The sequence below is a fragment of the Trachypithecus francoisi genome, unplaced genomic scaffold (assembly GCF_009764315.1).
Source record: "Trachypithecus francoisi isolate TF-2019V2 unplaced genomic scaffold, Tfra_2.0 Lachesis_group5, whole genome shotgun sequence".
NCBI lineage: Eukaryota > Metazoa > Chordata > Mammalia > Primates > Cercopithecidae > Trachypithecus > Trachypithecus francoisi.
Window position 1 is genome coordinate 104257496 of NW_022681470.1, and position 71801 is coordinate 104329296.

Genomic DNA, 71801 nt, shown 5'->3' on the forward strand with positions numbered 1-71801 from the left:
TTTCAATGAAAACCCACTGCTTCCATTTCTGCAAAAGTCAACAACTGGTTGACTGGGGTGGGCTACACTCCACCCCGGAGGCTTGGTGTGACCCTGTCTGCTCTGGTAGATGGGAAGAGCATGGATGCTGGAGGCCACACACTTGGCCTTGCCCTGGAGCTGCAGGCTTAATCCAGATGAAAGAAACCTCTGGGAATGGATATCAGAAGATTCGGCCTTGATGTATTCCATTGTGACTAGCAGGCTTTTTCCCCCTGAGAAGGTGATTAAAATGAAGGATGATCTAAACAAGAGCTGTATTTTAAATCTTTAGACAGTTACTTGTTAGCTGCTTTCTAGTTCAATAGGCTCTCTCTCTCTAGCTACCAATGCTGCAGTCCTGCAGTTATCTGTACATTGTTTAGATGTATTTAACTGTTAAATGTGCTACCCACTAATCATGAAATAGACCTTTATGAAAACTGCACAGTTGTGCTCGCGTTTGTTTTTATGTTCCTTTACACACTGAATATTGTCATTGCATGAGATGAATCAGTGGACATTTTAAGATGAGGTTTAAATTATTTTTGTCAAATTCAACCACCATTAGAATTACTTTTGGTATCCCAGAACATTACAAATCATGAACAAAACAAGCATGTAATTAATGGCTCCAAGTACCTACCAGCGAGGGTCAAATCTCCCTGGTATCTTGCTACTACTTTGTTTTTCAGGTGAGCATTCTGCTCTTCACCTCAATCTGTCCCTGGATTAGTTCCGTGAACCTTTTAAGACTACAGTAAGAGTGTACATGCTTTTAAAAAATTTTTATAATGAGGAAATGTCTCCACATTCCGAAGAAAAATGACTACTAGCCTAGAATTTTATGCTCAGCCAAATTCAAGAATGTTATACTCAGCCAAATTCAATCCAAGATGAGGGTAGAATAAAGCTATTTCAGACATCCGTGCAGGCTGACTGGCTGGGCCCTCTATCTTCTCAGTCTACCCTGATGTGAGATGGTGAGGTGGTAGATGATGTGTCTCTGGGGGCTGGTGTTTCAGGGGATGGCAGGCAAGAGAAACACCTGCATACAGCAGCTGCTTGGGAGATAGGACCCCTGTGTCGGGGCATGAACAATACCCCAAGTACTGCTGCTCCACTAAGGGAAGTTTGGGCACCTAGGGGATATTGTTTGGTTCTCAGAATCACTAGGGGATGCTAGAGCCATCAGCTCCCTAAGGACCAGGATGCTAAATGTTCTACAATGCATGGGACAGTCCCTCAACAGAGAATTGCTCTGCCCATAATCCCAAAAGCACATCCTTGAGAAATGCTGAATTAGATACTTTCTTTAGCTTTCATTGTGAGGCTGCTTCTACTTGAAGTGGGGCTGAGTGGGAGTAGAATGCTATGGGGGTAGGCTGGGTGTGGTGGCTCACGCCTGTAATTCCAGTATTTTGGGAGGCCGAGGCAAGCTGATCACCTAAGGTCAGGAGTTCAAGAGCAGCCTGGCCAACCTGACGAAACCCCGTCTCTACTAAAAGTACAAAAATTAGCCGGGTGTGGTGATGGGTGCCTGTAATCCCAGCTACTCAGGAGGCTGAGGCAGGAGAATTGCTTGAACCCAGGAGGCAGAGGTTGCGGTGAGCCAAGATCACACCACTGCACTCCAGCCTGAGCGACAAGAGCAAGACTCCGTCTCAAAAAAAAAAAAATAATAATGCTATAGGGTGAGTCAGGTGAGGTGGAGAAGATAGCTGAATAGGGGAGAAGGAAGGAGAGGGAAACTATTGAAACTATTCCAGGACGTAAAATACAGTGACTGACTAGAATAAACAGGTATGCCTGGCATCCATGAGTCTACAGAACAAATTCTACTATCGAATTCTTTGTGGCAATTCCCGTGTTTGTAAAGGGTTCTGTGACTGTTCTGTGCCGAAGTTCAGGCCTACACACTGTCAGCATGCCTTGCCTGGACCAGTGCTGTGGCTGCCTTTCAGGTCTCCCTGTTTCCAGTCTCACCTCTGCCCCTTCATCCACGACACAGTTGCCACAGTGATCTTTTGAAATACAAACCCAAATCTTTCGAAACAGTACTTGGGGTATTGTTCATGTCCCCACACAGGGATCCTATCTCCCAAGCAGCCACTGTATGCAGGTGTTTCTCTTGTCACTCCCCTGCTAAAAGCTTTCAATGGCTCCCCACTGCCTCCCCATTCCCCAGGGAGTATGCAGCCAAACTGGACTCATCCTGCAAGGTGCAGCTCCAAGGCCCCTGCTTTCTGAGGCTTCTTGCAGTCATCCCCTGCCAACGAGCCCCTAACATTGTCCTCCTCTGTCACAGTACTCATCTACAGCATGACACCAGCATGTTTTTGTCTTGTATTTCCCAGGAGCTCTTTATGGGCAGGGGCTATTTCTCATCCTTCCCTGACCCCCAGGGCCTGGCAAAGTGACGTGCACAGGATGTGCTGAGCACTGCTCCTGTGCTCACTGAATACAATTGAGCCATTTCTCCCTCACAAGAAGCCTGAGCGCAGAGAAAGCCCAGGATCACTCCTGTCACCAGCATAAGCAAGGGTCCCACATCACTTCAGGCCTTCTCTGGGCAACTGAGTCCTTCACAGCTTTTTTGAGTCACAAAGGCCACTGTGGAGCTGTGGGCAAGGATCCTACAGATAGGCTAACCCAATATCTGCATTTTGCAGATGAGTCCCAGCAAAGGCTGGTGCCTCACCTGAGGCTAGAAGGCTGCACACACCAGAACAGGACATGGTCTGCTGGTGTCCAGGCCAGTGCCCCACCAGCTCTCACCCTATGTGAAATGGAACTAATTGGAAACTGGTGACCATTTTTCCAGATAAAATGTGGGCTTCCTCACCCTATCCTCCCTTCTTACTGCAACCGGAAGCTATAGTGGAGGATGTGGGGCTGGAGGGATGGGAAATAGACTTGGAAGGTGATTTGAGGCTTCCTTTATTTGATTTTATTTTTTGAGGTGGAGTCTCGCTCTGTCGCCCAGGCTGGAGTGCAGTGATGTGATCTCAGCTCACTGCAACCTCTGCCTCCCGGGTTCAAGCAATTCTCCTGCTTCAGCCTCCCTAGTATCTGGGACTACAGGTGCACTCCACCATGCCCAGCTAATTTTGTATTTTTAGTACAGACTCTGCCATGCCCAGCTAATTTCTGTATTTCTAGTTTCGCTATGTTGGCCAGGTTGGTCGTGAACTCCTGATCTCAAGCAATCCACCCACCTTGCCCTCCCAAAGTGCTGGGATTACAGGTGCGAGCCACTGTGTCTAGCCCAAGACTTCCTTTAAGCATTCACTTTTGCGAGATCCTGAGCCTCGTCCTACAGGCAATGAAGAGCTATTGAAGGTTTTTGAGAACAGGGTGACTTAATTGCAGCAGGGCTTCGGGCTGAAGGGGAGAAGTGGGAAATGCAGGCCTCTAGGGACCTAAGCAGGACCACTGCCCCCATAAGTGCTCTGTCTTTGGCTTATGAATGCCACAGCTTTGGCTTATGAATGCACAGGGAAGGGGCAGAGTGAGTCTCACTTGAATGGCGAGGTCTTTGCTGGGAAGTTTCTTGGCAGATGTAAAAATTGAAAGGGAAGATTCTGGATAAAGAACAACAGGGAATCTGTCTCTAGATTCTGGAATCTGAATTTAAGGAGGGTCAAGAGGTCAAGAACATGGTCTTGGAGTCATGGTGATAGTAATTGGGACCCACCAGCCCAGCAGCCAGCCCCTGGGAGCTTGAGCACAGAGCTGGGCAGCTGGGGGCGTGGACTGGGGCCCAGAAGATCCAGTTCTATAAGGGGGTATCATGAGGATACTCTCTATCATCCTATAATTTGTGTTTTCTCTATGTTTATTTTCCTTTACAAATTTAGTAATGTATCTTGTTAAACATCCAGCTTGTCTCCGCTGGCTCCAGGAACCAAGGGTACCTGTGGGGACTCTCACTGGGGACAGTCTGCAAAGGAAGAGTAGCTTCCCAGAGAGTGGGAGGACAGGGCCACTGAAGTCAGGGCTCCAGAGGGAAGAGTAACTTGGTTACCTTCCCCTCCTGACAGAAGACTCCCTTCAACACTGGGGATTTTATTAGGGGAAGTGAGAAATCCCTCATCGCTACCGGCTGTGCGGACGTCAACTCTTAGACTCAGTTTTGTTCTACTCACCACAAACCCCCTTGATTTTATCACCATTCGAGCAGAATAATTTTGTATCCAAATCTGAAGTAAACATGTGCTGTTCTAACAACAGGCAACTGAAAACACAAAACAAAATTGTCTTTCCACCCCCAATCTAATAGTCTACAAATAACAGGCAAATTGGTCCCTTTAATCAAATCCATCTTTTAAAAATTGAATCCTAAGTGTGGACATCCAGCTTACTGGTCTGATGTTTTCCTCGTGAAGACCTGTGACATGTGTTCAAGCGTCCTCTGTCCCCTGGGATGTCATCTCCTAGGCTGGTCGCCCTCATTCCAGCTCTAAGGACTCTCCCACTGTACCTGTTCCCATCCTGCACCTCCTCCTTAACCCTTATGACTGCGGTTTCCAAACTCCAGGGCACCCGAAAACGTTCTGGACATGATTCCCCGGCCCTTCCTCAGCTTTTCCACCGTCCCTCTAAATCAGAATCTGAGGGCGGGATCCTGGGAGTCTGCATTTTGAACTAGCACTCTAGGTGATTTTAATCAGGCATCAGAAGACCAAAATGAAGCTTGCTACTTTACTGATGAATTGCCTTGTTTACGCACCCGTACACACATATCTAGGCTACTGTTTAGTAACCGTCGACATTGTGCTAGGGTCTTTACTAAGTTTATCTCCTCTAATCCTTATACTAACTGCAGCAGGTAAGCATCCCCATTTCTATAGCCGCAGAAACAGAACTTGCCAAATGCCACAGGGTTAGGAAATGGCAGGGTAAAGTCCATCCGGCTCCCCAGCCCACTCAGTTCTCACTCTCAGTGCCTGTTCCTTCTGCAATGGAAAAGAGAGAAACCCTGGAGGAAGCAAGCACTGGGCTCTCCTCGCAGCCTCATCCACTTCAGTCTCCCCTCCCTAGGCAGTAGAGCTATCCTCTACCTGTTCTTATTGAAACTTACTATTTTTCAGATAGCTTCCTTCATGGCTAAAGCATTCTTTTAAAAATAAATTTTTTTTAATGACTTGAAATGGGGTCTCACTATGTTGCCCAAGCTCGTCTTGAAATCCTGGGCCCAAGCAATCCTCCTGCTTCAGCCTCTCAAAGCACTGGGATTACAGGCGTGAGCCACTGCACCCAGCCAACTTGAGTATTCTTGACTTATTCTTGGCAGGGTGAAGCCTTTTTCATGATGACCTCTCCTTCATCTTTTCCCTTGCAAACCTGAACGGCCCACAGAGTCACACTGATATCGTCAGGGCCCTCCCTATCCCCCTTTGGATTCATCAAGGCTGAGTCTAAATGGATAGTTTTCCATTTGGAACATTCCCCCATCAGGAGCATTTGGTATGTCCGGATCTCATTTCTCCAGCCTCTGACAACCTGCATGCCTGCTGCAGGCAAAGAGGCTGAGCTCCCAGGCCAGAAGTCTGCTTCCAGTGGGGCCGACTCTGCTGGCCGCGCCTGGGGGTCCAGTGGGTTGCTGCATTTTCAAACAGTCCCTATCCCCCTGCCCCCTCAGGAAAGTGGTAAAGGGCTCAGCAGTCCGCCCTCAGGACACCAGAACAAAGGGCTTGCTAAGTTAGCCTCGGAGGTGCACCTGGGGACTGTGGGCAAGAAGGACATATTGACCCAACAATATGGGGTGCAACTTTAAATTCCAAACAAATTGTCCCAAGCTCTTTCAGAGGAGTTCTAAGGAGTAGAACCAGCCTGCTTAGCAGGCGTACTAATGTTTGGGAGCTCTATGAAGAACCGAGGAAGGAAGTCCACCCTTCCTTGGGACATAAGAAATTGTGACCCTGACGGGAAGAGGAGATTCTCCAGTGGTGAGGGGCATGGTGGAAGGTGGGCCAACAGGACCATCTGGAACCAGAGGGCAGTGACGCCCACGTGATTGGAACTTTGAGGCCCAACTTCAGAGTTGCAGTGACAACAACTGATGCTGTCAACCGGCAACCACAACCAGCCCTGAGGAGGGGCAATGGGGGAACCACTAAGGAGGCAGGTAATCCCAGCTAACAGGACTGCAGACTGCAGTTCTACCTTGCTGAGGAACATGGTGGGGGCACAGGGGAGGCAGAAAACAACAGCGGGAGGGTATTGCTGTGAGGCAGCCTGTCCTCTAGTTCACGGGCGGGAAACTCCAGCCCGTGGGCCAAATCTGTCCTGCTGCTGGTTTGTGAACAGCCAAAATAGGACTGGATTTTAAACGACTGGGGAAAATCAAAGGAATATTTCATGCTACACGAAAACAACATGAAATTCGAATGTCAGTGTCCATAAATACAGTTCTATTGGAACAGTCTTGCCCATGCATTTGTGTGTCATTGATGGCTGCTTCCGTGGTACGACATTGGTGGAATATTTGTGACAGAGACGCACAAAGCCTACAATATTGACTCTTTAGACCTTTGCAGAAAAAGATTGTTGCCTCTGGATCCAGAACAACCCTCATCACGTCCCCAGTAAGTTATTTCTCGCATTGGTTTCCACCGTGGTAGGGTCAGGTCACCCAAGCTGATCCCCTATGGCTGGGCGGGGTCTCTCTCCCTGCCCTATTTCACCAGGCCTGGACTGCTGACCCTATTGGAAGTCACTAAATGCTCTTAGGGTGGAAGAGGCACTTGTCTCACAGGAAAACACAACCATGTTAGGGAGCGTGAGTGTGTCCCTGGTCCGGGGCTTGCATGGTGGAGGAACCTCTGAAACAGCAGCTTTGGAGGGAGGGCACGCCCCTGCCATGCAAAGTCCTCTTTGTTGATCAACACCATTATTAGAAATGTGCACATCCCAGCAAAACCAGCAGGTCACACATTTACGAAAGCGCCTGCCACACTAGAGCAGGAGGCTTCTGGGCCTTTTCAATGTGCAGATTCTAATTCCTGCTACAGGGAAGTTGCTCAGTGAAAAGACAAAATAACTTCATTGTATAGAGTTTGCCACAGTCCTCTGGAGCAGTACCTTTCATTCTCTGCTTACCCTCAGCAGACGAGTGGGGGAAGTGGGTCTGAAGTTCTGGGGAACTTCGGTGAGTTGGCAGTACCTTGAGAGTGAGGCTAATGGGTTGCTTAGTAGGAATTATGATGATATTGCAACCCACAGGCCAACGGGCATCGGGGCAGTCAGCCAGGACAGAGCACTGGCTGGTGCCCTAGGCTCCCAGCCCAGCAGCTGGACACGGTCCACGCTATCTTGGCGCCAGGTGTGAAACTGCCAGCCCAGGCAGCTGTGCAGGCTGTGGCATGTTGCTCAACCTCTCTGAGCCTTAGTTTCTCTTCCGTTAAGTAGCGGGTGGAGTAGGGGGAGAGACTACCGTCCTTAGCTGGCAGGGCTGTCACGAGCATCGTGAAAGTGTGTAGCATGCCCTTAACTGGCCTCTGTAGGTATTAATAAATTGTAGTCAGTGTTTTTACTTCCTGATGTCCAGCAGAACCAAAGAATCTGCGGCACACATATGTTAATGATTTAAATACCCCTTAGACATTTTTCTTAACTCCCCAAGCAGACTGTAAACTCCTCTAGAACAGAGGATATCAAGTAATAGATACTGTCTATGGGCACCTGGTACTGGGCTTGGAGCTTTATTAAAAAATACCTGGCTTTCCTAATTCTTAGGAACCCCAAAACCGGCATCATCATCACCTGCATTGTTCCCACAAGGACACTGGGCTTGGAGCGGTTTATGCAATCACTAGGGGAGCAGAGGAGCAGCTGAGCTGGAGTCTCCAGCTCCAAAGGTCCAGCTCTTCTGCCCCACTGCCTCTCTGTAAAGGGCTCCTCACTTTGAATCCCTTGAACCCTACTGGGCACCAAACTGCCACTCAAACAACAAGCCAGAAACCTGGCCACAAGCCTCTGGTTTAACGTTTCCTAAAGTAGGGACTGTGCCCGATTCAGCAGCATCCAAAATTCAAAAGCCAAAGTCAAAGAAGAGTTCATTTCCTTTCAGTAATATCTAAAGTAGGATGGAAAATAAGCCTGCTGAAAATCTGCCTCTTTTGCCAGAGCTAGAGAGAGAGGGGATGCCTCTCCTGCTGTCCCTGGTCAGATCAGGTGAAGGCCAAGGAAACTGATCTCTCACGGTAGGGGGAGGGGATGAAGGGCACAGGGACAACGAGGTACATGCAGTTGACTTAAAAGCAGGGAGAAAAACAGAAAGGAATGTTTTGTGTGGGATCCTGAGATAGCAGGGGATGTGAGGACCAGAGGCTACCGCAGACCATTCACAGCCACCCAAGCGCTGCTTCTCCCAGGCTCCCGCTTACCTGAGCCAATGTAAAGATTCTTTTCAAAAAAGTCTCTGCTACCTGTAGTGTTTATTTAAGGATAAGATGACCCAACTTCCACTATATTTAGTGCATGAAAACCCACAGGTGTTTGACTCCAGGAACTGCTTGGGGTTGTGCTATTAGTTTTCTGAGTCGCCTCCCTTCTTGGTTTCATTGTTTCAGCATTGCAGGTGAGCTGGTTTCCCAAGTTCTGCAAAAGCCCTCCTGCACTCCCCCACCCTCCTCTCCAGCCTGCAGGTAGTTTAAATACCCCCAGAGTACACGGCTGCCTGGATAAGGCGTGGGGGAAACTGTGATGCTGTTTCCATTTCAATTCTAATTTAAAACGTCATGCCAATCACAATAGCCACCCTATTTTAACTTCATCAGTTGGCTTAATTTTCAATTTTAACGAATCAATTTAATCAGTGGCTTTGTCCTCATTTCTCTTCAAAGGCTTCTATCGGAAGGCAGGATATTTGCTCTCCTGTGCCTCTTCCATGTGCCACCCTGTAAAATACAGGACAAAGACAAAATAGCATACTGTGAAAGAACTGAGAGCTGGAGCCCCAGAGTCAGACACCCCAGAGCCAGGTGCTGGCGGTGGCAGCTGTATGACATTTAGAATTCCTCACCTGTAAACCTAATCATCCTATCTGAGAGTTGTTGGAAGATTAAATGCTAATGCCTAGCACGGGACCTGGTGCTCCATGAGCATTCCCCAAACATGTTAATGAGCCTGCAATGGGATCCCCCCACACCTGATTCACAAAGGGAGGGTTGTCTGAGGAAAGCTGGTTTGTCCAAGGAATTCCTTTCCTGGATAAGTGGAAACGGATCTATTACCAAGCAACTCAACACCTCTTAGGCCCTTGAGAGGGGGTGACATAAAAATTAATATTTGCAGGGCGATTTATGGTTTACAGAGTGTTTCAGGGTTGTAATAGTGGGGGAACTAGGCTTTGCCAAATCTTTGTGCACGGCCTCTGTCTCTTACAAGATACGTAACCTTGGGCAACTCAGAAGCACACTGAGCCTCTGGCTCCTGTGTACAGTGGAAAGACTGCTACCAAGCCCATGTTTCTGAGGCCTGCAAGCTACGTATATGCATTGTGTACTTGGTCAACCGAAAGCCTTCGTCTAAAGCAAGGAGTTGGCATTCTGTTTTCTCATGGGTTTAGTTCCCAACAGGCCTCTTGAGCAAAACCTCATGCACTATCCATATGGAAGGGATGGATTGAAATGGTTGAAAACAGTCTGGCCGAAGTTGCTGTGGTGCTGCCTGTCTCCATCTCTCTCTCTCCTGAACACTACAGCCTTGGATACCTTTTTCCCAGGGAAGAATCCGAAAGAAAGGCGGCAACTCCAGCTTCTCATGCCTTTCCCTGAGGGACACTTCTCATTTTCAGAAACTTTCTAAGTAAAAGGTGGCCCTGGGATGGCCTGCTGTGGTGAAAATGCCCCGAGTTGGGATCCAGTCATGGCCAGAACAGGTAGCCTGGGTAGCTCTGAGCTGGGTGAGGAACAGTATGAAACCAAGCCTCCTAATGTGTTCCAGCTCCCTGGATTCTGGGCAGCACTGACAGAAACCTGCTTGAGAGAGTGATGACAGTCAGGGTCTGAGGAGTGGTTCATCGCCAGGGCAGCACATGCTTTTAGGTAGCACTTATCCCCAGGGAAGGACACAGTCCTGTGTTGCAGAAGGCATAGGGCCAGGAAGCAGGAAACCAGCACTGTGGCCCCAGCTCCAATGCCATCACTTCAGACAGGAAGTCACTTGACTCAGCTTTTAGGCAGGGGGCAGGGGTAGACCACTCAACCCAGTCTGGGCACCACCCCTGACTTGCCTCTGACTCTACCTGCCATAAGTGCATACGGAGCTGAAGGCCTCTGGAGAGGATGAAGCTCCATGCCAAGGTAAGGTGGCAGAGTGGCACCATCACACTGAGGTTCTGGCGGCTCAGAGTTCATGTGGGAAACCCCCACAAGTCCTGTTAATGCTCTCAGCATCTTCCAGCTGACACTAACCCCAGATTACAACCATGTACATTACTATCTCGCCCAGGCGACTACTCGGACAGTGAAGGAGAAAAAGAATCCCCTCTCATTTAGAAGTGTACTTCTGGAACCCTAGAGGTCCCGGGTGGCAACGACGGGAGCTTCATTCCAAGGCTAAGGAATGAACACTTGGAAATGGCATGAGAGGAATTCTACTAAAACACCAGAAGGGTAGGTCTGCCAGGAGGACTGGGTGGGTGGGGAGTTTGAAATAATACCGCTGAGTGTCAAGACTGCAACCCTTAGTACTGACCTTGCTCAGGGGCCAAGAGCTTGTGTTCAATTGTGTTAGTGTCCAGGACATGACGACTCATTCCAGGAAGCTGAGCACCAGCACATCCCACACAAGTTGTCCTGCGTATAAATATTGGTCTGGACAATGTCTGGGATTGAAATGGTTTCTGGCACCAAAATGAGGCATTACAACACATTCAGGTAAACATCCAGGATTCAGCCTCTAAGTGGTTAGTGGCCCAAGGACAAGTCCTTCAGGGAAAAACCCATCCAGTTCAACATTTGAAGCACCAAATCTATGCCAGTTACATGAAAAGTGGGCAGAGAATAAAGCATGCAGGTGTTCACAATGTGGGTGAAGAGCTGATGCAACCCAGTAAGAATACGAATAGAAAGAGTAAGAAGGGGGAGGTGGCAGACGTAGAGCCTGGCAAGCCAGAGGAGGTGAGGATGGGGGTGACGGTTAGCTGAGATTTTAGAAGCCTGCTGGGGTCAGGTGCACAGAAGCAGCTATGTGCTCCAGAACTCCAAGGAGGCCAGCTTAGTAGAGTAGGTCAAAGGATAGGAAGGTAGACTGGGACTAGCTAGCTGTAAAGGGCTCCAGACATCTGCTCCTGTACAGTAGGGTCTTACACAGGTTTTAATGTATGGGAGGGGCCCAGGCACATCTGTTTTAGAAAGAGCCCTTGAAAGAGTCAAGAAAAATAGAGACAAGACTCATGAAATAGCCCAAGCAAGAACTGAAGACAACCAAGAGGGCAGAGTCAAGGAACATTTCAGAAGGCATGCACAGTAAAAATGAGGAGGAAGAAGATCCTGGGGATGGCTGATGGGCAAACGTAAGATCAGAAAACTGCTCTTCAATGATCCCAATTCTTGTAGTGAAAAGAGAAGAATGTCACTCCAGCCTTCATGAACAGTTCTGGATCCAGACAGTGTCTAAATGATGTGAGTAGATGACTAGAACAGATGTAGTCCATCATAAAGCTAAAGAGGTCACTGACATCACGGATGTGGATGGGCAGAATGAAGGGAGGAGTGAAGAGGCAACATGGATAGTGTGAGCTGGCAGTCAGGGCTTAAGAGGAGCAAGGGTTACTTACTGAGTAAACATGCCAAAGGACTCATACCAGACTCCAGAGCATGTGCATCCTAGGCTGAAAGGTTTGAGGAGGAGCAGGGACAGGTGGAGGCAAGGGGATGAAGGATTTTACACAACCAAATACATAAGTTTAATGAGGACAATTAGGAGAATGCCATAGAAGTTCAAAGAAATTCCACACAAGGGAGGCCACGGAAGGGGCAGGACTTGGGGTGGGCAGGGGTGGTTGTGAATTACATCAAAGGAATGAGGAGGAAGGTTGCTAACCAAAGTCTACAGCATCTCTTTATACCCTTCAAATATCGATCAATCACTCCAAGTATCACTTGTTCACTTCTATACTTCTTTAAAAATGTGAAGAAACTACAGTCGTACATATACGGCTGAAGTTGTTTTCTTTGCTGTTGTTGAAGTGGGCTAGAAGCTAAGGGGACTGAATTAAACAAGGTGCCAGCAAAGGCAGACTGCAAGACTCCACCTGCCGTGGGTATTAGCTGGAAGGCTGTGGTCAACAACCAAGACTAGTTTATGTTAGCTGGGCTCCTTGAAAAAGAGCCCAAATATTAAGGGATTTGTGGTCTCCAAGGTAACCACACAACCCTCCCCCCAAATAAAGCATCTGTCCTTCAGAGAAGTATCCAAGGCTGATGTTGACAGCTTCCTATCTCTATTCAATATGTTTCCTGAAATGTAAAATAAATTCATCATTGAGGAGAAACAAATCAATGAGCATAAATGACAAGTTTTATTTAAATGTTAAATATACTTTTATTTCTCAAACTCAAAGCTTTATCAAGTTCTAACACATTTGGCATTGACAAGTGATTTTATCTGCATCAAGTAAGGTTAGTGACTACTACCAAAGAGGAAACCCCAGACCTCCTAGGCACTGCTAAGAAATTAATATTTCAAAGGCTATGCAAATATAGAACAAAAAGCTTTCAATTTAGTCTAATGGGTATCTATTTTTCATCTATATTAATTTGGAAATAAGTTGCTACCTTAGGAAAATTACATTTTTATCCATTAAAATAAAATACCAGATAGGTTGAGTTTTTTTTAAAAACACCCACAGATCTGTATTTAGCTACTTCCTCTTTAGTAGATGGTCATCTCACCTTCCTATGCACACACACGAGAATTTGCGCCAACTCTCACTAAGCCCAGGCAAAACTCCAAGCATTTTATTTAGCTTACACTTCAATTATTTTTTAAAAAGTGATAGGTAAGCAAGATTTAGGCACTTGAACTACACACACACACACACACACAGTCTTTTCTTTCCTGATCTTCACCTTAGAGTTCTCAACAAACAATCCTGAAAAGTTGCCAGATCTTTAAAAATACCTCTCCTCAACACCGCCCCCTGGCCCCACGACTTGGTCCTCTGATTTTAACTGGTTGAATTCGAGTATGTTCCAAAGTGAGTTGTGAAATTCTAGTCTCTGCAGGATTAGGGATGTGAATCTAACCTTGGAAACCAGATTGTTACAGAATCCACCCAGAAGGTTTTCCCTGACACAGAGCCCTGGTCCGACATGCAGGAAGGAATGGCCTCCATGAGTATCAGGGTCTCTTCTCACCATTGGATAACTACTTTGCTCTCTAAAAGAGGACATCTGAGCTAAGAATATAGCTGTATCCCAATACAAGGCACCAACCAGTACCAGAAAGTAAACTACAAAGGAGTTATTCCTAAAGTTAGGAAGCTGCTTTTGAGGCTTTTGAGTGGCACCATTTCCCAAAGTCAACAAAGCAGTACTAGTTAAAATCCTAACGTACCATAAGGGTGAGGGGTTAGTGGAGAGGTGAAGCTGAAGAATAAGCAGATTCAGGACTTTAGCAATTTGATTATTAACGTGTCACCACAAAACACAAGTTCATACACAGCTCGCTGTGACTCAAACTGGAATGAAGTGAAATCCCAGTGAAAAATCAAACTGGAAAAAACTGAAATGCCAAACTACATCTGTAGCATCTATCAGGAACTAAGCATCATCTTTCTTACCCAACTCACCCCATCTGCCAGTTCCCACAGGTGTGGGCCATACCACATCCCATAGGCATCCCATCAGGAACTCTGACTGGAAGGCATTAGTAATCGAGCTCAGTTTCAGCATTGAAATTATTGAATGAGGAATAGTGTGTTACTGCCAAGGTAAGATTTAACTGGGAGACTAGAGCTCAAGGTCAGGCATCCAGTGCGTGCCATTCTGCCAATGTGAGAGGAAAAGGTACTGTCTTCATCTCACTGATGCTCAACCTGACTCTAAGCAGCAGGCTAGAACAGGCTGCAGACATGCCGAAACCATCAGAAAACAGTCAAACCAGAGTCCCGAAACAAACAAGAGACTGCTTAAATTTAGATCAGAACTTGCATGTGAACTTCAGTGCCCTCTGCTACTGCCAAGTTTCATGTTACTCAACACACACACACATACACACACACACAAAATAGGAACCGCTGGACTCAGTATAAGTTCAGGGTACCTGGTGCTTCTGTGAGCATTAGGAAAGGCAGGTTTCAGCTAGAATTTCCAGGGATCTGAAATTCAAGGTAACCTCGCCTATTCTGAGGCTGGCAAAAGGCTCATAGAGCAAGTGGAGACATCACTAGCCCAGCGGTTGTGTTTTAAAAGTACAGCTTTGGTCAGTGAAGCTTTTAACCCTGATAGCTCTTGAACACATGTCTATTCTCAAACTACAAAAAGATCTGAGCTGACTAAAAAGGTCAGGTGAAGGGACTCTGAGGCTACCATGGTGCAATGGTGGCAAAGACTGGGGACTGGGTCTTTCTTGCAACTTCTGTGCCTCCTCTCATCCTCAGAAGAGGACTATCACCAGACAGGGAAAAAAAAAAAAAGCAGAAAGAACCCCAAGGACAAACTGGAAATGTAATTACTTGATGCAGATCTTATCTCCATCTGGTGCCTCATTACTCTGGTCCCCAAACCTTCTAGGTAGAAGAAATACTGATTTCTGTTAGGCAAGTGCTTCTGTTGGCGGCTTCATCCCATTTCAAAGCTTTGGTGAAACACATCTGTCATTTTTGTGCAAACACATGCCATTTGACCACAACGGCAGCTTTTTAAGGTCATGAATGACCAGATAGTTTTCAAGTTGGGATCATTCTTCATTGGGGTTCACTCTTCATCACCCCACTCTTAACACTGAAGCACCCTGGGTCCCCTCAATTAGAACCGGCCTTGACTCAAAGCCGCCGAATTCAAATATAACTAAGGCTCGCAGCAAAACAGGAGCTGATTACACTAAGCAGCAGCTTCTAGTCACCTAATGCAGCACAACATAGATACCAGCTAAGCCTTGAGTTTCAGTCATGTCTGATCTGCTTTTAAGAGGACCAAGATATCACATTCCAGAATACACTTGAAAATATACTTTTAGAAAAAGGTAAACCACTCATTTTCTACTAAGCTCTTTTGCATTAGGATAACTTCATTGCTTAAAGCAAGGAGAAAACAATCACTCCGGGCTTTGGGTTTTTATAGCCAAAGGAAGGGGAAAAAAACAAAAATTCAGGAGCATGAATTGGATTAAATCACTTTAGAACCCAAGCTGGCTGGCAATATTGAGTGTCTCTGCCCTAAAGTAATGCTAAGGGACCCCACACAACATTTCAAAACACATAATCTCATCTAAATCTACTGGAAAAAGCCACAGTAGCCTAGAACTCTCTCATTTACTAAGCTTTCTTTCGACTAGAGATTAACACTGTTTTCCTTCTAAAGTGCAGAATATAAACAATTCAAATCTACCAGAATAAGAAAGAGCATTCTCATTCACTCAATTCTTCCCAAATATACTGGAATGATTTCAAAGTGCCTTGGTAGCTCCAATGCACACAAGGCCAAACTTAATGCTAACCCCCTACCTTCCCCTTCACACACAGCACGAAGACAGCAGGTTAGATTCTAAAGCAGTTCCACAGGTCACTCAGTTCTACTGAAATTCCTGAATTGAGTTGCTGTCAAACACACCTGGAGAAGGAAGTTACTATTTTTGAAAAAAAAACAAAAAGAACAAAAACAAAAAATAGCCAAAGTACTCCAGAAGAACAGCTGTGTCATACTTGGAATGTGACCAAAATGGGTTTCCAATTAAAACATGGGAAGACCCTCACGTCAGTTACCACAATGACTCTGGACTCAGCACAATCCTTAGTCTTAGGAAGAATAAAACAAAAGCCAGCCATGAAAGAGCTGATGAGGAAAAAAGAAAAAAAAAAAAAAAAGGCTGGGAGTCATTTAATAAGAATTCTTTAAAGAAAAAAATGAACATTCACGTTTCCTATTTACAATTATCCCCTTCCACTACCACCACCACAATTCTAATTAAACATTATGTTCTACATTTTATTTTGTTTTCAAGTTACATTTCAAGAAAAGGTCATTTTTTTTTCCCTCAGCAATATCTCGCAATTCCTCAGGATAGTACAGCATGTAAACCATAAACCACTTTCAACCAGATCTCAATTCTCCAGCTATTGGCTTTGGTTTATTGATGAATGACATTCTCTGCTCTGCTGACAGGGAACAAACATAAGCAATTCAGTCCCTTGAACAAAAATTAAGTCACAAGAGCACCCTCGTGTTTACCATTTTCTGCCTGACTAAAAATTGATACAAGAGAAGAGATTATCAGCACAACTTTCACGTAACTGCTGAGAATCCCAAGTGAGGGCCAACGCAGCCTACTCAGGCTCAAGTGAGAAAACAAGTAGCTTAGCACTTCTCACACGCTGCCCAAATTCTCCCAATGTCGATTACTGCACAGAGCTCAATCCCCACATGCTAACGTTGGGACGTGACATGTTAGTGTCTATCTTGGAAAGATGTGGCTAGGTCATGCTTCCTGTAGCATTTTCCAACATGGCACTGTAATATGGGTCCTTTTAGGGTTGGCTCATGATACACTGTAGACCCATTCCAATGGGTACACACACACACAAAAAAAAGCAGAATCAGAGCTGAGTTCCCCTTTAAAAGCCAAACACCTACATCTAGAAGGAGGCTCCCCTACCTGAGAGCCCTAGCCCTATTGGGGTTGCCATTGTGGAAACCCTCAGGTCTCAAGGTTAGTTACAGGGCAGCCAGGTAGGGTAAGGCTGGCTGTAGGTAACTGGAGGATGGGCAACGTAGTAGTTGCTGAAGTTGCCATCACTGACATAAGGAGCCGGCTGGTAGTAACAGGTGACATTGGTTGCATTGGGGATGATGTTTTGTTCCGCCAGCACACGCAAGGCCAGGAGGGAGATGAGGTTCAGGGTCTGCCTGCGTTCATGCCCCATGAGACACACGGTGCTCTCGTTCACCACCCTGCGAAGGATCATGAGGTAGTCGTACTTGCTTCTCTCTTCTTCAGCAAAGTGGTTTTGAAGGTAGGTCTCCAACTTCCTCTGCTGTTCAAGGATGTCCGGGAAGTCGATGAAGAATCTGGAGCACATGTAGCGCTCTAGAGTTTTGATTTCTTCCTGGTTCGTGGGCCTGAAGTCCCGTACGAGAAGGTTGCTGTACTTGAGAAGTCCCCCGCCTCTGATTTCTTCTGGGTTCTTGGTGGCAATCAGTCTGTTCTGCAGATGGTCAAAAGCTTCCTCAAAGTCCCCGTACATGCTCTCCCCAATCACGGTGGGGTGGAAGTGCTCAGAGATGGGGTTATTAGAACAGTCATAGAAGAAAAGCAAAGAATCCAGGATGATTTGGAAAGAGTCCACACTGAACTCAAACTGACGCCGAATGGAGTCGACAAACTTCAGCTCCACGTTCTTCCCATTCTTGTTGGAGAGGGAGATCAGGCTCCAGCGGTCAGTGTCCGTGCAAACCTTCACTAGCTTCTGCACATATGCCTCCTTCAGAGTGACTGGACTGATTTTGAGCTTGTTCACACCCTCTGGCAGGAAGTTCAGAAGGGAACACAGAACCACATCTCTAACCAGCTGAAATTCTGCCTCTGTTGGAAGAGCCACATGGAAGATTAGGTCCAGGTCTTTGCAGCCCAAGCCATTGTCTTTGACCAAAACGTGGCCAGCTGCAGAGCCATTCAGCCGGACGTCCTGCACTTTGATGCCTGCCTCTTCCAGCCGACTGCGGACGGTCTGGACAATGTCCTTCAGAGTTATCTCCAAGGTTGGAAAGTTGCCTCGTCCGTGGATAGGTACAACCTCAGTTAGGACCTCGTGCAGCCGGCTAACCTGATCCCAGTTGAGCACGCTGAAGGACATGCAGTCCCTGGTACAGCTGCTCTCCTCTGCCATCTTTGGGGGATGTTCTGGCTGGGGAAACTGAAAGTGAGGGGTGAGAAACAGAGTTAGGATTCGCTTCTACATGGCAAAGCCGCTCAATGAAGTCATTATTTATTCTCTGAACATCTTCCTATAAAATGGTGATAAACAGCACTTACTGCTCAGTGTTGCTGTGAGGACTCAATGAGTTAAATACGTAAAAAACAGTGACTCCGCAGTGAAGGACAAAAACACACAAACTCATTCCATATTACTTTAGATTACTTCATAGTTTTGTTTTGTTTGGGGTTTTGTTGTTTTGCTTGTTTTTTCTGGGTGAGGGTGGAGTGTGCTGAGACAGGGTGTGTTTCGAATGTGCTGAAAACAGAATGTTAGCAAACCATATAGGACCACAGAAGAATTAGTTACTTCTCCAGCTTTCTGGCTCCCTAACCACATCTCAACCTGTTTGACACCTAGGCTACAACACTCACACACAGAATATACAATACACACACACACACACACACACACACACACACGACTTCCTTCACTCCACAAGTAGATGGATTCTCAACTCTGGGCTACCATCTCACCAATAAGTGGGAGTCCAACCCCTTCTACTGGAATAAAGCACGTTCCTTTAGCAAAATTCTCATGTCCCTTTCATTTACAGGAGAAGTCTGTCCTAACAAGTACTCATTATCTAGGGTAGAAGCAAGGAGTTGTTTTTATGACGAAATTTCTAGTCAACAAAAGGTTAGGTCACCTATGTCGTGGAACCACTCTTCCTAGGAAGGATGCCTGACACAGGACATAGCCAACTTCCTCAGGGCAGTGTGTACCTTTAAGTGGACTTGGAAAAATAAATAGTACCTTAAAGCTAACCGAGGAGAATAAAGTTGGCACTGAGTACTAGGAGAAAAACACCACTTCATCTGCTAGGACCACAAAATTTCCCAAGTAATTTTCAGCTACGTTATACTTATCAAAAAATAAAACACAACAGATCCCTGGAAATCCTAATATATACAAGCAAATACTCATATATTAAAATGTCAAGGTGCCTGTAGAGCCACAAGTTGAATATTTGCTAGATGGATGTAAAACCCACAACAAAGAGTCAAGGTGCTGTCCTCAGATTTCACTGGGAACAGTTTTCCCACCCCCTCCGCCTTTCTGACTTGCTAGACACACACAAAACCCATCCCAATGACTTCTGCAGTTTCATTGTTTGGAAGCTGCTGTGTCTGAATACACATCGGCATGCATTCTCCTAGGGTTCCAACATGGATTTCTGGCCTTGCAACAGTGCCAGGGATCCCCTATGATTGTTACTTGGTTGTCAGGGCATTGCTAGGTACATGAAGATGAGCTCTTCAGGCTCTTCCATCAAGAAGGTAGTGAAAATATGAGGTATTAATATGAGGCAGTGTGTGGTATAGACAACTCTAGTAGTAGAAATAAAATGTAATATAAAAGTAGAAGAAAGGGTGTCCCTGGTTGGGGTGAACAGGAAGGCCACAGAGTTCACTTATAGAGAGGGGACACAAGCCAACAGAAAGAGAACATGAGCTCTTGGTTGGGGCCAAGAGGCAGAAAGCAGTGGGCTGAGTATGTGATCACAGCAGGATCTGCAGGACCTGTCTGGGGATGAGTGCTCTATTGCTTGCTACAGAGTACTCGTGGAGGGGAAGACAAAGTATCTCTGAACAGCATTAAAAAGTCCTAGGCTATCTAGATCATCTTACAAAGCACTCCTAGGTTATGGATCCCGAGCAAAATCTGTGATGAATAATGTTTACTGTGACTGGTATTTGGTTTCAAGGCAGATTTGAGATAGCAGATTTCTCTTTTTGCCATATCCTTTAAACACTTAGCAGTTCTTTGTGGTCTCCCATGATTAGCACACAGTACATTTGTGTCCACTGTATGTGCCACACCAGTTGTCCCCAACCTTTTTGGTATCAGGGACCAGTTTTGTGGAAGACAACTTTTTCATGGATGTGGAAGGGGGGGTTGAGACTTGCAGCATGAACCTGTTCCTGTTTCACCCTCAGATCATCAGGCATTAGAGTCTCATTAGGTGGGCACAACCTAGATCCCTCACATGCTCAGTTCATATTAGGGTTCACACTCCCATGAGCATCTAAGGTGCTGCTGATCTGACAGGAGGCAGAACTGCGGTGGTAATGCTCGCTCACCTGCCACTCATCTCCTGCTGCGCTGCCCAGTTCCTAACAGGCCATGGACTGGTACTGCCCCGTGGTCTGGGGGGTGGGGAACCCTGAGCTACACAATTAAGTTCAAATAATTACAGAAAGTTATGGTACTGGCTTTACTGTGACCACAGCTAGACTATGATTTGGTGGCATGGGTTTTATAGATTTCAGATATGTTGGTCTACCTAAAGAAATACAACTCACTTGCTACTGTCAATCACCTGTTATGCTTTCAAGGCTCATCTTTATGACACAGGCAGGAGAAGTCACACGGCAACCAGAGGCTGTAATGCAATCAGTACTTGAGACACAAGCAACAATTTTTTTTAAATCTCCAGCCAGAACCTCAATAATGTTACAGAGGAGAATAACTGTAGGAATACATTCTGACTCAAGTCTTTTTTTTAAGGAGTTGTTCAAAAAGATGACTTGTAGGATTAAAGTCAGGACTACGCCTACGCTAGAACTGTGGTTCTGAACATTAGAGGAGGGACATCTGAGACTGGTGATAGTCTGGAAACTATGAACCTTTTTTTTTGGTGGGGGGAAGTACACCGGGTTGAGAATTTTCATATATTTTAAAGTATGTGAACTTCTAGTAGACTCAAAGTTAGAATTTGTTTTAGACAGAATTTGTAAGGTTCATATGGTAGGAGAGGCAGAAATAGCCAGAAAATATTGTGAAAAATAGGAATGATACATACTAGCCTGTAACAGATATCACAAAACCACAATAATTGAAATGGCATGTTAATTGGCCCAAAAAGACAAATCAATGGAACAAAATTTTTTAAATCTAGAAATAAAATCAGATATGTAAAGGGATTTAGTATATAATTAAAGGAGGTATTTTAGAATAGTAAAGTGAAGAAAAACATCTGGATGGTTATCTAAATTATCAAAAAGAAAAAAAATAAAAGGTGTTCCCTATTTCATGCCAAACTAAGATCTAGATTGGACAGATCAAAGACTGAATGTAAAAGCATGAAACTCTAAGAGTACTGAGGTGGAAATGCGTTTATATATACTTACACACAGTGGGTAGTTTGTTTTTTTTTTTTATAAGTCACGTAAAACCTAAAAGCCTCAAAAATGGCTATATTTGACTATATAATTCAAAAACACCATAAAGTCAGAAGGCAAAAGTCGGAAAAATATTTGTAACATTAGGCAAAGTACTCATTTCCTTAATGAATAAGGAGCTTCAACAAATCAAAAATACCAGAAGAACCCCAATAGATAAGACACAAAAGACACAAACTACATCTCAAACACATAATAGAGTCACAACCTTATTTAAGAGACAGGCAGATTAAAACCTCAACGTATCATTTTTATCTATCAAATGGGCGAAGATCAGTAAGTCTGATGTGTGGGAATCAGACTAGTATACTGCTTGTGGGCTGTCTCTGGACATAAGACACTTAATTTTAAGGAGATATACTCTTTGACATAGGGATTCTACTTCTACTTTGAATTTTATCCTCGGTATATTTGCAAGTATACACAAAATATTCATTGGAGAATTATTTATAAAGCTATAAGTATTCACCAATAGAAGATGGCTAAATGATCTGATGTGTTTATAAAACAACATAGAAATGCATGCAGTTGTTCCTACAGATTTAAGTATTCAGGGTTTGTTTTTGACAATTCAAGATGACAATTCAAGATGGCTGTTCTTTCTGTATGACTGTGAAATGCTCATCAAGACTCATTAATAGAAAAACAAGTTAATAGCAAAACTGTTAAAGTCTATGCTTACGCATGCATATAAAGTCTCTGGAAACATACACAGGTAGTAGTTATCGCCGGTACCAAATACTTCTTCTAGTTTGGGAGAAGTAGATTCAAAGTTAGAAGAGGAAAACTTATTTTGTACCCTTTGAATTTGGAATCTATGTATGTATTAGTTGAAGAAAAATTAAAACCTTATGATCCATGTCCTAAAGCTTCTCCCTTAGGAGCTTTCTATTCATCTGTTGCCTTATTTAACTTCTTCAGTTCCCATTTTCCTCCCCTCCTCCCCTCTACATTCCGCATTCCCACATCCATGTGCCAAAATTAAATACACTTGGAGGCTTCATCTCCAAGACATAAATGTTGATCTCTACAGATAAGCGGATGAACAGGGGAAGAGAGACTTTTTTCTTTAGAATGCCTTTCTGTCAAGTTTCTACTCATCCTTTTTAAAAGATGCTCATTTAAAAAACCCTCAAACTCTCTAAATCATGCAAAGCCATCTCCTCTCATCTCATTCAATGTTTGTTAACCAAAAGAAATTTTTTTTTTCAGTTTCACAGAATTGCTATTTCTCATTTCAAACATGGAGCTACCCTTGTGATACTGTTAAGTTGGTTACTGGCTACAGTTGCAAAAACTTTAACAAACACTTTTTTCAGAAATACGTTATGCCTGTGGTTAGCATCTTCCATGCCAACTTCTTCTCATCCATATATGAATACTGGAGTTAAATTCTGGGGGAGAAAGTCTGTATAAAAGCATAGTGTGGGACATGATGAATGCCAAGTCCATGGTGGAGTTTTTCACTTTCTCAATTTACCATGATTTACACAGAGAGGAGTTTAAGCCACTGGAGACACAAATTTAGGCTGAGTGCTTAGCTCATTAGAAGAGCATAAAATAAATCATTTGTGCCTATTAGAAAGGGATTCTTCATTGTCCCTCACTCATCCAAACAATTTCAAATACCAAAAGTACATTTTTAAGTTACTTAGACAAACACTGGTATTACTAGAATAAATCCAAGTCATAGGCCCTCAATGTTTAGATAACACATCAGTGCTTAGTCCAACAGTTTTTAGTTTTAATTAACCACGTTAAATCAACACTGATATAATCCCCACATAAAAGAATCACGTGGAACACACATTCCCAATTCATGAAAGGCCCTGGTTAAAGGCAAATTCTAGTTAGCAGAATTAACAAAATAGAGAACAAATTAATTTGCAGCCTAGTAAATTCAAACTACAGTGTTTGATTTCCCTTTTACTTTTTGAGAAACAGATTAATTGTATTTGCACAGTAGAAATGGGGAAAGGTGGAAACCATAATTTGTTCCTACAGATTTGAGAATTCGGGTTTTGTTTTTGACAATTCAAGATGACCAACTATCTCAGGTACTTTGAACTCCCTTTTCTTCTGTTATCTGACTGCAGTAAAGGTAGAATACACACACTGAAGGTGGCGGGGGGCGGGGGGGGGAAGAGGTTTGCAGAGACAGCAGCAAAAAATGAAAAGACAAACTAGGCCAGAAGGTTAAACCAAGGTCCCTGAGAAAAAGTTTGATGTCTAATCATTTCCCATTGCTCAGGACAGAGCTGCTCAACGCAGATTGGTCTGAAAACCTACGTTTGAGCATTAAATAGAGGGGGGAGAAAAAGCTATTTCTAGTCCTGCTTCATAGCTTATCTAGATCTCTGGACTAGACAGTGAACTGCAGAAACACGATGAAAGGGTGAGGAACCCAAGGTGGGCGAGCAGGAGAGGCAGGTGCACAAGCTGGAGGGGAGGTAACTGTGAGCATTTATAACATTTGCACGCAGGTCTTTGGTCAAAGCAACACTAATTCTTATTTTGTGCCTGGCATTAGACATAGAAACTGTCCACAAGGTTCTTGGTATGTGTGGAGACATACATCTATCAAGTTAAGGACTGGATATATCTTAAGTCTAGGTCTGTGATCTTTAACATGAAAGCTATAGAAATGATTGTCTAGAAAATTTCAGGAAAATGCTCAGGCTTGAACTAAGGCTCTCAGCTATTGAGGGCTTTCAGCAGTCCAGAGGCAACTAAGCATTACCTTCTTCTGACCCTCCTGAGGGTTTATGAATACAAAAGAAAATCAAACACATTTCAGCATTCCTTTGGTAACAAATTCTCTTTCACAGTTTCTGGATGTTACCTCAAATGTGTGGTTTTTCCCAGTAAAACTTTCTAAACCAGGGTAACAGCTGGAATCTTGGGCAATGGACCAAGCCTGGTGGCAGACTCCAAGAGAAGTGTGTACACAGAACAAAGACACCTGTGGGCCCTGGCTCCTGGCCAACAGGGGACCCGTGCACCTGTGGCTCTTCCCACACATCTTCCACACAAACCGCTCCGCCGTGTACAAGAGGACACTTTAGACAAAAAGAGACCATTCCATTATATATGAAAACCTGGAGAATTTAAGCAGAAGTAAAAGTGGTGGCAATATACTTCATACTATCCTATCCCATTTCTTCCCTTAGCAAGAGTGAATGAGAACCACAACTCTGAGACTATTTCTTAGTCACTTGTGAAATGAAGGGTGTAGAGGTGTGTGTCAAAGCAAATGGAATAGTACTCAGTATGAGCCACTTCACACCAATTCCCATCTAATCCTCATAGGCACTCTAAGGAAGCTACAACTGTCCCTTTTTCACAAATTAAGTAATAAGGTTCAGAAAAGATTAAGTGAATTGACCCCAGGTCCTCAACTGCAAGACTAGTTAGTCTGGGAATTGGTGACTCCTTCCCACCAAGCTCAAGGTCTGCCATGGTGGATGGGAGGTGGACACAGAGTGACAAGCACATGTCACAACCCACATGTGCACTGGGATCACCAGTTCTCAAAGCCACTAAAGTAATCCTTTCTAAAACAGACGTTATTGGTCCTAACAAAAAAGGACAGAGCAACCTTCTGTTTACTGTGTAACTGTGACACCTAATCTTTCCACTGCCCCATCCCCACCATACGCACTGAAGATAACAAAAAGCTGGAGTCAGTCTTTACTCTCTCCTTTTGTGCAGATTCCAGTTAAGCGAAAGATGCCAGGTGGCTTAGAGGTGCTCCCCCCAACCTGGCCAGAGACACCAAGGAAGATAATATATTGCCACAGTGTGTGGGAAATCCCACTTCTCAGTAGGGGAGCACATCAATTGTTTCATAATATAAACGTTTAGTTCTGCCCACATCCTTTTCTCTGGCAGGTGTTAATACATGCAGAGCCCTCCAAGGGCTCTTCATATAGCGGCAGCCACAGCCACGGCCATGGGACGCCAAAAGTGACTAGATGTTTAGCTGGGTACCCTAATGAGCCACCAAACTATTTTACAACATCACAAATAGGCAGTAAAACAGTGCTTTCACGGCTCTATCTGGATCAATCATTTGATTCCTATAACAACCCTATAAAAGATACCATTCCCCCTACTCCCCCACTTACAGATGGGAAAACTGGAGAACACAGAGGATGTGCAAATTGTAAACTGTCCAAGGATGCACTGCTGGTGAGTAGCAGAAAAGGAATTTAAGAGTCTTCCGAAAAGGTGGATAGGTTTGGTGGGGCAGGGAGCTTGAAGAAGAGCTGGTTGCGCTTAGGTGGTCAGAGGAAGGAAATGACAATAAGTAGAAAGAAAAGGAAGGAAGGTATAAAGATTTTTTTAAAATAAGATTCTAGAAAAGAAGTTTGACTAGACCACTAAGGCCACCTGAGTGAGGTAAGGCCACATGGCAAATTCTGAAAGCAACGGAGAAGCATTTAGAACTGAAGTATCTAACAACTGTTAGCACAGAAACTCCAGGTTGGAGCTACCAGAACTGAAAGTGATTAAGTGTAGAAATGCTAATTGTTATGCTACTATTTGTTTTAAAGGAACAATGGCTGGGAGAGGAAGGTTTAGGATCCTAACTTCCCAGGGCGCTCCAAGATGCGGGCTACGTTGCAGAGCAGTGGTTTTAGAGAAACCAAGTCCAGAAGAGAGAGAGAACCCAAGAGTGGAAGGTGCTGGGACAATCACCTTGCTGAACTAGTAACAAGAGGAAAAACTGATGGCACAGGAGGGAGATTATCAGGAATGGGCTGATCCTGATCCAGAAAACAAAGGCATGCGGCTTTGCTCGTGGAATAAAGGAACAACTACTGAGACTCGCTCTGATGGCTGGGAGATCAGAGTGTTGATAGGCTGATGAAGCAACAGAACAGGACACTAGCTACAGTCAAGATGGTAACCTTCTCAGATAAAAGACGCCAATAACCCAACTGGAGCTACAGAGAAATGGTTGATAAATTTGCAGAAAGTGACCAGGACTTAAAGGGCCAGCCCAGGAAGGAGAGCTGGAACAAAACTGAAAGCAGAAAGTCTGGAACCTACACAGGACCTCATGAATGCTGAACCTGAGAGCGGACACTGTCACTTCCCCCACCCGCATGTAGTTTGACCCTTGAGATTCTTTCACTCATAAGAAAAGAGCCAGGATTTTTGAATGACCAAGGACCTTGGTCATTTTGCTTGGCATGTGCAGCAGCAGATAATTGGGCAGAAAGGAGAAAAACCAGGGTCAACATGGATATGGCCTTCTGAAGAAAATAATCCTCCCTTACTCCTTGAATTCCTTGGGGGACGAAGGCCAGAAGTTATCTAGGAAGGGTTTGGAGGCAGTCTGAGGAAGCCTTTTGTCTGCCAGCTCCTCCCTTAGGGCCTGACCCCCCAGTAAGGGAGGGGCCCACATTCTGGAGACTCCTCCACAGCCCCAAACACATGAAAGTTACAGATAACAGACACTAGAGTGTTTCATGTACATGGAAAAGGACCTTAGATTATGAATGGCCTGAAGCAATAAAACCAGATAAAATAATGCTTTACTTTTTAAAAGGCCAATAAAATATATCCTATGCTCACTATTTTTCCAAGACTTTATTTTTACAGTTGCCCACTTAAATGCCCGCAACACATTCTACCTGAGTTCAAAGAAATAACTGCCCCAGGCCACAAAGCTGTGCCCAGAGAAAACATTTCTAAGTCAGTGACACAACAAACCCCACAATTGGTCTTTTCTCACTCTCAGCTCCATCACATCCAGCCAGAGTCTCATTCTGTTTTCTCAAGGTTATCATCGTCCTCCAGCCATTTACCAATGATGTTTACTAGAGTCAAAAAATTTGGTTAGATTCCCACATGAGCTGTGGAAAGCAGCCCTGGACTGAAACCCAGGCAGGCCATAGAACCAGGCTGTGATCTCGGCTGTCTAAGGGGCCTCCATAAATTCTCACTTCTCACTGAGAAGTGAGAAGCCAATACACAGTCTGAATGGTTATCACTGGGCTCCGTCCACAGACACCCACCAATGACAACTCCAAACGGAAAGCTCTTTCCCACCTTTGCAAATAGGATGCTTAAGCAAGTGTGGATGGAGAGATAACGCTGGAAGAACCAACGCTGTGGCCGCAAAATAGCAAACAGAATCAAAACACTGGCCTAGATATTACAACAGGGGATGCCACACAAGTTCAAGTGTTGAAAGGAATACTCTGACGTGGTTGCAAATGGAAATATTAACAAGGTCAGAACACAGACATCTTTAGATGGAAGCTGGGCATAAAAGCCTTGATTTTTTTCCAAGGTGTCAGCATGAAGTGCTACACACACAACTTGAAATGGAAATAATCCTTGTTGCTACTTGGTAACTACCTTCCCACCATCAACTGCTTCTTTCTAAATCAAAGGTGTTACTGGTCTGAATTCATTTAAAGAGCTCCCCAAAGAGAGCCTGCCTTTCTGTTCTAGAGATTGCCTAGACTTGAGAAAAATGAGATGATTCCTATGGAGGAGACTGCTTACTCTAAGAATGACTCAGTTTACACGCAATCCACAGGGTTTAAGAGCTGACAGCGTCCCTCGGGGTTTCATCAAAGGCTGCTTTCACGGGCTACTTTACCATCTAACTCTCCAGCCTACAGCTTTAAACAGTTGTCCAAAAGGAAGACCTCAGTCAGTTAAAAGTCCTGTCTAATCACTAGCAGCTTCCCTGGCTGGGCCTTATCAGGAAAGGGACAAGCAACTCTAAGTTTCTCAAATGCCACCCTTATCATACGTTAGACCATAAACATACCCCGTTCACACGTGTCTAAGTGTGAGCTGACCTCCATTTCAGAGCAGATGCTAATGACGTGCACAGTTCCGTCCAGGTTTGGGTTTTGCACGGGTCCTTCCCTTAGGAGTTGGCATTCAAGTTGCAGGTTCCGGGCATCCAGGTACTGCGCACAGCAGCAGCCCATGTTTAGCATTTATCAAGTAATTAATGTGCTGTCACTAGACAGCTCAAACACCTTTGACTCGAATGTTATTTCCTCTTGCAATTTCACTCAAATTTTAATTGTTGATAAACTGAGTCCTGGTCCCCTGCCAGTCTCAGAAGATTTTATCAGCAGTTCCTTGAAATTCTATTGCCTTATTATTATTCTCTAAGAAACTATAAAAAACAAGAGAATGGACACTGGGCTAGGAATCCAACACCACGTGTTTTAGCGTCAAGTCTGACGCACAGGGTGAATGAATGTCCGTAAGTTAGCATAACCGACTTTCCTTTCACTCTTTCAAAAATGTGCATGCCCACTGTGTTTTGAGCACTGCTCCAGGAGCTTGTGATACCCTGGGAAGAAAGAGACAAAGATCCTTGGCCCTGTGGAGCTTATATCCTGCTTCATACTCTCCTTCCATAACTTTGGGTTGTTAACTCTTGCCTACCACACATGCAGAATCAGAACTTGAGAGTGAAACATTTTTGCTGATGGTCTAGACTTATGCTGCCCAATACAGTAGGCACCGCTATAAGCGCAAAAACACACACCGGATATCAAGGATGTGGTAACAGGAATGTAAACTGTCTCATTTACATTTTTTATATTGACTACATACTGAAATGATGAAATTTGATATGGTAGATTAAATACACTTACTAAAATGAATTTCACTTTTCTTGGACACAGGGTCTCACCCTATTGCCAAGGCTGGAGTGCAGTGGTTCGATCACAGCTCACTGCAGCCTTGACCTCCTGGGCTCAAGCAATTCTCCTGCCTCTGCCTCCTGAGTAGCTGGGACCACAGGCATGTGGTCACCACACTCAGCTAATTAAAAAAAAATTTTTTTTTTATATAGATAGGGTCTTGCTGTGTCATACAGGCTGGTCTTGAACTCCTGGACTCAAGGGATCACCTGCCTCAGCCTCCCAAAGTCCTGAGATGACAGGTGTGAGTCACTGCCCCTGGCCAAATTTCACCTACTTCTACTCTTTAATGCGACTACTAGGAAGTTAATAGTGTCTCTCATATTTTTACTGGAAAGCACTAATCTAATTTATTGTTCTTATTATAATGAAGAAGCTGAAGGCTGAAGAGGTAAAGGCTCTGCCAGGACCAGAGCCCAGGTCTCCCCACAGCTAAAGTCAGCCTCAGAAGCAGAGGAGGTAAAAAAGATGACAAACAGCCTGGGCACAGGAGATAGCAGCAGTGCTAGCTCTAGCTGAGCTAGCTGTAAGCAAGCCTCTAGACATGTATCAGGCACTCGATGAGTATGCGTCATCTCTGCTTCTGGATCAGTCCTCTTTCTGCTACTGCTGCGCTGCAGTTATTCCACAGGAATGGCAATTGAAACTGCCCAAGTCCATACAGCACTGGCTAGCTGTGGAGATCCTAATGCCCATCTCTAACTACGACGAGCAGAGGGCAGTGATGGATAGAGTGTGTTTGGGGATCAGGGGCAGGCAGCCAGGCAAGGTGGAGGATTACCTCTTCTATCTTCGTAAGGGCTAAACAAGTTGAGAGACACTTACGGCAACGTAAGAGGGTGTGGGCAGGTTCATGGATAATTTTCTTCTCAAAATGTTTTTATAGGAGGCTAAGTATGGTAACAGTATGGGACTTCATGCTTACCCAATCAAAGATAAAATTTAAGAACTAGAAAAGAAGGTAGAAGGCAGAACTATAAGAAAGTATTGGCCGGATGCGGTGGCTCACACCTGTAATCCCAGCACTTTGAGAGGCTGAGACAGGCAGATCACAAGGTCAAGAGATCAAGACCATCATGGCCAACATGGTGAAACCCCATCTCTACTAAAAATACAAAAAATTAGCTGGGTGTGGTGGCGTGCACCTATAGTCCCAGCTACTCGGGAGGCTGAGGCAGGAGAATCGCTTGAACCCACGAGGTAGAGGTTGCAGTGAGCAGAGATCGTGCCACTGTACTCCAGCCTGGCGATAGAGACTCCATCTCAAAAAAACAAACAAACAACAACAATAACAAAAGTATTAATGAAGCGAGGTATGAAATGAGCGGGTCCTCAGATGGGATAAGTTCAGTCAGAAGCCCGTGGGAAGGGCCTGAAGCTGGATTCAACGTTTGGTGAGAAAGGAGTAGCATTCCTTTGTGCAGATATGAGTATCTGTTCTGTGAGGCAAAGAAGGGCAGCTAGGGAGACTCTGCCATGGGGGCGGTCAAGAATAAAGAGTCAGAAAGGCACGGTCTTGAAGAGGAGGCTCAGCTTCCAGAGGTGCAGGCAGTCCCTGTGCGCTTGGATGGAGTTCCAAATGCACAGACTGTAGAACTAGCCAGAGGCAGAGGAGGTGGACTCACTTACTGCCCTCATCAAGTTGCTGTCTACGGGCCCCTAAACCAGGTCAGTGATGACAGTGGGAAACAATAAAAAAGAGAAAGAATCAGCAGAACTAGCAACTGAGTGAACAGAGAGAAAAGGCTGAGTGAGCCATGTGAGGCTGGTGTCAGGGAGGGTGGGAAGGATGGGAAGTGCTTAAGGGAGTGGGTCTGGAGCTCAGCTTGAGGAGTTTCAGCTGTTGGTCAATTAGCTAGTCACTGCCCCTCAGCTCCAAACCTATACCCCTGTGGCCTCTATTTAAAAGGACACAGCCATTGGCCTGCCTGCCTCAGTCCACCAGGAGAACACCCACTTCAAGTACACCTCCCTCTCTGCAACCTGCCAACTGAACATGTATCCAAATGACAGAACACCTTCTGTGTGCCAGGCCAGCTCTACAAGCAGGCACTGGGGAGTCAGCAGTGAGCACAGATCCCGCTTTCCAGCGCTCATATGCCAGTGGCTGAGACTAATGAGAGAAATCGGAGGGCCTCGACTGTGTGATAAAGCCAGCCCAGCTCCTCCTGCATCCAGAGCTCTTCCAGAGGCATTTCCAAACACCATTGCCTTGGCGTCCGCAGCACCTGGCACTAACTACTGCCTAGGAAGCACTTAACTACTTACTGACTCAATCACGGTTATCCAAGAAATAAACAACACTCCATGCAGTTTTGTGACCAAGACTCCAAGACTTTAGTCTCAAGCTCCGAAACTAAAAAACATCCTACATGGAGAGAGTTGCTTAACATCAGCAATTTTTTTTTTCATATTTTTTTTCCTGTTGTTCCAAGAAGTTTTCAAACAGTTCTAGAACAGACTGTAGGGGCCAGCTGTACAAAATCTATTAATTCTAAACAATTCTTCAGGTTTCCTTACCTAGGTGAGCTATATAAAGATGCTTCCTCTAAACTATTTGAATTCCAAATGTAAGCTTCTTTATGAGGCCTACAATGAAAGCGTAAAAACGTTTGAGAGATCTTACCGCCTGAAAACGTCACAAGAAATCAGCAGTACTAATGTACTCAAGCAGCTTTAAACACATGAACATTTCTTTAAACACAGAGGTGTCTGCTTCATTATAATACAATTTTTGCCAATTTACTGTGCTATAGTCAAGACATCAAGATGGCAAGAAGCATTTTCCTACAGTACCTTGTTTACCTCCATGACAACACAAAAAGCAACAGACCTTATCTAACCCAAGTAATGTTTTATTCCAAGTAACCTCACATTCCACATTACTCCTTAACTCCTAAACACACACACATGCACACAAAATAGCAGATACACGCAGAGACAGGTGTGAAACCAAGAAATCCCAAAACACAAGTTTAGCTTAACTCATGAAACTAGTTTTGGGCTTCCACGACTTCTCTCGGTAATACAAAAAAAAAAAAAAAAAAAGGTTCAACTCATCCACTGAGAGCCTTTGGTTGCCATTCTTTAGTAGGTAATTCCACGAACACAATATTGATCGGAGACAAAAGATGAAGACAGGGTCCTGTGTACTTTAGCAGTAAAAACAAGTTTTTTAATGAAGTTTTTAAATTTTCTATCAAATGTGTCTGGTTAATGGTACTGTGAAAACACGTGCACTACCGTCCACTTTTATCTTTACTGCTGCGCTGTTCCTTGGACTTTCAGAAATATGAGGAATTCTGTTGTTTGACCGGCAGTGCAAGATGTGAATGATCTGCCCTGGCCTTGAACACAGGAGGATGTGGGCTGAATGTGTGCACTATGGGGAGATAGGGCTGAGTGGGGACGGGCCTCTGGAACTCAGGAGATTTCGGTGCCTACCTGTGCTCACAGTAGAACAGAAGAAACCAGGTAGAGACAGCCACAGGTGCACAACTAAGTCATGCTCACCCTGCCAAGCAGGCCAAGAGCCAAATCCTTTCCTTCAGAGTTACATGAATTTAATCCCTGGATACAAGGTAGGTATTGTGGAAAAAACAGCATAAGGAATATGGCTGTTAATTCTATGTGCTCACTAAAGTTGCTTATGAAATTAGGGACCTTTGTTTTGGTAACAATTTAGAGGCCTCCTGGCAGAGTTTTTTTTTTTTTTTTTTTTTTGTTACGGGAGCACACCCGCCCCCCCACGCGCCGCCCCGCATAGCTACCTGAACAATTATATACAATATACCAAAATCTTCCTCAAAACTCTTTATTGGAAATATATGTACTCTAAAGCTATGGGTATACCTTAAGAGAAAAAGTTTGTTATCTGAAATAAACTAAGCTTGACTCCAGAGATCATTTTCCATCTTCACAAACAACAATGTCAAAGGACAGAACCCCTGCAGCCCAGCTCAGAGGTTTCCCTAAAAGCCCAGAGAAAAGTCAGCATTCTTTACTCCCCATCCCCCTCCCCCTTTAACACTGCAGGGCCTAACGTGGCTGGTCTCACACCCTCAATGATACCCTTGGGGATTTAAGACAGTAAAATTCTGGGTAAGCTCTCCTACCACTCTTGCGGCTGCCCAACTTACTTCCTGCCTCACTTCCTTGCCAAGTTACTCACGTTGAAAGGTTGCTGTCGCCCACAACGGTCACCCTCCTTCCTGCAGGCAGAGGGCAGCTGAGCCAGCCAGGAGTGTACTTTGGGAGGATCTAATCACCCTAACTTTATTTCCTGGGCTGGTTCAGTCTCCTAACCCACCTACAAAGTAACCTGAAGACCAAGTTGTCACAATAGGAATAATTATGCACATAGTATTTATAAAAGCTTTCTTACTATAAGCGCTTTTAAGCACTTCATTTGTATGCACTTTATATCTCCGTAAGAAAACAAATGTTAAAAAGGAAGCAGGCCCCGACTTAATTAAGCCAGGGAACTCATTAGAGCCCTACAAACGCCTACCTCCGGACAAAAAAAAGGGCGAAGGGGAAGGCAGCTGACACTATCCCTCCCGCAGGGTCCAGCCCTAACAGTGGGTTCTCCAGAAGCTCGCCAGGCATTCATTTCTCCAGGGGAACGCCCTTACTTGGAGGTAGCGCTGCTTGGTTTTCTCGCCCGCCGGCGTTGAGTTCAGGTGTGCAGGCTACCAACCTGTATTCTTCAGGTAAGTCACCCTCCTCTGAGACTCGCCTCCCACCCTGCTCCCTCCTGCCTCGCGACCAGTGCGAAGGGAGTCCCCGAACTGCGACACCTCCCGGGGCAGCCGCACCGCTATCCGTCCGAGTCGACCCTCTCGCCGTGGCTTTTCACCTACGCAGTAAGCAAGTTTCATTTTCAAAAGGGGAGGAAGCAGGTTTCACAGACACCGCATTCCCGAGAAGTTTCCGAGAGACGCGCAGCGCACAAGCACTGGCTTGGATCCCTTTGCTGCTCTTGGTGTCCACAGTCGAGTGTGAGTGCATTAAACTTAAGGATCTCTGCCCTTCTCCTTAAAACCCAGGACTTGGCAATGAGCCTAGGAAGCGCCCCTCCCCTCCCCAACCAGATCCAAGCCCCGGACCGCTGCGTCTCCAACTGCGCCTAGTGAAACCGCCGAATTCGAATTCGCACTCCGCGGGCCGGCGGAGGTGTGCGCGCCAGCGGGAGCGTCGGGACGAGCCCGAGAGACTGCAAGCCAGGAAGAGGGGCAGGGGCGTCGGGGGACGTCGTCTGATCCAGGTAGGAGCGGAGACGCAGATCACACACTCTTCGGATGCCCTGCCTGCGCCCAGCCAGCGCGCAGCCCGCAAGACGCGCGGAGCAGGAGCTCGCTGGAGTTTGCCAAGCCCCAGGTCTCTGGAAAGCTGTAGTTCCCTCTCGGAGCGTCTCTTCTGGCCCTCTGGGACCGCTGTGTCAGGGGCGGGGGTCCTCGAGGGAGCAGGAGGGGAAAGGAGCACCGGGTCTCGGCACCTGTCCGCAGCTCCCTCGGGTCCGCCTGCCCCCTACCAGGCTGGACAAAGACCTGAGCACCGCTTGCGGGGGGCGGACCGCCGCCAGAGCAGAGCTCGCGGCTCACTGGGGCTGCCGTCACATCCCCGCACCTTTAGAATAGGGGATCGTGGACTCACCTGGGCGATGGAAGAGGAGGCAACAGAGGCAGGTCCTTGGCGTGGGCAGGCCCCAGCAGGAGCAGCGCGATCTCTACAGCCCCCAGGCAGCGGCACCGAGTGAGCCGCCGCGCCGCCGCCCCCTCCGTTCTTATACCGCGGGACCACGCCCCCCCGTCCCCGCCCCTGAGCCGCCCTCCCGGGGAGCCAGGGGCGGGGCGGGGCGGGGCGGAGCCAGTCCTCTCGGGACCCTTCCGCCGGGTCCTGACGGCGGGGGCGGGGCGAGGGCTGCCCTCTGATTGGCTCCTCGGGTGAATGGTTGCCAAGAGACGAGTAAATCCTCAGAGGCGGGAAGGGGCGGGGTGCACAGGGAGGCAGCACTGAGCAAGCGCAACAGAGGGGACTGCGTCGACACCCCGTTAACTTCGGAGTTAGTGGGACACCTTTCTTTTTGCTTAGTACGCTTTCTGCCATTCCTGCCGCATAACTCTCTCTCCCCCAGGCTTTTCCCACGTCCATCCTGTTCTCTCGCAGGCCGGTTTTTCTTCCGCCTCTCTGGGGATTTTCGCGTTGGTTCTCCCTGCCCCCAGGAGTGAGGCGGCTAACGCCCACATCTACCTCCGGTGTGTGTTTTCGAGGTCGGAAAAAACTTACGGTTTCTGGGCCCTGGGCATCTTTCAGATTCCCCAAGCAAACTGGCTGGAGGTGAAGGCGTGGTCTTCGGGGAGAGAGCGCCGGCGGCTCTCTGGCCCCGGGAACCACCTGTGTGCAGTTAGTGGGACTAAGGGCCTCGGGGAGTCCATCGCCAATGTCGACAGCCGCAGCCGCTTCGGCCCCACTCGGAATGCCACAGCACTTGGTCCAGTGTGTTACATAACATGCAGGCAGGGCTTGGACACCATCCATTCATTCCATAGCGAGTGGTTTACAGCCCAGGTTGTGAATTCAGACTAATCTGACTTGAGATCTCCATTCACCACTTAAACTTTCTATAAGGCCTTAGGCAAGTAACTTAACCAACCCTCCAAAAACCTGCGTCTCCTTTCTGTAGGACAAGACTAAGAATGGGACAGCTTTGTAGAGTTATATAAGTATTAAGAAAATACTTGGGAAACAATTAGTGCAGTGGCTAGTGCCTGTTAGAAAGTGTGTGGCAAATGCCGTATGTATCAGATAGTAGCCAATGTTGGACAGTGTTATTTATCAATAGATATTATTGTGCTTGTATTGATCCTCTACTAGGTGCTGGGGAAAAAGATTCCTTCCCAGATGCAGTATTTACATCTCCTCCGCCCTCCTCTCCCATCCCTGCCTGAAATAAGTGTGGACCTCCTGTCTGTCAGACTTTGAAGAGTTCTCAAATATGTCTTTCCCAGTGAGGGAGAGGTGAGTGAGTATCCAGGAACTTAATGGGATAGGACATCAATATGAGTGCTTACAGGGAAAGCCAGTGATTCTATTGTTAGACACGAAACCAAGACATATGATCTAATTTTTTGTTTTCCTTTTTTTTGAGTTATAACATTCAGTAAAGTGCACAAATCTAAAGTGTCCAGAATGATAATTTTTTACATATGCATACACCCATGTAACTGCCACCCACATCAAGATGTGGAACCTTTCCAGCTCATTCCCGCCCCTTCCCATTCAGTATCCCACAAGGGTTACCACTATTTTAACCTCTATCACCATAGGTTAGTTTTACTAATATTTGAACTTGATATGGATGAAATACATAACATGTACAATTTCATGTCTGGCTTCTATTGCTCAACAGTGTGTCTACGAGATTCATCCATATTGTTGTGTGTAACAATGGTCCATTCTTTTTCACTACTGTGTATTACTTCATTATATAAATATTCAACGATTTGTGTACTCATCCTACTGTTGGTGGACATTTGGGTTGCTTTGTGTTTCTGCCTTTCATGAAGCTGCTGCAAACATTCTTACACATGTATTTTGGTGGACATAGCATTCATTTATGTTGGGTATATATATATACCTAGAACTGGATTCCTGGTCCATAGAGTGTTCACATATTAAACTTTAAATACACTGCCAAATATAACAGTTTAGGTTCCAACCAGTGATATGAGATTTCCGGTTGTTTCACATCTTTACCAGTATTGGTATTTTCAGTCTTTTTAATTTAGAAAATGGGGGAGGATGTGTATTTCACTGTGATTTACAATTGCATTTTTTTTTTTTGATGATCAAGGATGTTGAGCAATTTTTCAGATGCTTATTGTTCATTTCAATACCCTTTTAATAAAGTGTCCGTTCAAGTCTTTTGCCCATTTGTGGGGAGTTGTTTGTCCTAATGTCTATGAGTTCTTTACATATTCTGAATATGAGCCCTTTGTCCAATATGTGTATAACAAATATCTTTCCCCAATCTGTGTTGACTTTTAATTATTTTAATGTTATATTTTGATGAACAGAAGCACTTAATTTTAAAGACATCTGAAATATTAATCTTATCTCTTGTGATTAGTGTTTGGTATGTCCTGTTTAAAATAATCCTAAGCCCCTAAAAATAATCTTCTTTGTTTTCTTCTAAGAACTTCATTGTTTTAACTTTCACTATCTGTAAGGCCTTGGGCAAGTAACTCAACCATCCTTCCGTGAACTTCCAACCACAATAAAGTTAATGCAAATTATTACATTGGCCTTTGGACCACTTCTACTCTTTCAGGACAAGACTAGAAACCTAGCACAGTTAGCCTCAAGGTAGAACACAGGACAGAAATTCTTAACCTAATATTTGACCCAGCATGGTTTAGTTCCACCTTTTCCTGGGTGAAATTTTGTTCACCTTCCTGAAAACAATTATTCTGTGGTAGGTAAGAGGTGAGACCTAAGAGCCAGAAAAGAAACTCATTATATATGAGTTCTCAAATATATATACATGTATATATGTATTTTTTTCCTTGGGCCCCTTTTTATCCCTGATGCATTAATGGACTTTACTATAATTTTGTTTCAGGGTTTTTTTTTTCTTTTTTCTTTTCTTTTTTTTAATACACTGTGTTCTTTCTGCCTCATAAAACTGGCATCCTGGAGCTGGAAAGAGTTTAGAAAGTGGCCAAGTTCTGCCCATTGGACATGGAACCACATATTGAAACTCTTCTTCCTGGATTATTGGTGCCTCCTTCTTGCCAAGTTCCAGCCCCTGCTGAGCACATCCAATCAGAATGGTTTAAAGACTTTTTTTGCATTCTGAGTGATTCACTGGCTTCACTGATTTATACGTAGGGAAACCGAGGGACAAAACAGTCTTTAAAATGCAGCGTACCTCACTTGTAGTGATGATCCTGAAAGAGTTTTCTGTCTCAATAGATTCTTATTTTAAATACTTCAGAAAAGCAAAGAAATTCTATCATAGTCCTACTGTAAGTCAAGACCTTTTGTATAGTGTCTAGTTATCTCCTGATCTATCAGTTTCTTTGAGCTATTAATTCTTGAGTTTTTGGTAATAAAAACATTACAAATGTTTATTCAAATGCCCTCGTCTAAATATTTTATCTTTCTTGAAATGATTTTTACATGAAGTTCTTATCCACATTTAACATACATGTAGAGAAGTATATAGCTCATAAGAACACAGCTCAATGAATTTTCGCAAACGGAATGAACCTGTGTTGCTAGCATACAGATCAAGAAACAAAGGAGCATCAAAGCATTTGTGGACATATTTTAAAACCGTCACAGTGGCATTGTGTACATCCTAGTGAGTTTCTGGTGGGGCAAAGACATGACTTGGCTTTTCAATTCCCATCTACAACTCTCACCAGTAAAACTCTCTCTCCTCTCTGGCTCCTGCAGTCCAATATTTTTCTCAGGTGTTGCAGAAGGAGAACTGGGTTTGGAATAAAATGGTGGAAGTTTTATTTGGAGCAAATTCCAGAAGTAATGGAACCTAGAGCTGGTTATATTTGGTGGGACAGGAAGAGAGGAAGGGCTGCATCTTCAGGCATGGCTGTAGCAGCAGGCTCAAGCAGAGCATGGCAGCAGAGGCACTGCCACCAGAGCAGCATGAAGGGGTAAGGTAGGGATCCAGAAGGGGAATGGGAGTGATGGTGGCAGTGCCAGGGAAAAGACGATGCCAAATATAAACAGTGCTGACTTTATCCCTCCAATCTAGGTGTCTCTAGACTCCTTTCCTGCCCACCCCACTAGTAGTACGTCCCTGGAGAAAGGATGTAGACTTGAATGAGACAGCGGGCAATCCTTTTTTCGGGCAAGGTGAAACCTTAGACAAATCGCTTAACATCTCTGAGTCTGAGCTTCTTAATCCAAAAATGGAAATGATAACAGCAGTTAGCCTACCTGCTTCGTGGTGTCTGGTTGCCACCTTGTACCCCTTTCTCATTTCACTGTCAGGACACCTTGGGAAGCAAGCCGGATGACAGCAGAAAAGGGTAGATTCTGAATACCTTGCTGTGGCTACCATCACTTCTAGGGCCCCAGATTTCTTATCTAAGGATTAACATTTTTTCAAATCTCCCTTCTGGGAAAAGGGATTTCATAAAAATGCAAATTGTGAATTGATTATTTCATTGTATCTCATGACCAACCACTGGGTCCACTCTGAACCTGCCTTATATTTAGGCCCAGGATGTCTTTCCCACCATCCTGCCAGAATGCCTGAAGCTCCCAGCACTGGAGTCCATTCCTGTTGGGGAAGAGATTCTGGTCATTCCCACATAGCTTGCCAGAGGAAGAGTACAGCCGACTGCCAGGGATGGCAGTCTCCCCTAACGTGTCATTCTCAGTGTTCATACGTTGGTCTTCCAGTCCTCGTATCAGTCTTGATTCTTAGTTGTAAGCACTCAAAAATGACTCTGGCTGATTTAAGCAAAATGGAATTTATTTCAAAGATATTGGTGAGCCCACAGAATTAGCAGAATAGCTGGAGAACTTGGCCAATTGACTCTGCCACCAGAAACAAGGTCGAAAAATCATACTGTGGAACTGGCCCAGGAAAACACCATAAAGGACATAGGCAGCCTTGCCACTCCTGTCTCTGGAAACTGGATGTAATTGTCTCTGCCACCACACTGTCACCTGTAGATAGTGGGAGTCTCTGTGAACCTGTGTCCCTGCTTCTTCCCATCACTGGTTTCTGATTCGAACCCAGAGTGGGTGGGATTCTCTCAAATCAGCAAAGCCCAGATGGTATGGCCAAGCCCTGGCTTGGCTGAAAAGAAGGCTGGTGAACAGATCATCTGATATTTTGAGCTTTAACTCTGGGAAGTAGACTTTGCCTCTTAAAGGTAGAGGATTCTCTAAATAGAGGAAGGAGGTTCAGATGCTAGATGGCCAGAACACGCACATCTCCCTTCCAGCCATCCGCCACAATCTCTTGTGAGCATTGCCTAAACAAATTGGCATTCTTTATTCCAGCTAGCTGTGGGACACAGATGCAGACAGGATTCCAAAGCCTCTGCATCTGAGGCCAGAAAAATGGACTCTTGGGAAGCTCCTAGGAGGGACACCATCCAGCTGACCTTGCCCTGCCAATACTTTCTGCTCTTGGCCAGGTGACACTTTTCCTCTTCAGAATTCCTAGAATAGGCACTCAGCGAATATCTGATGGAAAAAAAAAAAAAAAAAAACCAGAGAAAAAAAAGAGGACTTGGGTAACCACCCCTCCCTCAGGTCCTGGGATCCATCCCTGGCTCTGTGTGATATGGTTCACTTCACTGCTGTGGGCTTCAGTTTTCCCATCTGTTAAAAAAAAAAAAAAAACCAGCTTGACTAGGCTGCAGTGCCTTCAGCTCCAGCAGTGAGCATCAAGGAGCTAAAGGGTGTGGGGCTGTGCCACTCACGGTGCTTCATGAGGTTGGCTGCACATAATGACAGTGTCCCAGAGCTGGCGCTTGTGTAACAGGCGGATTTACCGAGAGGGGACGACTGTTTGCTCAGCAGCCGAGAAGTCTATAATTAGACTGTCACAACATCAGCAAAAGTACAGGATCAATGTAATCAGAGAAGAAATGGAAAAGAACACGGCATCAGTAAAAGCCTCCAGTGGTTCCCCGTGGTTTCCGGAGCACTAATCACCCAGGCGAGGTTCAATGTCCCGCTTGTGGGTTTCCTCCTGGGTGACGACCAGGTTGGTTTAAGCCTCCTCTGCCTGCCCCTCTCAGCAGCCTGGTGCTCTCCTCCTCTCTCCCTTCTCCACTCCCTCTGCTCACTGAGTCTTAGCGATGAGGGGCCAAAAGATACAGGACTTGTACCCCAAACTCTGTGGCCCAAGCACCTCTATTCCTCATGATGTGCGTGGTGGGAGGAGAGGGGAAGGAGGAGAACCAGTCGCTTTAAAATGCAGATGCCAGGGCCCCATCTCAGCCCTACTGAATCAGAACCGCTGGGGGAAGAGCCCTCGTGTCTGCATCCTCAGACGATTCTACGCATGCTAAAGCTTGGACACCGCCAGGCTAAGCCACCCTCCTGCTGGTGATAGACTCTCCCTCTTGCATCTATTCTGTACCTGGTGTAGTTAGAGCACAGTCAGGCTGTAGTGAGATTCAGGGCAATCCAGGTTAAAGGGCCTTCCCAAAGTCAGGGAATGATAATGGGCTGTTTATTTCCTTTCTAATCACATTAAGAATTCAGAGGTGCCAACACGCTCCTCTCACTAATCCTCATGGCCTCTGAGCCAGGGGTAGTGTCTAGTGTCATTAGTTTCTTTCCACCAAAGTAGATCTGGGCTCAGATCTGTCCCCAAAGGATTGGATCTGAGGGCTTCTAGTCTCCCCTGAGCCTCATCCTCACGGAAACTATTTTTTAAATCTGTAAACTTTTGCTTTATTTCTTTAAAAAAATTTACATAAATAATATGTAAAATTACATTACTGAAAAATCAGAAAATTCAGAGAAGCAAAAGGAAGAGATAAATCATGACTAACCCCACAGCAACTGTTCTATTAATATGTTGGTGTTCATCCATCCACACGTGTGTGTGCACACTCACACTCACACTCAGACTCATACATTCTATTCCTGTCTCAGTCAGGGTCTCTGAGGAAACGAAGGGCAAACACTGGAACTGGGGATTGAGGAGAGCTAGTGGGGGCAAGCCCCATAGGATTGGCAACCAGTGGGGAACCATTTCCACTTAGGCCTGACGGGATGAGAGGGGAGAAGTTACCAGAACCTGGGGAGATTCACTGCAGCTCCGAGGAGCTGCCGCCTTTGGTTGAAGATTGTGGTCACCCTTAATCTGCTCCTAGCTGGGAGGGAGCCAGAGGAGAAACACCTGAACTCTTCTTGCCGTCTGCCTGTGTGTGCCTCCCACTGGGAGAACCCAATCAGGAGTCAGCCTCCGGAGACCCAGCAGAGTTAGAACGTTGTCTAGACAGGGTGTGGATAGCCAAATGGAGACAGTCTCAGTGCACTTCTTAAGTGTGTTTATGAGTTTCCAATATAGTAAACAATAATGGAAATAACTTAGATTTTAAAAACTCTTTGTATTCTCAGTAATTGTTAAGCATATAAAGGGGTCTCAGCCATCCCATTACTGGGGATATACCCAAAGGATTATAAATCATGCTGCTATAAAGACACATGCACACGTATGTTTATTGCGGCACTATTCACAATAGCAAGGACTTGGAACCAACACAAATGTCCATCAATGACAGACTGGATTAAGAAAATGTGGCACATATACACCTTGGAATACTATGCAGCCACAAAAAAGGATGAGTTCATGTCCTTTGTAGGGACATGGATGCAGCTGGAAACCATCATTCTCAGCAAACTATCGCAAGAACAGAAAACCAAACACTGCATGTTCTCACTCATAGGTGGGAATTGAACAATGAGATCACTTGGACACAGGAAGGAGAACATCGCACACCAGGGTCTGTTGAGGGAAGGGGGAAGGGGAGAGGGATAGCATTAGGAGAAATACCTAATGTAAATGATGAGTTAATGGGTGCAGCACACCAACATGGCACATATGTAACAAACCTGCACATTGTGCACATGTACCCTAGAACTTAAAGTATAATAAAAAATAAATAAATAAAAAAAATTTTTTTAAAAAAAGAGTAAAAAGGGGTCTGAAGACCAAAATGTTTGAGAACCGTTGCACTACTCTTTTCCTGTGGGAGTTCAGAGCAGGAGGATCCTATTAGGTTATGGGATCAAACTGATTGTCACTAGTTCCCTTTCCTAAATCATAGATGAATACAAAGCAGATTCTACATTAGAAAACTACAGAGTCTGCAGGAACATGGAGAAGTCATCTAGCCCTTTTTTCCTGGCTTTGGGGAGGGTGACTCCAAGTGGACTGTGGGCTTCCCTTCCCCTGGCTGCCTCATGGGCTTACTGGTGGCCAGGATGGCCCTGCCAGTCTTGTCCAAGACCCCTGGGCCAAGTCCACATCAGGTCAGGGTTGGAACTCTTCCAAGAGAATTGAGAGTGTCTACTTTGCCTGTTTAAAGACCACAACAGTATTAAAAAAAACACACACACACACACAACAGTAATATTTATCCTCTCATTTGCGATGCAGACTGAAGTTTATGGTTTTGCATTTTTCAGTAGAAGAGTAAAATTTTGATTATTTATCAAGAATTATAAACATGTTTGTAATACGCTCTAGTTTTTTCAGTCTATGAAATAAGGAGTTAAATAATAGCAATTGATTTTTATTAGTAGATATTGGGATTTATAACAAATGAATTTTAGATACTCTTAGGGAAAGGCTGGATACTAGGTAGGGTATAAAATAATTGGTGTTCCTTACTTAAGAGAGAAAAATAAGAAAATATATGTCATGGGCACTCTAGGCTGGTGCCTTCCCTAATTGGGGAAGAAGCCTTCCCTAATTGGGGAGCCAGGCTTCTTGAGTAGAATTGACACCCCCAGCCTCAAGGCTGGGTCCTCACTGGCCTAAGCCCATCAGTGTAATTCCATCCCCTCGCCCTGTGATCGTTCAAGGATGAGCAGGTATCTCATGCTTGCATTCAGTGGTTGGACAAAGAGAAGCAGAGAGCATTCATCTTGTCTGGGCAGGATGCTGGAATGGCTGTGTTGTTTTCTTGCCCTGAGAAAAGCCAGGGAATGATGAATTCTACACACTGGCAAGGGCAGAATGAAAAACTCAAGGACAACCAAGCCAGGAGACCATACCGCCCCCAGACTCTCATATTCCAGAAGCCCACGGCTCAGCTCCTTATAAGTGTTTAAGCCAATTTAATTATATTTTCTGATGCTTAGCAACCAAGAGTGTCTGATATAATTAAATATATTTTCCAATTCAAATACAATGAGGGAAAAAGTGGGACTGTGATGTTGACCCAAGAAAAACTGTCATATCTGACCAGTTCAGGACAACCCTGATTTTACATCATCCACACTGAAGCTGACCTCCCAAATGATGCCTTCTTTGACTTAAAGTTCCCCTACTTGACCTTCCATGTAGGCATTTCCTATAATGATTTTGTTTTTCTTTCTAAATAAACCCTCCCTCCCTGTTTTACTGTGTGGTGATCAAGCAACAGAAACTTTAGCCTCCACGATCAATGTTTCTCAAGTGACGAGGAAAATGGAACCTAGAAGGGCAGCCCCACACGCATCGTGATGGGCATTTAAGCCGACACATGTTCCAGGTCCTAGAACACAGTAACTTCCCATCTCAACACAATGAAATGGTAATGTGAGAATACCTGTCTCATGTGGCTGTTGTGAGGATGAAGTGGGCTAATTCTCAAACAGGAAGTTTTCAAAAAATGTCAGCTATATTATTCAGGAGGCTTCCCTCTCTGGGACTGAGATTCTTCTCCTGAAAAAGGAGGGAATGTTCCAGAAAATCTCCAGGGCCCCTACCAGCCTGACATGCAGCTCTTGGCAGAGAATGGAGCTGAGGCAGGAGCTTCTTCAGAGACCCTCTCATTGAGGAGCAAGGGACCCTGACCAGCCATTGTCCACTATTTACCATGTGAGGCCACAGGGACTATCTGCTAGGCAGCCCCCATGCCCCTCAGGGAAGACACTGATGTTAGTTTTGTTTTTGTTTTGTTTTCGGTGTAGAAACTGTAGTCGAGAAACACAGGTTAAGTCCACCCTGATCATCACATACATAGGATATCAAGAGCAGGGCTGAGCACGCAGTCTAAGACACTGTGTCGTCCTCTGGGGCTCAGGCTCCTCATCCATACAATAGGGTCACCCTGCCTGTCACTTGGAGTGACCATGAGAATTACATAAGATAACCTGTGTGACCTGTGAAAGTGTGTCCCATCACAGCGCCTGGTGCATATCTGTTTTCCTTCCTCTTTTTGGAACCTGAGGCCACCAGCTACCACTGCAATGACGAACAGAGTTGCACAGAGCTCTACCTTAGGTTGCAACAGAATAAGCTCTTACAGCTGGCTTCAGATAATGAATTTTTTGAAAGTTGCTGGGCTAATGAGGAGACAGGAGTCTCACAGGGACCCCGGACAAAGGTGAGAGAAAGCTGAGTCTACAGGACTGAATCTGGGGACTCAAATGTGTCCTGGCAAATCTAGGAACCCATTTTTCTCATGGCCCTCTCAGCAGCATATTAATGATTTCTGATTATTAATAAGACCTGACTACTTTCTTTTCTAGAGTCTTCTTCCATCACAAATTTTCAACTCCTTTGCTATCCTTTAAAAAAAAAAAAAAAAAAAAAAAAAGACAGAGTCTCACTCTGTTGACCAGGATGGAGTGCAATGGCATGATTACATCTCACTGCAGCCTCAACCTCCCAGGTTCAAGCGGTCCTCCCACCTCAACCTCCCAAATAGCTGGGACTACAGGTGTGTACCACCATACCTGGCTAATTTCTTTTTATTTTTTTGTAGAGATGGGGTCTTGCTATGTTGCCAGGGCTGATCTTGAACTCCTGGGCTCAAGCAATCCCCTGGTCTTGGCCTCCCAAAGTACTGGGATTGCAGACGTGACCACCACACTCGGCCTCTTTTGCTATCTAAAGTTCAAACTCCCAGAGAGAATCCAACAGGGGAAGCTGGTACCAGCAACTTTATTTGGGAATGAAGTTTGTTTCTGGCAGCTTCTAGGTTGGGTGTCTCTCATCCAAATGTGCTCAGCTGAGGGCATGGGGGTGGGATCAAAGGGCACGGAACACAGCACCAGTGATTAAAGTACAGCCCAGGGAAACTTCTCTCAGCAGAAGGGATGCCAAGAGCCTGAGGGTTCATGGCTGGACTGAGCTGTCAGCTCCACGGACACACCTGTGTCTACAAGCAGCCAGGTGATGCAGCTGTTACTCGGCTTTGGATTCTCCTTCCCTCCTTTCTCATTGTTTTATTTTGGGCAGAGCCATCCCGGGCCAAAGATCCTCTCCAACCAAGCTGGTGACATTCCCAAAGCAAAAGGGACTACTATGCTCTGAGTCTGTGAGCTGCTGTAGCCTGTCTCCCCAGTGGTTCATTTTTGTATGAAAGAGTAAAATAATCACAGGCCTGGCACCTGCAGACCATACAGGGAAGGTTTTATAACCACTTTGGCCCCAACTTGTGCCAAATTAGCTAAAGCAGAGGGTGAGATGCCTGTTATGGCCTGGCCTCTGGGGGTGCAGGTTTCCTGTAACAGTGTTTAGAAACCTATTTCTATTTCTGAACCATCAGGTTCACGGCCATATAAACCTGAATGAGGTGACAGTTCTCTCTCTTTCTTGCTTACTGGGGGAGATGGGCAGAGGCCAAGACAGAGTAGAGAGCTGAAAGTCACAGCAGTCAGGAGAGTGCTGACAGAAGATGCTCTGATCACTGTGCTATATCTGGACAGAGGACCCACACCGAGGACAAGGCTGCCCTAGAAGAGGATGGAGGGTCTCGTCTACAGGTGTCAGTCACCCAGATACAAGGCATGTCTCTCAGATCGGAAACAGGGCAGAGCTCCCAGGGAGGAAGTCCTTCCCCTGAGTCTTGACCTGAAGGGTCAAGAGAGGCCTATCTGTGAACATTAAGTTTATTCTGTCATTGAAGACATTGTTCTTCAAACTTTGAGACCATTGGAACCACCTGGGGGCACTTGTTATAAAGGTGCCTTCCCATGTCCTGGCCCTATTCAACCCCTTATTCTGTAGCTCAGGGATGGGACCCAGGGGTCTTTGATTTTTGTAAGTAGCCCCTGATAGCCCACGTTCTGCAGGAATGAGTGTTAATTCTAATGTCCTGAAGAAATGCCAGTTTAGGCAGTTCCATTCAGAATCTTCATTGATAAACAAGTCAACCCTAACACCCCTCAGCCCTGGGCATACTCACACCCTCCTTCCTTCTCTTTCCAACCCATCCTGGAAGTCCGCAGTGCTCCATAAGCTGTTTGCACAGGCTATTCCTCAGCCAGGAGCACGTCCCCCACCTTCACATCACAGCTATGCATATGCCCATGCAGCCACTGTGAGTGCTCTTAAGTCTTAGACTTCTGGTTTTTCAAATAGTCTTCAAAAACCCATGTCCATCATTGGAGAAGTAGGATATTCTGCATTGCCAAATATCCAGGCACACTGAGAGATGGTAAAATTAGGTGCTTCACTGATTTTATGCACATTAATCTTTGAAGATGCTTACTTTTATTTATTTATTTAATTGTTTTTAGAAACAGGGTCTCACTCTGTCACCAAGGCTGGAATGCAGTAGCATAACTTGCAGCCTCAACTTCCTGGGTTCAAGTGATCTTCCCACCACAGCCTCCTGAGTAGCTGGGACTACAGGCACCTGCCATGATGCCTGGATTTTTTTTTTTTTTTTTTTGAGACGAGTCTCGCTCTGTCACCCAGGCTGGAGTGCAGTGGCGCGATCTCGGCTCACTGCAAGCTCCGCCTGCTGGGTTTACGCCATTCTCCTGCCTTAGCCTCCCGAGTAGCTGGGACTACAGGCGCCTGCCACCATGCATGGCTAATTTTTTGTTTTTTTTTTGTTTTGTTTTGTTTTGTTTTTTAGTAGAGATGGGGTTTCACCATGTTAGCCAGGATGGTCTGAATCTCCTGACCTTGTGATCCACCTGCCTTGGCCTCCCAAAGTGCTGGGATTACAGGCGGGAGCCACTACGCCTGGCCTGGATAATTTTTTCTCTTTTTTGTAGAGATGGAGTCTCCCTATGTTGCCCAGGCTAGTCTCACACTCTTGCGCTCAAATGATGCTCCCAAAATGCTGGGATTACAGGTGCTAGCCACTGCATCCAGCCTGAAGATGCTTACTTTTATATTGAGCATTTGGCAATTCCCAAACTCTGCTCAACATAATTTAATCTTTGAAGATGAAAAAAATTACTTTTAAATCTTCCAGAGCTCTGCTGTACTTATTATGGATAACCATTATCATTATATCTGAGAATTCCTAAATGGGCGTTTCTAATAGTTAGAATTCAGGGCAAACCAGCTTCTACTTCATTGAGCTTCAAGCTCTGGAAAGCGTCTAAGAATTGTATCTGTCCCATACAAAACCAGCTGGGGAACCTGGGTAGAGAGAGGTTCAGAGGTGTGGGTTCCAGTCTTGGCTCTCCTTAACTTGCTGTATGTCCTTGGGTAAGCTACTTCTCCACTCTGAGGTTGGGGTTCCCATTCACACAGCAAAGGTGTTATCCCTAGGTCAGTCCCATGCCGCTTCCAGCCTATAGTCTGTATCTCTTGAAGGGTGGGGGATTGGCCTTCATGGTTCGAATGACACTTGGTCTTGGTTCTAGTTTAACAGGTTAGAGGGCAGTTAGAACTGCCCTTGCTGCCAGTGATCCAATTCGAAATACATTTTTATTTGTTTTGCACAGAACAAATTCCCCAGGGCAGCCATCCAAGCGGAGCGGGGTTGATGGTAATGGAGAAAGCCCAAGATGAGGATGTAGTTTCCAGGACCAAAAACAATAGCCGAGTCTTCCTGACGCCAGGACAGTGAGAGGAAGAGTGGACAGCTCTTCTGGGCAGCCACTTGTTTGGTCACAGGGCGCCAAGAAGTGGCCTTGCACGGTCATGTCTGGGAGGGCAGGGCTGGCTTCTTAGCATCTGTCATTTCCAAAGTGGCACCTGACAATGTCAGCCTGAAGGTCTGGCTGGGAAGGTGGCTTGTCCCTTCATCTGGCCTGCCTCAGTGGGCCCCTTGTCACACTGATTTGAGGAAAGACTTTGGAGGGTAGATGATGAGGCCTTTTGAGCAAAGCTAACCTGAATCCTCTGCTGGGTTTGCCTCATCTCCACACTCGTCCTTGTGCCTGTTTCTTCCTGGCTGAATCCAGCCATATACTGGAGAAGTTGCAAAAAGTGAGGAGAGACCGCCTGGTCTGGTAGCGATAGTCACAGTAGTAGCCAACAATTATTAAGTGCGCATGTGTGCTGCGGCCTGTACCCAGGGCTGGTTCCTGGAGGTAGGATCTATTGTTTCATACGGAAAAAGTGAGGCTGAGAGATTAAATGACCTGTTGAAGCCTCAGGGCTAGGAAGCCGAGGAGCCCGGATTCGAACTCAGGCCAGGTGGCTCCAGAGCTGGCCACTCTTGAAGAGCAGTGCGTTTTTTAGGATGACGCTGACCCCTGGACAGCTCCTGGGTAGCTCTGGCACCCTCCTTTCCCTCTCCTTTTCCCCACTTTTCCCCCTCCTCTCCCTCTCCTCTCCCCCTCCGCTCCCCCTCCTTTCCCCCTCCTTTCTTGGAGCTTAATGCTGAGCCCTGGAGGGAAGCAGACCTCTACCTGGAGAAGTTTCTATTGTTTACACAGTACAACCTGTTTTGTTCCTTTTTCTCTGAGGGACTTGGGTGTAGCAGCTTCAGCTGGGAGCCACAGGCAGTGGGCAGAGCCTCCGCCCATCAAGCACCAACTCTAGGAACGCCCCCAGGTTGCCAACAGGGGCGACTGCTAAAAAGATCACTTCTTGAACACACCTCAAGCCCTCTAAATCAGAATTTTAAGCAATTGGGGGGAATATTTGGGAACCCCTGGCATAGGGAATGGAGCACCCATCCTCTGGGTAAAAGACCTGGGCACGTGTGGCAGGCAGCCCTCCACATAACCTCTCTGAACCTTTGCTCCCTCTGTAAAATGAGGACAATAATAATGCCTCATTCACAGCACAGCTTTATTGGGAGGGGGAAAGTGATCATGTATGCAACAGTTTTTCATGAACTTTGGTAACTAGCTAACAATTACTGAACTTTCAAACTCAGGGCTTGACAAGAATTATCTCCATTTTTAAGACATCCACACAGGCCAGGAAAGCTCAGGAATGGCCCAAGGTCCCACTGCTTAGAAGCTGAGCAGGACCCAGGCTTGCTCTTGGCTCAGTCTGAATCAGAACTAACTTCCCTTCCGAATGCTGGCTTCGCACAAATGCAATGTCATGCTGATCCAGTACCCGTTGTGAGCTAAGTAAGCCCCGCGTTCTAGAGATCAGACTAAGCACAGATGCTTAGCAGAGGCATAAGAACCACTCCACGCACAGGAGAGCCTGAGAAACGTCTCCTGCTGATCAAAACCGCCACTTCGGGCATTCAGCACACCTGCATGTATCCCAGCCTGCAGATAGGGAACCCCAGGGTGACTAGAATCTTCAGCCAAACCTGAAGCCACATTGTGGGCAGTGACTTCAACTGCTGCCTCCCATTATATGTTTTGTCTGAAGCATTACCAGGGAGCACGGAGACATCGAATCAGATCATGGCCCTGGAGCAGCCTCCTATGCTGATTCTGTTCCCTTTGCTCCCAGCTCCTCACAGCTGAGTCAACATCATCATCTGCAGACTTGCTCCATCCAGCCCTCAAGCCACACTGGCCTGAGAGGCCAACCTTCAGCTGCCTCAGCTCCCATCAAGAAGCTTAGTGACCTTCCTGAGAGCCTAGACACAGGCCACAGTATACCCAGGGCCCAACTGGTATTCCTGGGAACTCCCGTTCTGCAAATGAGCTCTTGTGCCTAAATCTCCAAGCATGAGTCTTTCTAGGTCTCCAGTTTGTGTAACATACATTATTTTATGAATAATATTAATTGCAAAAGAGATATTAATATTTAACCGAGGATTGACTGGCTGTTGGGCATTGTGCTGCGTGCTCTACCTGCATTATCATAGGGAATCATCACAGCTGGAACCATTATTATTCCCGTATGACAGATAAGGAAACTGAGGTACGGAGATATTAAGTGATTAGCCAAGTCCAGCGAGTGACAGAGCTGGGAGTGAGCCAGTGCTCCTGGATGGTAAAGCCCATGCTACACTGACATGGCCACCATCCTGTGTCCCTGGTTTGATAATCTGCCCCCCCGTTCCAGATCCTGCCCACGCCCCAGGGTCCTGTCTTCCTACAGACCAGGGTGTGTCATCCATGGACAGACCCTGTATTAGTCTGGGTTCTCCAGAGAAACAGAACCAATAGGAGATATGTGTATATGTTCATTCTAGGAATAAAGTCACGTGATTATGAGGAACAGGATATCCCACAATATGCCAATTGCAAGTTGGAGAATCAGGAAAGCCAGGGATGTGATTCAGACTGAGTCTGAAGGTCTGAGAACAAGAGAGGCTGCTGGGTTTAAGTCCCAGAGTTTGAAGACCCAAGAACCAGGCACTCTGATGTCCAAGGCCAAAGAAGATGGATGTCCCAGATGAAGAAGAGAGAAAACAAATGCATCCTTTCTCTGCCTTTTTGTTCTGTTCAGGCCCTCAAAGGATTGGATGCTGCTCACCCACATTGGTGAGGATGATCTTCTTTACTCAGTCCATGGATCCAGATGTAAATCTCTTCTGGAAACAGCCTCACAGACTCACAGAAATAATGTTTTGCCAGCTATCTGGTCACCCCTTAGTCCGGTCAAGTTGACATATAAAATGAACCATTGCAGACCCCGAGCCCCTAAGTCCCATCTTCCTGGACTTGGTTCCTTCGGTACTCTACAAGCAAGTCCTGCTGGTTCCTCTCCAGGCCTCGGCAAGTCCATTCACATTGACCCCACCCTAGTCCATGTGACTCCTTAGCTAGGCCAACAGTATTTCCAAAGCCTCCCAACCTGGGCCCCAGCTTCCAAGTGTATCATGCTTCCATCTGTCCTGCTGGTGGCTGCCAAAGGTCTCCTCCTGAATGATTTTCTCCTCCATCCTCAGCAAGGCTTTCCATCCCCTCACTGCAAGGTACAGGGTCAGAGGCAGACTTTAGGCCTGGCATTTAAAGCCTCACAGACTGACCCACGTTCCCTTCAGGCTGGTCTCCTCACATTGCCCTTGACCCCTTCAGTCTGTCCAGGTGAGCCTCCTTCCTGTGCCTCATAATGTACCTAGTGATTTCTCACTTCCATTCACATCAGTGTGTCAGTGTGGAAACTGCTCATTCAGACACTTGAAAATATGAATTGAGCACCTACATGAGCTAAGGATTAATTCAGGTACTATGAAAATGAAAGAGCCCAGTGCCTGTCCTGTGGAGCTTGTAGATGAGCTGAAGAAGCAGAGTTCTGTGTCTTTGAGGAACTAAAAGCCAGGGTCATGGAGCAGGGTGAGCTAGGGGAGTGTAGCTTGAGAGGAAAGTTGAAGAAGTCAGCAGGGCTGGGTCATGCAGGTGCTTGTCAGCCACACAGAGGGCTCAGTGTGACTCTTGGTACAAATGGAAACCACTAGTAGCCTTTAAGCATAGGAGTGACATAATCTGATTTCACAAATACTGCTGTTATTCTTGAACCATTCCTGGGTTCCTGTCTGATCTCTCCACTTCCACTAGACACAGAGCTCCTGTCTCACTTCTCTCTGCGTCTGCAGAGGCTGGACCACAGGGAAGCGAGCAGGACAGTTAGTGGGATGCCACAGTGTTGACGACTAACACCCTATAGTGGCCCTTATCAAGCTCCAGCCCCAGTGGAGGAGCAGTGTGGAGGTGACACGTGGAAAAGAGTGCAAGACAAACCTTGTGCAAGGACCATCCCTCTGCAGGGTTAACAAGCCCCCTGGAAGGAAAAGGTGATTGGAGAACACTGAGGAAGAGCTGGAATTGTTGAGCAGGGGGTGGATGGAATCAAGGAGGTGGGACTGCCCAGGGGTTGACAGGGCCACCCATGAGAAGCCATTGGAGGTGTGTGTTGTGCAACAGTAGGAGAATGGAGGGCTGGTCTCAAGTGGGACACATGATGGCTTGCTTGACTTGGGAACTGGGGCCTGAAGCCCGGTGCAGTGGGGTGCTGTTAGATGGCTGGAAAGTCCATGGGTGCCCACCAGACCCGCACCCTATTCAGAGCAGAGCACTCCCAGGCAGCTCCTTATACCCATGCTGGGGGTCATGTGACCCTGCAACTATAGCTATAAATAACCACTTGATCTGTGGCTTAGCACCTGACTCAAAGAGAGCCATCTATAGGCTCATGATGATGATGCCAGAGACCTGTGAGTGGCCTGACACAGAACTCAGAGCCAGAAAGAAATGATCGCCCCAAGCTGCGTGCTCTTGAGGAGTACCGCTGTGGACTGAACGGGGAGGACCAAGGCTGTTGAGGTGGCTAAGCTTTGTTCCTGCTCCCCACATCCTGCCGGCAGCCCCCAAAAGTGCCTGAGTGCACCTCTGGTCCTTGCACCCTGAAAGCACCAAACACAACAGAGCACACACTGCCACGAGCTGGGTGGGGGCCAGGTGCTGCTGGTTGCACAGGCAGCTTCTCCAAGGCTTTCTGTGACAATTGCCCAGAGCGACCACACGGACCAAAATTTGCCCGGAAAGTCTTCAGCGCAGTGAAAGCCTGCAAGCACTGGGTGGTAAATGACAGGACTGGAGACCACAGAAAGCCACAGGAAAATTCTTGTCAGGGCCAGCAGCAGACACGAGGAGTGAGAGGCTGTGAATGGCTGCCTGGTTGGGAGGGATGAGCAAAGCCACCAGAGCTCAGCGAGATGGTATGGAAAGCAAATGGAGAAACGATGGAACAATGCCTGGAATCCCCACGTGGTAGCTGGCAGGGAAGGGGAACTATGCAACCAGATGTTTGCTTTGCCTCCTGGACGGAAAGCACTCCACATGGAAACTTTCCCGGCCCTGTGAGGTCAGAATCCATGAGCAGCCCCTCTTCCACAGAGCAAGATGGCGGGGATGGCCAGGCAGACCCTCTGTGGCCACTTGTGAGGACCACTGGCCAGAGGGCAGCACCACAGCATAGTCCTTGGCCTCTCCCTCTTGGGTTCCCACTTCTGGATTGGACAAAGTAGAACAACAAACCATTTTCTCCCCAAGTTTACAGACCTGGCTCTAGAAAGAAGACCCATGGGAAGGGAGCCACAGCCAACTGGAGGCCAGGAAATGTTTCCTTTGGTCTGTGGTGGGGGCTGATGTTGGCGTGCTTCCTTCTTGTCCACAACAGGATGGCACAAGTGAGAGCAAACAAAACAGAAGCCAATGCAAAGGGTTTCTTGGCCTTCCTCAGTGAGAACAACCCAGGAATCAAGGCCAGGAGTAAGAGAGGGGCTCCTGGGTTTGAGGTGGGGACCAGGAGAACTTGTGGGAAAGCTAGCTAGCTCCTGTGTCCTGCTAAGTATGACAGTGACTTGTGTAAATAAAGGGCAGACAATGTTGAGGGCTTCTGTGTATGTGGTTCATGTGTGTTTTGCCTACCCCAATCCTCTCCTTGACTTCAGATGACAGGACTAAGCACCTCTTCTCCCTAGTAGGCCACAGGACACCTCCTTGGAGACCCTTCTCCTTCTTCATATTGTATGTGTCAGGTTGACTGTGGTAACAAGCCACCCCCCAAGTCTCAGTGGCTCACACCTATGAGCATTTCTCACTGACATCACAGTGAGTGGGCAGGCCATTCTCATGGCAGTGGATAAAGCAAGCATGGTGGTGGTACAACTTCTGCTAAGACCTAGCATGTGTCATGTGCTTTCACATTCTGTGAGCTGAAGCATGCCATGCAGTGAAGCCCAAAGTCAAAGGGGTGAGGAAGTATGTCACTTTCAATGGGAACAAGAGCATGAACAATTGCAAACAGCAATACAGTCTACTTGCAGGCCAACAGACCTTTCTATAGCTCAGCAGTCTCCTCTGTGCAAGTTTGTTTTGTTCTTGTAAGAATCTTATGAAATAATAGCAATATTGGCCGGGAGTGTGACTCACGCCTGTAATCCCAGCACTTTGAGAGGCCGAGGCGGGCCAATCATGAGGTCAGGAGTTCTAGACCAGCCTGGCAAACATGGTGAAACCCTGTCTCTATTAAAAATACAAAATTAGCCGGGCGTGGTGGCGGATGCCTGTAATCCCAGCTACTCAGGAGGCTGAGGCAGGAGAATCGCTTGAATCCAGGAGGCAGAGGTTGCAGTGAGCCATGCCATTGCACTCCAGCCTGGGTGACAAGGTGAGACTCTGTCTCAAAAAAAAGCACTATCAATGGTAATTAATATTTGCTAGCCCCTTTCTTTATGCCAGGTGTGGTTCTGAGTGTTTTATAGGCATTATTTGAGTTAACCCTTGCAGCCCTATGAGGTAGAGATCACTGGTATCCCCATTTCACATACTATAAAACAGACTGAGCAGTTTAGTGACTTGACCAGCAGCTAAGGATCTAAAGGTATCAAAGGCTGCACTTATAACCCCAATATTAATCTGCTTTTTCCTATGAGGTAGGATTCAGCTTGGGTAGGGGTTGTGGCCCCATTTGGCAGATACACAAACTGAGGCTCAGAAAGGTGATTTGACTCATCCAAAGATATATATCTTAGAACAGAACTAAACACCCTTGTCTAGCCCGAGTCCCTTTTCTATCCACCCACTGGCCTCCTGGAGCCCTCCTGCCTGCTCTGGCTTTCAAAGGCTTCGGGCTGTCTTCTGCTCAGCAACTCCTCCCGAACTGCAGGCCTTGGGCACTGTCATCAGCACTGCAGAGTCTTGCTCTTCGGTGCCCAACATCGACCACTTCCCACGTTGGAGCCAGTTGCCATCCCCAATATGAGGTGTCAATGCATCCTCTGTACATGCAGCTATGCCGACTGAGGCCCAGTGACAGCACTAACCCCATCAGTCTCCCTTTCCCTAAGAGGCAGTCAGGGTGGTGAAGGAGCCCAGGCCCCAGAGTCAGACAGACTCTTGCTCGAGTCCTGGCTGTACTACTGATGACTCAAGGCAGGTTCCTCGACCTCTCCAAACTTTTCTTTCCTTGGCTGCGACATAACAGCCCCACAGCTTGCAGTACAGCGTCCACTGCAGAGCAACTGGTCTTCCTTTCATCCTTCAGTCCCTTCAACCCCAATCCTGCTGAATTTCTTTGGCCAAAACATGTTTGTACCTCTTCTTACTTGCTACCCCCATCTTCCCCATCCCTCCTTCTTAGGTCTGAGTTACTTCCACTGCCCACTCAGATAGGTTCATGCCAAGGTGTGAAATGAGGTGGAGGCACATTCCCATCTGCACTCTAACAAAGAACCCAAATGGGCTGACTCTCTGTGCTCATCACATGGACACTCACCCACACACACATTCCCACACACATAGTCGAATGTGTACACAAACTCTGACATACACACACACACGCACACATATACACACATGTATATACACTTAAACATATATACACACATACACATGCACATATCAGTGTAAACCAACATGTATACACACATGCATACACAAACATACATATACATACAAACACATAAATACACCCATACAGGCACATATCCACACATATATACAGGCACATATCCATGTAAACTCCCATGCATACACAAACGTATACACACATGCATACAAACACAGATACGTGCACACACAGACATGCAAATACCATGCTTACATGTATATGCACATACACATGTACACATACATGTATGAACGCCAACACACACATACACATTCATATACATATACACAAACATGCATGTGCAAACATATACATGGATAGGCACATGAACACACACATACATGTAACACAAACACATGCACATGCATGTATGTGTACATGCATATATACACCAACCCATATATGCACATGTACATACACATACAAACACATATACAGTTGATCCTTGAACAACATGAACTTGTATTGCAAGGGTCCACTTATACATGAATTTTCTTCTGCCTCTGCCACTCCCCAGACTGCAAAACTAAACCCTCCTCCTCCTCTTCCTCCTGGGCCTACACAACATGAAGACAATGAGGATGAAGACCTTCATGATGATCCACTTCCACTTAATGGATAGTAAATATTTCCTCTCTTTCTTATAATTTTCTTAGTAACACTTTCTTTTCTCTAAAGTACTTTATTGTAAAAATACAGCATCTCATGTGTGTTAACCAACTGTTTATGTTATCGATAAGGCTTCCTATCAACAGTAGGCTATCAGTACTTAAGTTTTTGGGGAGTGATATGGTTTGGCTGTGTCCTCACTCAAATCTCACCTTGAATTATAATACTATCCACGTGTTAAGGGTGGGGCCAGGTGGAGATAATTGAATCACGGGGGTGGTTTCCTACATACTGGTCTTGTGGTAGTGAATAAGTCTCACAAGATCTGACGGTTTTATAAAGGGGAGTTCCCTGCACAAGCTCTCTTGCCTGCTGCCATGTAAGATGTGACTTTGCTCCTCCTTGCCTTCTGCCATGATTATGAGGCCTCCCCAGTCATGTGGAACTGTGAGTCAATTAAGCCTCTTTCCTTTATAAATTACCCAGTCTTGGATATGTCTTAATTAGCAGCATAAGAACAGACTAACACAGGGTGTCACAAGTTATATGTGGATATTTGAGGGCACGTGGGTCAGTGCCCCAACTTGTGTTGTCCAAGGGTCAACTGTATACATATCATATATTCATGCATATATGCATACACACCCACAAACATATACATATACACACACTTATGCACATACACACACATTCCTTACTTGCACAGCTACAGGGGGGTGTGTGGCTTGTGGGACCTGTAGTGCTGTCTGTCCAGCCAGTTCCTCCTTGGAGGGTAGGTGCCCTTCTGAGGACAGGGCCTTGTTCATTGTGGAGCCCCATGCTGCTCCCACAGCCAGAGGACCCCAGCATGAAGACTGCCCTTGTTGGTCAAGTCCTACCCTCAGCTCCATCTTGTAGGTGAGGAAACTGAGGCACAGAGAATAACAATAGGTAACATATAGTGCTCACAGTATGCCAGGCAGAGTTCTAAGCTCTTTGTATGTATGAACCCATTTAATACTCATGACCATACAATGAGGTACCTATTATTATCCTTGTTTTCCAAAGGAGGAAATTGAGGCGTGGAGGGATCATTGGTTAGCGGTCACACAGCCAGTGGTAGAGTGGGATTTAGACCCACTGGCTGCAGTGCCTCTGTTCCTGCCCACTGAGCTGTGCTGCTTATCTGCCAACAGCTATATGTGTGAACTGGGCAGAGGGACTTAGAGCAGCAGAGCGAGGGCTCCATCCCAGGCCTCTGACCCTGGGCTGCCTCACTCTGCTGTCTCACCTGGCTGAGATGCCTGCTACCAGGACACATGGTGGATAGGAGGGCCTGGGGTGCAGTGGGGTGCTCCACTCCATTCTTCCCCACTGCCCACAGCTCCTGAGAAGCAAGGCCAGCATCGGAGAAGCCAGAGCAGGCGGGATGCCTGGTGTCTTTGGCAGGCTCACTCACATTCTCCTGGCTGTGCTCTTTTGGACTTGATTTAAGTTTAATTCCAGCTGGAATGACTGGAAATACCAAGTATTTCACTAGGATTAATGCCTGACTGGAAGAGCCAACTGCCTCCACCACAACCAGGTACCATGGACTTCAGAGGATTCTTAATCCCAAGGAAATCCTCTGTGACTCAGCTCCAGTGGCTCCTCAGCCCCAGGAGGGCCAGCCCACTTTACAGATGCCCAGGCCCTAGCTTCTCCTTCGCTGGGGTGAGGAGAGGACAGAACAAGATGGCTCAGCTTAGAGCAGCCCTGTTCTTCTCATCCCCACCCACAACAACAGCCCAGCCCACCCACCCCCATCACCAAGTTACAGGAAATGGGGAGCAGAGGGGAGGAGCGCAGCAGGGCAGCTCAGTGCCCCGGGGACAGGCCGGAGGGCTGTGCAGTGGTTAGGGGCACAGCTCCCAGCTGCTCCATGCTTGGAGTTGCTTGGCCTTGGTTGTGTCCTGAAACATCCGCATGCCTTGCTTTTTTGCCTTTAAAATAGGGATGATGGCCACCTCCTACACAGAGTTGGAGTGAAGATTAAGTGAGACAAGGTTTCCAAACACAGCACAGTGTCTGGCACAAGGGAAGCTCCACATAAATATGGGGTATTACGGTGAAATGTTAGGCTTGTCACACCTGCCAAGCCATGGACATTTTTTTGAGGACACAACCCAAAGTGACACTCTCCTTCCTGAGGCGATTGAGTTTGTTCCCTCCTGCCTGTAGGCTCCAGCCTCGCCAAGCTCTCAGCCAGCTACGCTAGAGGAAGAACGGCCAGCAGTGGGCTCAAGCCCCACCACACGGCTCCCAGCTCCACTCTGCACTAACCCCTCTGCTGCTTCCCAGGACCAGGCATCCGGAACCGATGCATTCACTCCACCACCTGGGTTTGCTCCGTTTTCTCTATCCCAGTTCCTATGCTGGTTCTGACCAGGCACCCTCCACCCTGCTGATGCCCCAGGTGCCCTCTCGGTAGAACCCTGCTCTAAGCTCCACTTGGTGATCAGTGAGCAGGGAGGGTGCTTGCCCGTCCTTCCCTCTGCCTGTCCCCATGACTGGGGGCCTGCCACCCACAGACAGGTTCCAACCTGTCCCCTGAGAATCAACTGCCTCCTGGGATCCCTGCCCTGCACCTCACCTCTCCAGGCCTTGTTGTGTGACTGAGCAAGTCCCGTAGTGACTTGCACCCAGAGAGGCAGGGGAGTTCAAGGAAAGGAGAAGGGCCCGGGAAAAGAATGGCATGAAGCAGAACCTGGGGGAATGCTGACAAGACATAGCTTGGGGCTGCAAAGCCGTCAGTGTAGAGTTGCCCACGTTGTGAGACGAGCACCCTGCTTCCCAGAGCTGCTCCTGAACTCTAGCAACTCAGCAAGGACATTGTCAGTGATTATAGCTCTGGATCCTTCATTCTCCAGTCCTCCCTGGCCCTGCAGAAGCTGTTTCCCGCATGTAAAATGCCTGCCAATGTTTCATAATACACACCACGAATGAATTCCTATTTATCCTTCAAAACCCAGCTCAAATGTCACCTCCTCCAGGAGGCTTTCCCTGAACGCTCCCTCCACAGTTAATCACACTCTCTTGTGGTGTCTCACAGCGCCCTCTGCATCTCTGGTTCTTCTCTGTGTTGTGCCCTGTTGGCTCATATGTCATCTTCCCTTGCTCTAATCAGGTCAGAGAGTGAGTCTTGTCCATCTCTACATCTCCACCTCCTACCACAGAGCTTGGCACTGGGTGGAGGCTCAGCTAAAATATGACGAAATGGATGACAACACCTTTTGACCAATCTTTCATGGTCTCCTAGCAAAACAAATGTATTCCCAGTCCAAGCCCTCTGTGGGGCTGGACATCTTAGATAGGCAGCAAGCCAAGGTTCCAAGCAACACACGGCCTCATGGAGGAACCAGGACATGCCCACTCTTGAGAAGGGGTGAGTCAAAAGGAAGCATGGAGGCAGCAGTGCACTGGGTGGGTTCGGGCAGGATTCAAGAAGTCCCAAGCTGGCCCCTGTGGAGAGGAAAGAGCAGAAGCATGTGTGTGTATGAGTGAGTGTGTCTGTGCATGTGTCCACCTGTTTGTGTGTGTGCGTGTGTGTGCAGATCATGGAGGGGGCGCAAATTCTAGTTCCATGTTCTGAGTGGGCCTAGGTATCAATCTCACAACCTTCTGCAGGATTGAGCACCACTACTGTGGATAGAGCTGATTGGTAGCTGGCTCTCCAACTATGCTGAAAGCCCATGGAGGGTGGGCATTGGGCCATCTCTGCATCCCCAGGTTCTCCCTCCGTGCCTAGCACTGAAGAGTGCTTGGTAAATGGCGGGTGGATTTAAATGGTGTTGATTCAAACTGAATCACGCTGACAGGATTTGAAACTGTCTATGCCAGTGGGAGTCCCCCCAGGCTGGAGGAGCGGGGCCCAGCAAAGCTCGCTGTGGCTTTGTGCTGTGATAACCCTGTCTCCAGGCTCAAATGATCCTGGGTGATGTGTAAGGAGGGATAGTCGAGGCAAATACAGTTGATGACACTAGACTCACCTTGCTTGCCAGTCATGTCCAGCTCCACACCCTCAAGGACGCTAAGTTTCCCCCAACTCTGCCCTCACACCACAGGCCCCAGCCTGGGCCTGTATTCAGTGGCCCTAAGCCTGGGGCCTGTCAGTCTCGTCTGTTTTCAGGGACAAAGAAAGAGGATAGAAAAAGACGGCCAGGCAACTCAGGAGATCACACGAGGTTGGTTGGCAGAGGCCTTAAATGCCTGTGTCTGTATCTGTCACTAGAGATGCAGGTGACACCACTTTGGAAATTCTGGAGAACAGCGTTGTGAGGAAAAGACAACTTTGAGAGGAGAGGAAACCCCACGTTTCTTGAGCAAACGCCATGTTGTAGACACTGAGCCAGTACTTCACCTCTGTTGTTGACGCATATTCACAGCAAACTGCAAGGGGCACTGGGTCTTCGTTTTACAAATGCAGAAACTGAGTCACAGAGCAACTGAGTCATGCCCAGAGCTGGTGTGGCAGAACTGAGGTTCAGTCCAAGTCTCCTCTGATCCCACAGTCAGCGCCCTCAGAGGCAGAGTGAGGAAGGGGCGCTGGGAGGAAAGGCGCTCCCTAGAGGAGCTGGGAGGGATGGGGTGAGTGGGCCCAGTGGCCGCAAGACAGTTGTTTTGGCCAGAAGCCAAGGGGTGAGCCTGGGGCTCCGGGCAGAGAAGGCCACGTTTCCCCCAGGCTGAGGGTCAGTAAACCTGTTAGGGGCCTGAGGACAGAAGAGGTCCCAGGATAGGATTCGAGCCAGGGGCTGGAAGAGAGCACAAAAGAGAGAGGAGCTGGGAGACTTCACTTTCACCCTGAGTGTGGTGAGCCCCATACCTGCAAGGCCTCCACTGCAGGGCCACAGACATGGTCTCTCAGGTCTTGGTAGGGTGCCATGTTTCCCAACACCTACAGGTGTTCATACATGACCATGTCCCATTGCAAAGGCTGCCTTGTAAATCTATCAGGGCACGTGAGGAAACTAAATCCAGGAAAAGTTAAGTGATTGTTCCAGGTCCCACAGAGAGTAGATGGCAAACTCAAGGCACAAGCAGGCCCATCAAAGGACAATATCCTTTCCCTTGCCTACTTGTATTAATGGTCTATGTGCCTCCAGAAGGCCTCAATTACCAGGCTGGGTTGCCCTGGATGGGAGGTGGGAGGGTTAAACCAGGTCAAAGACATCAGGATCTCAGCCTTTGGAGGAATAATATCACCCCTCCCCACCCATGCTTTATAGGGCTAAGGGCTAAGAGATGAGTTGGCCAAAGCAAATGGTCCTGAGTTCAGTCAATGGCCATTTGGTTTGAGGGCTGCATTTCATTTTAGCACTGGGGATGGCAAACATGCAGAGTGAAAATCACCCATCCGTCTATCCACCTATCCTTCCATCCATCCATCCATCCATCCATCAATCTGTCCATCATCTACCCATCCATCCATCCATTCATCTACCCATCCTTTCTTTGCTTCTTTCCTCCTTCCTTCCTTCCTTCCTTCCTTCCATTCATCCATCCATCCATCTATCCATCCATTCATCTAACAAACTGAGCCTTGCTCAGAGCTTGGCACTGGGGAACTCTGGGAGGCAAAAGCCAGATCATCTTGAACCTCTGCAACCCAGTCAGGGAAGAAGATTTTAATTGGGTAGCACAATACAAGCAAAATTGCAGCAACAAAAAATGCTTCAAAGAACAAAGACATGGCCTTCTAAAATGAGGATTTGACCTGGTCGAGAAGGTCTGAGGGAAGAATAGGTAATGAGCAGAGGAGTGGAAGGATCACTAGGAGAGAACAGCACCTGCCAAGGCTCCTGGGGTGTGCAGCAGCATGTCAATGACAGCGACAGAGGCATGTGAGTGTGGCTGGGCTGACAGAATGGGAAGGAGTGGGGAGCACAGTGAACCAGAGCCTGGGAGGCCAGACCAGGTAGGGCTCTGGGCCTCACTCTTCTGAGGACAATGGAGAGGAAAGTGGTTGCGGGCTTTGAGTAGAGGTTTAGGAGCTCAGGCTTACATTTCCAAGAGGTCCCGCCCCTGTGTGTCTCGGTGCTGAGAGCCAGCTGGCTCCAAGCTCTCCCAGCGCCAACCTGTTCAGCTGCTGAGAAGCTGGCACTACCCACAGGGTGCTCAGTGTCCTGCTGCCTGGCTCTCCAAACCATGGGCCTGGAGGGGCCTCGTTGCACACACACACACACACACACACACACATGCACGCACACTGTCCAGCTACAGTCACTCAGGGCAAATAGAATTTATAGGGCTTGGGGACTTCCCTGCATGTGCAGGTGAGCTGAGGCCCCAGTACATTCCAGTAACCTGGAAACAGGATGCAATCCTAGGTAGAGAGCTTGGCGGAAGTGTTTTCCCATTTCTTGCTGCAGCCCTCCTGCTCCTGGCCTGGTTGTTGGGCTAAGCTAGGAATCCACTAATCTCTTAAAGGGCCAGCTCTCAGATTTTACTGTCTGAAAGCTTCCTATACCATCTCTGTGATACTGGAGTGCCCAGGATCTCTGTGATCACAGCAAGCACACATTGAGTGGGCCTGCACTGACCTCCCAGCAGCAGTGAAGAGGGTAGGCAGAGGTCCAATCCCTGCCCCATGATTCAGAGGTGAGGACTTAGACTCTAGAGATTTGAATGAGCACTGCTCAAGGCCTCAGGCTCAGCCAGGCACAGAGCTGAGCCCCAAATCCCACACTCCACAGGCCACAAGGGAGATGACTGGAAAACACGGGCCTTTCCCCGCCTTGCCCATCACTGTTGTAGGACATTGTGCTATTGGGAAGGAGGAAGGGGGAAAAGGTAACCCCAGATTCTTAGCAGGAGAATGACACTCTCCCCTCTATTCTGCACAATTAGACCTGAACAGCTTTATGGAAACCTAGAAACCAGTGCCAACACCAGCTCAGGGAGAATCAGACCATCCCAGAAGGGCTGCCATGCCAGGACAGTACCTGTGCTCCAGTTACCCATGGAGATGCCAAGGGCAGATGGATTCTCTGAGCGTAAGACTCCAGGGACAATTTCTTTACATAGCAACCCTTCTGTGGGCTCCAGGTTTTGTAGACTTTTCACCACTGACTGCCAGGGAAGCCACGGCTCTGGGAGGCCACAAGCTGAAGCAGTGAGGGCCACCAAGAGTTGAAGGACGGACTAAAGTGAGCTTCCGGAAGGGAAAGGCTAAGGCAGCTGGAACTCTGGCTGTTATTAGACACACATGGTCCTCCCTACCAGCACTGCCATGGCAGAAGGCAAGGGGGCCCTGAATAACCGTCCGTGCCTGTCTAATGAGGTGTCGCTGCCTCTCAGCAAAAGCCTGGGGACTCCCATCAGCACCAGTCTGTCTTTCTCAATGTCCCACTCCCTTCTGAAGCATGAAGATTCCCCGCCAAGACTCTAAACATGGAGCAAACAGGATGGATGAGGACAAGAGGAGGTGAAAGCCCTGGGACTGCTGTAGGCAAGAAGAGGGCCAAGGAGGCAGGTGGGAGATCACGCTGTGGCAGGGCCTGTCCCAGGTGGGTGCCAGATGAATGGGGGCAAAGAGAGGAACAGCTCCCCAGTGGTCTTCAGGGATGGGGGCTGCTATGACAGACAGGCCTAACCTGCAGCCACACTGTACCCCTGGAGAGTGGCCTGGGAAGACATAAACAGAGGCCTCACAGCCATACATCCACTGACCACTTTGGGGAAAGGGCCCATTCCAGGTCAGAGGGGCTCTCACTGGATGACGATTGACTGAGGTGAATGAGGTTCTGGGCTGGTGTGAACCATTACCAGGTGTTCAGGAGACTCTGGTCTAGCCCCACCTCCACTCTGCTCTATCCCCACTCCTCCCCATCGCTGAGCTTCTCTCCAGAGCAATTAGGACTACCTCCCACCCCACTCCAACCCTACTCTGGCCTCAAATTGAGAGGCCCCTCCTGGGAGTCAAATTTGCTCTGTCATCTTCTTCCTCCTGTAGCTCTACTGGAGTGGAGCTGGGACACCGTCTCTGGGTGTCCCCCAACAGGGCACGAGGCCAAGGAGGCTTGGTGTCGACGTTTGCTGTCTCAGATCAGCTGGGTGACGAGGGATTCTGCACACCCTCTCCTCTAACCACAGTGGGTGGGTGTAACATTCAACAGGTGTCCCAGAAAACTTCTTTCCCAGAGCTCCAAAGAAAACATTTCTCTAGAAGAGGAACCTGAACTGGAAGGACCAGGAGCCCAAGCTTCCCACGCTGGACACAAATGCCCTCCCTGGTGGTTAATCTCCCATGCAGGGCCTGGGCAAAGCCCAGCTCTCCCCGACAGGGGCTCCACCCATGCCCACCCTGCCTTGACCAGGTCCCTGGGGGATGCAGGTCCTCAAAGAGGGCAAAGCTTACTGGCTGCCATGAAGCTGGGAAGGGGGAGGATGGGATGGCACTACCTTCCCCAAAATGCCAGCTTCCAGCTCACTCTCTTATTGGTGATTTCCACCCTGCTCTGTGCTCCTGACCTCACATGCCTGGACTGTCAGAACACAGCCCATCCTGTGTCCAGACAGGAGGCGAGTGCACATCGAGGGCACTGGGAACGCTCCTCTAAACTCTCATGCAGCTGTCTGCCCACGTTCCTGTGAGTCTTCCTCTATATCAAGGGTCCTCATGTGGGGTGACCATGACTCCATTTCCAGTGGCCTGCGGCTGCAAGGCTCACATGCAAGTGCGTGTGTGTGTCTGTTTGCGTGTATGTGTGTGTGTGTGTACAGAGAGACCTCTGACCCGGGTATCAGGCTCCTCAGTGTCCTTGGCAGTCACCCCCAAGGCCTCAGCATCTCTGTGGGAGTCTAAGGAAGGGGCAAGCCTCTCTAAGGCCTCCCTGGTGGAAGCCTGGAAGAAAAGGAAATCTTCCTTCTACACACAAATTAGAAGCTAGGTGAGAAAATGGAAAACTGCCTTCATTCCCATCCTACCCCTTACCTTTACCCTCCCCCAGGTTCCCAGCCCTAGCGAGCAGATGCAAACCCCTGGGCAGAAGACTTGGGGGCAGGTTCTCATGGTCTAAGAACCTGGGAACAGCCTGAGGCAACCCCTCCCTACCCCGGCTCAGAGAAGTCCCCCCAGTGCATGGACTAGTTTATATTTATTTACGTCAGTGCTTCCCAAATTTATTATCTCTAGGGTGCTTTTTGATGTTTAGCACCTATAGCCTAGGGCACTAGCTGCCATGGAACTCACTAGAAATCACTGTGCCAGAGAAATTTCCAACCTAGAAATGTCTTGGTAGGGGATTCTCATTTCCCTACTTGGGGTCAAATGATCAAGGGCTTTGCATACATACCTGCAGGGCTCTCACAGAATCAAAGTGCTTTGTTAAAGAGGTGTTTTTGGGTGTGTATCTGGAAAGCAGCTTTTGTGTTCCCTTATTCAACAGATATTTATTGAGCTTCTTTATTACCTTTCCCTTTATTAAATAATTGCTTCCTAGGTACTTTTCAGCTGGGTCCACAGGAAGCAAGCATTTCCCAGCAGGACCATTCCTGAGCCTTGGGTCCTGGTTCCTTTACTTACTATCCCCTTCGCAAAGTTGGAGGAAATTTCCAAGTAAGTTGCCCTGGTCAAACACAGGGCCCAGCAAGACAAAGGCCCAGGCTGGTGAGAGTTGGGTGTATGTGGGAAGGGAGGACAGACAGGCGGGAAAGCTGCAGGACGAGGAGGATGGGGCTTCAGAGGCAGTGAGGGAGTCCCCTGTGAAAGCAGGCCTGTGAGGAGGGAGGCAATCCTGCGGGGCATGGTGGTCCTGGCCAGGACAGGAAGCTCCACAGGGACCCCAAAGGCTGAGAGAGCTGGGTTCTAGCAAAGGCCGAGGGAGGAGGGGAGGGTGAGTGGTTCTTTCTCTCCACTGGGCAGGGAGCTCCCAAGCTCAGTCCAGGTGTGAGCACCCTCCTGAGCAGAGGGCTAAGGAAGCAGAGGTGGTCGGGGAGGAACAGTGGAAGGGAAGGGCCGAGGGGACAGAGCCATGACAGATACCAGCGGCTGCAGCGGCAATGGGTATTGAGGGTCCATGCTGAGCCACCCAGCAGCCACCAGCCTACAGAGGCTCCCATAGTCCCTTGCTGGTGACATCAGACCTCAGCACCCTTTTACGTGGAATTGAGAAGGCCTGGCACAGGTGGGCCTAACACAGTTCTCAAAGGATGAATCATCCAGGAACTGGTTGGAAATGCAGATTCCTGGGTCCTACCTCTGACCTGCTGAATTAGAAATCCAGGGGTGGGGCCCAGGCATCTGTGTTTTTCCAGGACCTCCAGGGGATTCCTGTGCACACTCAAGTTTAAAAACCACAGGACTAATGGAATCCCTGACATGACAACCCCTGCCTTAGCATCCTACCGAGGGCTGGGATCAGGGCAGGCTGGGCCTGTAAGACTGGGCCTCTGAGAGCCAGACTGAGCAGAACTCAGGGCCACAGGAAGCTGGAACAGTTTGCCTCTGTGAGTCACGCCCTCCCTGAAGGGAAACCCCACAGATGAAAGGCAGCTGTCTTGCTGGGTATTGCAGCCTGGCTTCTTGGACCTGAATGGTGGAAGCAGTGCCTCAGCTCCTCCACAGACCCACAGGCCCAGAGCTGGCTGGCTGGGGCCTGGGGCACAGCCACATGCAGGGACATCCTTCCTAACTCCAAAAAACGGAATGCCTTATTCAAATGTCTGACAGTCCTACAGACCTGCCACCATTCATTCATCTAACATTTGTCCCCTACCAACCATGCATCAATTAGTGTTAGACCCTGGATACACCACAGTTAATGAAGCAGCAGGGCCCCAGCTCTCATGGAGCTTACAATCTAGTTCAGACTAGTGAAAAAAAAATGGTGCTGAGCTCTTTATCTATTTATTTATTTAGAGGCAGGGTCTCGCTCTGTCACCCAGGCTGTAGTGCAGTGGTACGAACAAGGCTTACCATACCCTCAACTTGCCGGACTCAAGGGATCCTCCCACCTCAGTCTCCCAAGTAGTTGGGACCACAGGTATGTGCCACCACATCTGGCTAATATACATATATTTTGCAGAGATGAGGTCTCATCATGTTGCCCAGGTTGGTCTCGAACCCCTGAGCTCAAGTGATCCTCTCACCTCAGCCTCCCGAAGTACTGGGGTTACAGGTGTGAGCCACTGCACCTGGCCTGGGCTCTTTATTGATCTATTTATTGATTTTTCTATCCATGCACATGCCTGACCCTTCCTCTCTCCATCCATCTCTTGGAGCACATGCTGTGTCCCCACCACACTGGGCTAGCACAATGCTTTCTGCCACGCAGGGCCCAGGTCTCAGTGTTGCACATTGCTGCACCAGCAAACCAGGAAGTGAACATGACCGGCACACCACACCCCTCACAGCCCTATGCAGGAGGGAGGAGAGCAGATGGGCATGGTTAAGCAGAAGCCAGAGGGTCTTGGTGGCCACATTGATTCTTAGTCCTGGTCACTCTTGGTAGCACGGGGAAGAGATACAAGGAAGAGGTACAAGGAATGTACCCTTTACCAGATGCCAAGGAAAGGGATAAAAACCATTTGCCATCTGCATTTTACACTTTGTCTCATCCAGTGGACAACAGCACCTCATCAGATTGCCTCAGGTGCTGCCAAAGCTTCTTTTCAGTGCTGTTCTCAGCAGTGTTTACCAGGAACTCAAGACCGGTTGGCCTAGAGTATCTGTTGCCCATCAGTCAGACAGTAGAGCAGTATAGCATGGTGGGTGGGCGTGTGGTCCATAGAGCCAGACTGACCAGAATCGGTCCGGATCCACCACCTGTTTACTAACTGCATGACCTCAGACAAACCACTTTCTGCATCTTATATAGTTTCCTCATTCCCACTATTCAAATGAGCATACTAATAAAGTTCACCTCCTAAGATGAATATCAGGATTACACTAATAAATATGTATAATTTATTGAGTAAATAATACATGTTAGAATGTATCATTACTGGCAGGTTTGATGACAAGTCTTGTATTTCTTACACACAGGCTTAGTATTTTCATGCGGCAGATGACATCTCAGATCTCAGCACAGAGTCTCTGGCCTGAGACCTCCTGCAGGACTAACTCCCCCTTGACTTGTCTACCTGGCCAAGCAGCATCCGTGGGAAGGTGCCTGCGGATGTTCAGAGATCCACAGAATAGGCCCATAGAGTTGACTATTCCAAATTACTTGATACCGTATGTTTTAACAAGTTGAGGTTGGATAAGACCCGTCTTTGTGAGATCATCTGAACAGATGAGAGAAAAAACAGAGCTGAGCGTGGTTTCCAATCCTCCTGCATGGCCATCTCCTGTATGCCTCTCGTGGGAGTGTCGGGACCTCAGCCTTTCTCTTCTGGAAAGCCGCTTGGCAGCACACAGGGAGTAGTAAATGAGTTCATGCCCTTTGACCTAGTAACTCCATTTCCAGGAATCTACCTCAAGGAAATAAGCGTAGAGGTGCACAGAATTTTATGAGTTTGTCCACCATAGCACTGTTTGTGTCTTAATGTAGGAGCAAATGTCAAATACAAGGGAAATGGTTAAAGGAGCTACATGTCTATGACAGAGTATTATATAGCCTTTAATAATCTCGTCAAAGACCAACAATGAACGTAAAGTTTAATGGAAAGAAATTAGGCTACAAACCTGCTAGCTCCTGTGCCTCCAATTGCTCCTCCGTGAAAGGGAGTGACCTCACCTCACTCAGAGGGTTGCTGTGAGCTTTACTGAGACTACCACTTGCAGTTGCAGGTCCTGTGTCCGGTGGAGTGCAGGTCACCGGGTAAGCACTCAATAAACCGGTTATTATCAGTCCCTAGCAGCTCCCATGAAATAAGAACAAACCTTCCCACGTTAACAAGAAGGAACATAAAGCTCAGAGTAGCTGATCAGGGGCCACACAGGTGGCAACAAATGCTGTTTCAGCCTCAGAAAAAGTGGGTGTGGAGTGACTCTCCCAGACCACACCTCTCCCATCGTCACTGGCTAAAACGATACACCACACGGCAGAGCACCTGCCACTTCTCAGAACAGGTTCTCAGACAGTGTTGCTACGAACTCTCAGCAACCCAGTGACCCAGGCTGGGCAGATATTACTCACAGTGCCCAGCCTGATGGAAATGAATTCAAATCCACACACCACCACTTAGCAGCTGCGCGAGCCAAGGCAACTCGCCCTCACAGCACCTCAGATTTCATTTGTTGCTTTAACCACTTCTTGGAGATGCTGCAAGAAGCAGGTATGAAGGGTTCTTTCAACTGCACAATGCAAAGTGGCGTTATGGGCCATGTTTTTCAGATAAGGAAACCAAGGCTTGAAGATGCTGGGAAGAAAGCTTTCTTAAGGTCCTGGGATTAGCCAGAGACAAAGCTGGGAAGGACCCAGCTCTTCCAAAGTCTTAATTTTTCTTTTATTTTCTAAATAGCTTTATAAAATATAATTCACATTCCATAAAATTCACCCCTTCAAAGTACACAGTTTAGTTGTCTTTAATATTATTTAGTATTTAGTAATTCACAGACTTGTGCAACCATCAATGTGATCTAATTATAGAACATCTTTATACCCCAAAAGCAACTAGATGCCCATGAGCAGTCATTTCCATTTCCTCCCAATTCCTTCCACCCTAGGCAGCCATGAATCTTTCTATCCCTATAGATTCACTTACTCTGGACATTTCCTATAAATGGAATTAGACTATGTGATCTTTTGTGAGTGTCTTCCTTCATGTAGTATTGTTTTCAAAGTTTGTTCAGGTTAGCATGAATGAATACTTCATTCTTTTTTATGGCTGAATAATATCCATTGTATAGATATTTTGCTATCTGTTCATCAGTTGATGGACATTTGGGCTGTATCTACCTCTTGACTATTATGAATAATGCTGTTATGAACATTCATAGACAAGTTTTGTGCAGACATATGTTTTCAATTTTCTTGGGCATATACCCAGGAGTGGAAAGGCTGGGTGATCTCTCTTTACTGTAATATTTCTCAGAACTTTTGACATGTTAATGTGCTTTTTCCAAACTTATTTGGCTGGGAAATTCTTTTTCCAAAAGAGCATCTCAGAAGACTTTGGAAAAGTCTGATTTAGTCCAACTCCCTCCCTTAGGGGAAACGGAAGCCCAGAAGGGTTCAGCAACCTGCCAAGATCACACAAGCAGGTGAGAGGGGAAGCCATCACAGCACAGGAAGCCAGGAGAAGCTTGTGACTTTTTGCATGGGAGAGAACTTCCTAAACATAAAGGATAGAGAAGAAATCATAAAAGAAAAGGAAGGGAAATATGGCAACATACACAAACATTTTAACTTCTGAACCTCAAGTGTATATAAACAAAATTAGCAAGCAAATGACAATGTTAAAATAGAATACTGCATCTGAGCCCTGGCTGCAAAGGAGAATCGTCTCAAGTCCAGCCAACCATTCTGATGCCCCGGCTTTACCTGCAGACATCGATTTAACTTTTAAAACCTCTCAGATGATGCTGATGTGTATCTAGTGACAAAATTTAGAGGGTCTAATATTACATAACTAGCAGAGGAAGACGTGTTAAAAGATCAGTAAGAAAAGTCCTGTGCTCCAACAGTAAAGTGGGCAAAAATAAGCAAATTTTTTTGCCAGAGTTCTCCTTTATTAGGCAAGACAAATGAAAAACAGTTCAACTTCACTATTAACTAAGGAATGCAAGTGATGCACATGGAATGCAAATAATGTACTTTTTATATAATTTATATATCATTTATAATTATACATCGTTTATGTATTATATATTATAATGCAGGTATTATGCTGCGCACAGCTGACATTTTCTTATTTAAGCCTCACAACAAGTCCATGATGTATTCCCATCCTACAGATGAAAAAACCAAAGCAAAGGAGCCTGCCCTAGGTCACACAGCCTGTAAGGGGCAGAGCCCCCAGAACTTAAACCAAGACACCATGCTTAATCTCCACAATGGGGTGCCTTCTTACCACCAACTCAGAAACGA

At 46.9% G+C, this 71801-nt stretch overlaps 1 protein-coding gene, 1 long non-coding RNA gene and 1 pseudogene across 4 annotated transcripts; 2 read left to right on the forward strand and 1 right to left on the reverse strand.

Annotated features, from left to right (window-relative positions):
- The window catches only part of LOC117074705, a 916-nt pseudogene extending 680 nt beyond the window's left edge, over positions 1-236 (forward strand).
- Positions 237-12548: 12312 nt separating this feature from the next.
- TENT5C (terminal nucleotidyltransferase 5C) lies at positions 12549-34807 on the reverse strand. Of its 3 annotated transcripts, none has more exons than XM_033196428.1 (3): positions 34692-34784; positions 18813-18899; positions 12549-18103 (listed from the first exon to the last, which is right to left on the reverse strand). In XM_033196428.1, the coding sequence occupies exon 3, from the start codon at positions 18074-18076 to the stop codon at positions 16901-16903; it is 1176 nt and encodes a 391-aa protein (XP_033052319.1). In that variant the 5' UTR covers positions 18077-18103; positions 18813-18899; positions 34692-34784; the 3' UTR covers positions 12549-16900. The 3 variants fall into 3 exon arrangements, with proteins under 3 accessions (XP_033052319.1, XP_033052320.1, XP_033052321.1); XM_033196429.1 differs by lacking the exon at positions 18813-18899 and adding an exon at positions 31557-31625 and having other exon boundaries at positions 34692-34772; XM_033196430.1 differs by lacking the exon at positions 18813-18899 and having other exon boundaries at positions 12554-18103; positions 34692-34807.
- A 44-nt stretch (positions 34808-34851) lies between these two features.
- LOC117074706 lies at positions 34852-36221 on the forward strand. Its single transcript, XR_004433675.1, has 2 exons — positions 34852-35293; positions 35913-36221. It is a non-coding gene; the product is annotated as an uncharacterized LOC117074706 (long non-coding RNA).
- The last annotated feature ends 35580 nt before the right edge of the window (positions 36222-71801 follow it).

Coding starts and splice junctions, on each gene's coding strand:
- TENT5C (XM_033196428.1), bottom strand. CDS start 18,076: ATGGCAGAGGAGAGCAGCTGTACCAGGGACTGCATGTCCTTCAGCGTG.